Here is a 66,566-nt window from a genome sequence, read left to right on the forward strand (position 1 = left end):
TTTCATGTTGCTGTTTCATGATTCTAGGTAACTTTACAAGGATTCATACTACATAAAGAATAGTATGTGTGATTGTAAACAATACTTGCTCAAAGCAATGATCAGCTCTGTGCTTTGATTTAATCATTTTCTTATTGAACACTCACGCATGGAGTGCCTACTGGATGAAGTGCACAACTTTGGTTATCAAGACATTGTTTCTGATCAGAAGAAGTGTACAACATATAAGAATATATAGCTATGCAATAAAACAATTATGATAGCAATCACATTGGCAATGAAAGCTATCCAGTTGTTTGCTAACCTTTAATGCTCCATAGAATATGTAACTCCGTGTCCCTCAAATTTCCAGCCCTGCTCTTTCACCCACCTGACCACTTAACTGTTCAGCCTCCTTTTAAACATCTCCAAAGATTCCTAGAACTAGCCAGTGCGTGGTTCTTACAGTACATAAACTGATCTATCAGCTGCAGGGACTTTATTGTAGACACATTGATAAAGCAAGCCATAGGAGGAGAGGAATAACATTGTCCTGTTTTTATAAAGTTGCTGGTGGGAACTTCACTGTGGTTACTATTGATGTTGGTCCTAAGCCACTCCGCTTTTCTGTGCCAGAGTAGGGTAGGAAAATTGCCCCTGCTTTGGTCTTAGTTGAGTTTAAGCAATATGGTGTCTGAACCAGAGCCATCGATGTCCAGGGTCTCACAGACTTTCAGAAAAAGTCTCCAGCCATGACTTTCACTCTTCTCTCTACAAAGCCAACAACCTATTCAAGGAATTAGGCAGGGAAATAGGCTCCATTGTTTTCCATTTCTGTTTGTCTCTCAAGAGCTTGAAACAACCAATGAAACAAAAACACAGCATTTCCTTCTCCTTTAGCCAAAAAACTAAAAGTCTCATCCAAAATATGCAAATTGTGTCCGTCAACCCACTAATAACGCACGGAGCCTGACTTAGGTACAACATCCTGCTACACATAGAACATGGTAAGTGCTATAATGGAGAAATGAACAGTGGTTGACTCTGGGAGTCATAGAAAGCTTTCTTGAGGTAGTAACTCATAGGCTTAATCTTCAAAAATGAGCAAGAGTTCATTGTTCAACAAAGAGACCTTATGGCATGTTGGACAAAGGGAACCAGAAATGCAGAAGGTTGCGTGCATGAAGGAGCTTGGAGTTCTCGGGTGATTGTGGAAAGCATACAATGCTTGGGGCACAAGTTGTGTGACAATGTATGTATGTGGGAGGCAGCTTGGGAGAGTGTGACTAGAGGGAAAGAATGAGACCAAATTCAGAGTGACAACTATTTTGAGATATTTTCAGTCAAAACTTTTCCACGTGGCTCTCGGTAAAGCTAAATTTCCACCTATCTTTATTCCTAACATACTCTTTAATTCTGTTTAGGCAAGAGGAGAAGAAAGATTGAAAGGAATGTACACTTCAGATGCACAATAAATGCCAACATATTTAATTGATGAGGAACGAGAGGGGCAAACTGAATCACGCAATACAGCCTGGGAACTTTTGTCTTAAGCAGAGTCTTTTCACGGTTTTAAACATGGTGATCTTATCACTTGCCTTAGTCAAGTTTTGGTGTTCATTATTTATTTTTATTTAGACTGAAATAGCGGCCTATGATCCCACAACAAATACACAGTTGAGACTGAGATTACTATTTGTGAAATTTTTGTCATCCACTAATCTGATTTACATTAGGAGAGCTTATTCCTAAACCCTCCACGCTTTTAGCCCCATCTCTTATTTTTCCCAGCAAGTGAGTAGGAAAAGCAAGTAGAGCCTTCAGTCCGTGATTTTGTATCAAGTAGAGCTCACCTAGTCCAATAGTCCTAAATGTGAAGGATTCGTTTCTTTCTGCTCTCTTTTCCTCAGGCCAGTATGTTGCTGATGAAGAGTAAGGGAGTTCTGGCCAGGCGCGGTGGCTCAGGCCTGTAATCCCAGCACTTTGGGAGGCCGAGGCGGGCGGATCACGAGCTCAGGAGATGGAGACCATCCTGGCTGACATGGTGAAACCCCATTTCTACTAAAAATACCAAAAAAAAAAAAAAAAAAAAAAAAAATTGCTGGGCGCGGTGGCGGGCGCCTGTATTCCCGCTACTCAGGAGGCCAAGACAGGAGAATAGTGTGAGCCCGGGAGGCAAAGCTTGCAGTGAGCAGAGATCGCGCCACTGCACTCCAGCCTGGGCGACAGAATAAGGGAGTTCTCTGAAAATTTAAATCTCCCTCTGTTTGTTTACTCAGAGATCTAAACTAGAGTGCAGGAACAATTAGGAATTCCATGGTTACCACACATGTAAGCCATGTCCTCCATGCTGTTAGCTTCTCATATTTTGATCTCTTTCTGCCTAGCTCTCTTGTCTGTCTCTGTATTGTTTCAAATCATAAGAGAAAAGGAATATCATTTATTGCCTCTTGCAAAGTAAATACTCCTCTATTTAATTGACGGGATGAACCAATGATGTCATTTAACAATTTGTTTGCTGGTGATCTCTGCTGCTCAAATCTCATTTACGTACACATTTACTCGTTTGATCTTCACAATAATCCCATGGAATTGGCAAGGCAAAGGCATTATTGACATTTTACAGGTAAGATTGTTCCTCAAATGATGGAGTAGCTCTCTCAGCCTGTTTAGCTCTCTGGAACTCGGTGAAGTCCCGGATTCACAGTGCCACAATAATAATACAGCAGTAGGATTCTAACATTGGAATGATGGGCGCATTGGCATGAAAAAGGGTGGCCTTATATCTTTGCTCTGGCCCTTTCTCCTTTGATTCTTTGGTCAATTACTTCAGCTGTTTGGGCACAAGTCTCCTACTCTGTAACATCGAGATAACAATCACTCTCTCTCAGAGTTGTGTACATTAAATAAGAACACATAGAAACAGCACTACCCCTCTAACATCATTGTTGTCTAGTAACAGTGGTCGATGGGAAGTACAGTCTGTACATGAAGGGAAACAGAGATTCAGATACTTATCCTGATGCCTTGCCATGGCCCTCAAATTCAGATTCCTAGAAACAAATTTTTACTTACACCCATATGTGCTTGCATTTCAAGGATTTGTTAGGTCTGATCAGCTGCTATTAATGACAAAATGCTGCTTGAGCTTGGTTGCTTTACAGTCTCTCTTTATAGCTTTGTAAGGTTAGGAAAAAATCTCTGAAATATCCTTGTGGGGCCATATTTATAAATTGTCACAGGTGTTGCTGGACCACTGTGAGCACTCAAATTTATTTTTATAGTCATGTTCACTTTCATGTAACTTTGGGTCTTTCATCTGGTCAATTAATGACTGCAGTAAAATAATGTGGAAAATCACCTAACACCACTATTCCAATAAAATAATTTGTTGCTGGTTAATGTAACAGCAACATTGCTTTAGAAAATATCTAGCAAATGTATTGAACATACATACCACACCTTCTTCCCAAGAAGGGCTTTTGTTGTTCATTGTCATGTTAATGAAACAGTTAAGTTAAAACAGGGGGTCAGATTTATTTTTTCTTTTCTGTGTATAGAAATAGTCTTGTAATTTGCCCCTCTGTCATCAGAAGTAAATGCATTAAGGGAATCAATGGTAAACACTTTCCAGTGTTATCTTCAGCTTCGTTCTTGCTTGCTGCCTGAAAGAAGCTGTTGCTGGGGAGGTGTATACCTTCAAGACTGTTCGTACTTTTGACACTTTGGGTAACTTCAAGAACAGAAGCTTTGAAAATCTAAATTACTCATCTCTATTCTGTATGATTATTGCTGTCATTCAGTTGAATGAAATTAAACTTGCCACTTGCATCATCACACAGAACCAAATTATAGAACACGTTTTTTAAAAATGTTATTTCATTTAATTAAAGAGTAAATAGAATTCTGCTTTGCTTCAATTGTTTGATATAAAATATACATTGAATAAAAGGGAAAGCATTAAGTTTCTGTGAGAAATTCAGTAAATAAAATTAAAATTGGAAGGAGGCACTACCCCTAGATGCTATTTATGCAACTATTCTTTTCATTTTATTTACCAGAAAGGTTCACCAAAACCTAAAATTTTCCCGTTCTTACTGCCTTGCTAAATTTTAGCCTTGTGTTTTGTTTTCATGGTGGTGGGGGAATCTTCTTTTGAAATACTTTTGTTTTTGGAGAGAAGCATGAATAATTTCTAACACAGAGAAAACAATCAGGCAGCCTGGAGCAGATCTTCCTCTTGGTTCTCACACTCTTTTTCATGGTACTCATTTTTTAAATGTGTAAATTTCACTTGAAAATTGGGATTAGTGGATTGTCTTGAAAAGAAATAAAATCTGGTCACAGTGAACCCACATTTCTGCATGACAAACCTCAGCAGAAGCTGGGACATGTGAACTCCAACTGCCTAAGTCCCCACTAGGCTCTATTGTCTCTCCATGCCTGCCAGACCGTTTTACTCAGTTAAGCTGCTGGAATGACTCCTAAAGGTATGTATGCATACATTTGTAAATAAATATGTTAATTTTTAAACAGCAGAATAATACTTAAAAGGGAGGGAGAGGCAGCCTCCAAGTCTACCTCTGATTACTTTAAAAAAAATTTTCCTAGAATAAGTGTGATCTTAGGCAATTTTCTTATTTGTAAAACCAGAAATAATATTTGTAATTCCTATCTTTTGTAGTTTTATGACAATCACTAAGATGCTGCATATAAAACATTTGATCATAATGACTGGTACTCATAGGTGTGCAATAAATGTTAGCTACAAATGTTCTATGACAGCAAAATAAATGTAGTTTTAACAATTGACTTTGAGTTTCTATGAGTAGCAGATGCCTTGTTTCAGGATCTTTGATTTTCAGTTGCACTGTTCCCATTGAATACACTAGGATAATTGCCAGTGGACATGCTGCCTCTGTCATTCTGGGTGAGATCACTTGGTCTTGCGCTTTGCGCGGGGTAATGAGTGTATTAGGAAAAACTGAAGCAAACATGTGGGTGGATATTTCTTGTCAGAGCTTTGATTTGGATTCCTTGCAGAACAACAGAAATATGCATTATATTTTATTTCTCAAATGCAAAGAATAGCAGAGTTTCAAAAACAGGAGAGTGAGGCACTACCCTAAAGGAAGTTGTTTTAACACATTTGAAAGCAGCCTCTAGGAATCAAGGCATCATAGATGTTTTCCTCATTATTTCTCCTGATCATTATTTGGCACCTTTATTTGTTTTGATCCCTTCTTACAGACTTGCCAATGTTAATTTGCTGCAATTGTGATTTTTGGACCAGCAAAGGGTCTGCAGCTCATGCAGAGTATAGTAGATCATTAAATAGATTTCTGATTTACTGCCCTTAATATCTTCTTCAGGAACAGCAGTAGAAGCTTGTGGTTGGGGGTAGAGGATCTCTGATTACAATCATGGATAGAGAAATGGTTTCTCCTGACATTTTTCTTTCAGAGAGACTAAGCAAAACTGCCATACAGTTTAACAGTACCCTTCTTAACTCACTGCAGGTTGCCATGGAAACAGGAATCTCGCCTCAACATGAAAGGCATTTAGGAAATCTGTTAGGTTTTAACACTAGCATGATCTAAGCATCCTTGCTCACCACTAACAAGTCTAGCATCTCTTTTAGAATATCATTAATACTCATTAAATTTCTCTGCATATGGTTTTGGAGGTCTTCATATCATCTTTGATTTTTAAAAATTTTTTTGTGAGTGACCATCTTATCAGAGAATATGCATTTTGAGAACTATACTTAGCTCATCTAGCACAAGAAATAAGACTCACTTTTACTTACACTGTTATTTTCACATGATCCAGATTTAGATTTTAATAGAGAATAGCATGATTCCAATGGCAATTAACAAAATGTGCTAATACTTGGGAAATGTATTTATAAGAAAGAAGGACCAAGTGGGAATTTTTGTTCTGTAAACAAAGTTTAATATAAAATGCCCCTATGGTTACTTGTTTGTGCTGGGTAACTTTTAGGTTAGCACTCATATATTAGTTTAGTTTTGCCAAGTAATTTAATTTTAGCATTTGTTTTCTAAGACAGTCTACTTAGGAATCTTAAAACACTTAAAAATCTTTTAAGATTATGTTTCTGGCAAAATCAGTTTGACTTTTTGTTTTGTTGAACTATAAAATGTGATTCAAGAGCCACTTATTTGCTTAAAACAACTATAGTAATGGCTAAATCACCATTTTCTTCTATTTTACAAAAGAAGGAAAATGTAGGTGTACTTTTAGGGAAAAAAAATGAGAAAAGGTCTATAAATTAGGACTCAAAATTTTACTTTTTCAAAAATGTGAAATGAAAGAAGTCACTTGTTCAGTAGTTAATCTTCTCCAGTTGACCGTGACTTCACAAATTGGTGTATTTCTTCCCCTTATTGAAAGATTTTTAGTGGCTCTCAATGCTTATTCCTGGCATAGAGCAAGTGGCAAGTTGTGATGAACACGGACTTTGGAGTGAGAAAGCCCAAGTTTAATTCTCAACTCCGTCACTTGCCAATTGGGTGAAATTGCACAAGATATTTTAAGCCCCCTGCACCTCCTTTTATCATAAAGTTGTTATAAGAATTAAGTTAGACAATGCATGTGCCACACTTAGACTTCTGCTATAAGGCACACATACTGGCACATAATACATCCACAGTGAATTCAATTACAAGTATTATTATATTAATTTTATAGCTTGGATAATTTGACAGCACTGGTAAGCCAATATGTCTCTTTTTACTAAAATCAAGTCTCTTAACAGAACAGCCAACCAGGTATAAATTGGGCTGCTTGTAGCTCTCCTTCTTCTTGAGCTTGTTGTTTACCTTTGGGAAAAGTGGATTAGTAATACAATGTCCAAAACTCAGAGGATAGATAAGAGAATAACATATTAAGAACAAGCACAAACTGGAAATTTGATTTTTAGGTGGGACGTTGAACAAAACCAACCAACCAGTCATTTCTAGTTGAGAAGAGTCAGAGCATGTCTATAAGCAGTTCATTCATTGGCTTGTGTAGCTTTGGGACCATAATGAATTGGTGCATAATAAATTATTTATCATGAGCAGATCCAGAGTCCTATAGGATTATTCTAATTTGGTGTTTAATTTCTTTTATGTTGAGGTTTAAAGATAAAATGAAGTATATCGCTTTCCAACTCACCACAAATCAAAGGGAATAAAGAAAGTAGTAATCAGATGGAGACAAAAAGTCAATTTGATCAATGACTTAAATAATTAGCTCTTAAGAATGTTGTTTGGGGTAACAGTGAGATTTTAAAAACTGTACCAAATATAAGCATGTACAAATATAAACACCCAGTCCTGGGCAGCACTGCAAGAGAGCAGTCTTCCCTCCTCAGGGAAAGAGATTACCAGTATAAAACTCACAGCAGGAATGAGAAGAGCAGAAAGCATGCTCACAGCAGGCAGGCAGCTTCCAAGGACAAAGAAAGCAGAGAGCAACCAAGATGTCTAAGGCCAGTACCTGCTCTGGCCAACAGCAGACAGGAGCATGTATTCTTTGGAGACAGACAGATACAAAACGAAAGAAGCTATAAGAGAAGGGTCAAGCCATGCATTCTCAGCTTATTTCCCTAAGTACCAATCAGATAAAAAGGTAGTAAGAGAGGCCAGGAAGTCTTACTCCAATGGATGGTAGTCTACCTTAGTGTGAAATAAGTGTGCTGGTTTGCTAGGGTTACCATGACAAAATACCCAACTGGGAGGCATAAACAAAAGTAATATGTTTTATCACAGTTCTGGAAGCTGGAAGTACAAGATCAAGGTATTGGCAGGTTTTGTTTCTTCTGTGGCCTCTCTCTTTGCTTGCAGATGGCCACCTTGTCCTTTGTCCTCATGTAGTCCTGGTGTTTCCTCCGTGTGTTTGCACACCCCCGGTCTCTCTCACTCTCTCTCTCTGTGCACGTTCCAATTTTCTCTAATAAGGACACCATTCAGATTGCATTAGGGCCAACTCTAATGGCCTCATTTAACTTAATCGCCTCTTAAAGGCCCTATCTTTAAATACAGTCTCATTCTAAGATACTAGAGGTTAGGGCTTCAACATATAATTTTGGAGGGGATACAGTTTAGCTCATAACAATATGTTCACCTTAACAGCACAGTAATAACTATAGATTTTGCATTGCAATTAATATTTTGCTAACTTCTTTATTTATTTTTTTTCACTGAAAAAAATCTTGCCTCTTAGACAGCTTTTTCAGGAGTTAAGCTGTGTTCACAATGAGGGTCAAACCTGCATCTTACAGCTTAAAAACTCAGTGATGTATGCAAGCAAAATGAGGAATTGCCAAGTCTACCTTAAAATGACCATTTGCCATACAGTTATTTGATAGACCCATTAAATTCCAGTAAATTCAAAATGTTCCAATGTGACTAATCATTCCAGAAATGCCAATAAAAATGAAACAATAAAAAAATTATTTTTTTAAATTATAAGAATTATATTTTATTAAAGATTTGTTTTATTATAGTTCTATGTGATATGGGGTTCTAAAGTCACATAAACTTTTTCTTCTGGAGAACAGCTTGTTTAAATAAAGCTGAATACTGTTAGAGAGTAAGAAGAAAGATAAAGCCTGTTACCTTTGGCACAAATAACTATGAATGAAAAGAAATTAAGTGAAGCTATGAAGAAAAATCATTTGTTCTTTCACAGCATCTTTGTATGGAGACATCAAGAACTTTAAAAATGCTCATTAGTTAGGTTATATGATAAACTGCACCTTGAAAATTCCCTCTTGTCTTAGTGCATTTTGTGCTACTATATCAGAATGGACAGACTGGATAATTTATAAAGAAGAGAGATTTCTTACAGTTCTGGATGTTGGAAGTTCAAGGTGGAGGTACACACAACTAGTGAAGGTTTTTATGTTGTGTCATCCCATAGTGGAAGGCAGAAGTACAAGAGAACTCAAGAGAGCAAGGGGTGGGGGGCAATCTTGGTTTACAACAAACCCACTCCGGTGATAATCACGTAAATCCATTTATGAGGGCAGATTCCTCGTTAATCTAATCACCTTTGAAAGGCCCCACCTTCAAAACTGTTGCATTGGGGATTAAGTTTCCCATTCATGAACTTTGGAGGACATATTCGAACCATGGTGCCCTGAATTCAAATCTAAAATCTTTGGATCTTGCAACCAGACTGTAGAACAAAGAGAATGAAATAGAAGCTTTTTCAAGGCTATTTAGATCCATGAGTAGGCACCAATGTTCTGCTCATCCTCTGAATATGCTACATAAATTGTGAAGAATTAGGACCAGGTCTTCCCCAAACTTCTGGATCATACTTCAATGTATAGTTAGATAATAGGGAAAATGGAATTAAGAAAAATAATTCAGCCCCTTTGGTTTTGTGTTAAAATTACCGATAGGCCAGGCGTGGTGGCTCACGCCTATAATCTCAGCACTTTGGGAGGCTGAGGAGGGTGGAACTCCTGAGGTCAGGAGTTTGAGACCAGCCTGGCTAACATGATGATGCCCTATCTCTACTAATAATACACAAAATTAGCCAGGTGTGGTAGTGAGCAGGTGTAATCCCAGCTACTCAGGTGGCTGAGGCAGGAGAATTGCTTGAACCCAGGAGGTGGAAGTTGCAGTGAGTTGAGGTCATGCCATTGCACTCCAGCCTGGGCAACAAGAGTGAAACTCTGTCCCTCCCACCAAAAAATTACTGATATTAGTATCAAGAACTAAGATTAATTGAATCCTAATTCTATAACAGCACTGCTAAAACATTTGAAATTTCATTATTTTAAGCCTCTCTTGTACATAACTACCGTGGTACTCTGCAAAGGGCTGAGAAAAAACTAGAACATGGAATGAAATATGGTGTCTGGCTCCATGATGCTTATAGTTACTGAAAAACCAGACTTTGACAACTATATAACAGCTATAGTACTTGCTCATGAAGTCAAAGTTAGTTATTGAAGAGAAGCACAGGAAGCAAAGACTCACTATGTCTGGATAATCAAGGAAAGCTTCACAGAGGAGAAGACAGTTAGCCTGGATGGTGATGGATGAGAATTTTGTAGGAAAATTTTTTCTAAAACATTGAGGCAGAACATAAGAGAAGGACTGCTTAGTAGAAATATATACGATGAAATATAATGAGTGGAATGTTGGATGTGAAAAAACCGTTTGATGTTAGATAATGGAGGGCTTTGATAAAGTTTTCCAGAAATGGGAGAAATAACATATGATTTTTGCAACTGGAAGATGTCTGAAAGCATGGAGAGAGTGGCATGTGGATAGGAAAGCAGGTGGTGAACAACTTTTCCTGTGAAAGCATGTACTCCCCAGTCTTAGATTTTTCAAGGGCAACCTGAACATTATGTCCTTGCCTAAGCTAATTTATTTTTATGTACCCAAGAGCTTTGAACATGTGGTCACTTGAATGAAACATCCTCACACATTCCATCTCCCTTTGAACAGCATAATATAATCATAATAGGAAAAATTTTAATTTGTTTCACCAACAAAAATATCTAAGTTCTTCCTAGTCTATCCTGATAACATTTATATGCACTTACCTTAAGTTTGTGCTGTTAACTTTAGCATCTTGTCTTCTGTTGTCTTGCCAGACTGTGAGCAAGACGCTAACCCCAAATGATGTAGTCAGTGGTAAGTAAGCCTTCTTGCCTCTACTTTATAAAATATTGTCTCTTTTACTTTTATTTGAGTACTGTTATCTCTCGTTTCATCATGCTGGTCATTACATCTTTGACCCATGTGCCATTAAAATTGCAGCCAAGAGTTGGCTCAAAGCCATTCTCAGATGTTTGAGAGAACTCAGAAATGATCTCAATCCAATCGAGTGGCATCACAGAGGCTTTTCCTCCACTTATTGGCTGATGAACCTGTGTAGGGATTTTAGCTTCATCCTATGCATTCTTTCTTTTGAACAAATTCACGATGTTTGTTGATTAATGTTGCTGAAGTAAATTAAAGTACCTGACTTTTTAATTTTTAATTTCAACTTTAATTTTATATACAAGGGGTATATGTGCAGGTTTGCCACGTGGGTATATTGCGCCGAGGTAGTGAGCACAGTACCCAATAGGTAGTTTTTCAACCCATGTCATCCCTGACTCCCGCCTCTAGTGATCTGTAGTGTCTGTTGTTCCTGTTAATGTCCATGTGTGCTCAATGTTTAGCTCTCACTTATAAGTGAGAACATGCAGTATTTGTTTTTCTGTTCCTTTTTTAATTCACTTAGGACATGGCCTGCAGCTCCATCTGTGCTGCTGCAAAGGACATGATTTCATTCTTTTTTTTATGGTTGTGTAGTACTCTATAATATATACTAATATGTACCACATTTTCTTTATCCAGTTCCCCATGGATGGGTACCTAGTCTTTGCTATTGTGAATAGTGTGACAAGAAACTTAGGAGCGCAAGCATCTTTTTGGTGTAATGATCTATTTTCCTTTGGGTATATACCCAGTAACGAGATTGCTGGGTTAAGTTATTTGAGAAATCTCCAAACTGCTTTCCACAGTGGCTGAACTAATTTACATTCCCACTAACAATGTATAAGTGTTCTCTTTTTTCCACATCCTCACCAGCTTCTGTTGATTTTTACTGTTTAATAATAACCATTCTGACTGTTATGAGATGGTATCTTATTGTGGTTTTGATTTGCATTTCTCTGTTGATTAGTGATAATAAGCATTAGATCCTTAACTTTCACCATTTACAAAAATTAACTCAAGATGAATTAAAGATTTAAATGTAAGACCTCAAAACTATAAAAATTCTGAAAGAAAACCTAGAAAACACCCTCCTCGACACTGGCCTTGGCAAAGAATCTTTGGCTAAGTCCTCAAAAGCAATTGCAACAAAAACAAAAATTGACAAGTGGGGCCAACTAAAGATGTTCTGTACAGCAAAAAAAAGAAAAAAAAATCAACAGAATATAAAGATAACCTACAGATAAGGAAAAAATATTTACAAACTATGCATCTGACACATGTCTAATATCCAGAATCCATAAGGAACTTAAATCAACAAGCAAAAATAAATAACCCCAGCTGGGCGCAGTGGCTCACACCTGTAATCCCAGCACTTTGGGAGACCTAGGCGGGCGGATCACAAGGTCAGGAGATCAAGACCATCCTGGCCAATGTGGTGAAACCCCATCTCTACTAAAAATCTAAAAATTAGCTGGGTGTGGGGGCACATGCCTGTAATCCCAGCTACTTGGGAGGCTGAGGCAGGAGAATAGATTGAACTAGGGAGTCAGAGGTTGCAGTGAGCCAAGATGGCACCACTGTACTCCAGCCTGGTGACAGAGTGCGACTCCTTCTCAAAATAGTAATAATCATAATAATAATCATAATAAAACATTAAAAATGGGCAAAGGACATGAACCAAGACTTCTCAAAAGAAGACATTCAAACAGCTTACACACATGAGAAAACATTGTGCTTTTTACATGTATTGACAAATCATAATTTTGATTGGTCTTTACCCAGTGATGACATTAAAATGTATAGAATTCTTAGTGTATTGACTCTGGTATACCAAAATGCCTAACTGACAATCCCACTTAAATGTCTCACTGGTATCTGAAACTTAACATGTCCCAACACAACTTCTCCTGTTGCTTCCAACCGCTGTCTTCTCCATTTCATTAAATGGAATGACTATTCACCTACTTGACCAAGACTTAGACTTAGGAGTCATTCTATGCTCCTTTTTTCCCTCCCTATACTTTAAATGCAATCTGTCACCAAGTCAAGTCAGTTTTATTCTTAAAATATTTTTAAAATTTAACCTCTTGCTACCACCTTCATTGCTACTTACCAAGTAAAAACAACCTGGATTGCTTCGGAATCCTTCTAATGTCTCTGCTTTTACTCTTGTTCCCTCCATTTATTCTCAATACAGAAGCAAACGAATTCAGCTTTTAAACATGTAAATTAGATCATATTCTGATTGCTCAAAATCTCCCAATGCTTCAATACCTTCTTGTTGCAGCCAGAAAAATATATCAGCTTCATTCCATGGTGCACATCTAAGGCCCATCACCCTCTCCCAAATATCTGGGCAAACTAATTAGGAAGCTCAGCTGCTCCCTGCTTTGATGCATGGAAAAGATTCAAATCAAGATCTTTGCCCCAGCCCCAAGCCTAACCACAATTTAAAAATCCAAGCCAGTCTCCTTTTCTTGTTCTGTGAAGCCATCTGTGGGCCAGCTTGGGAAGTCTACCTTGCTCTCTCAAAAAAATTTATTATATAAGGAATAAATCTATTCATATTCTCTTGGGGTGTGTGTGTGTGTGTGTGTGTGTGTGTGTTTGTGTGTTTGTGTGTGTGTGTATGTGTGTTCATCATCAGTCTTGACATCCAAAGCAAATTTGGGTGTGGATTCATCTTGCTTCTGCACAATGACTATCTAACAATGAAGGAATGTCTCAATGATTCTTTCTGTGTGCTTTGTGTTCTAAAACTATTCCAAAATAAACTATTCTCTAATCCATTATTTTTTTATTTTTTAACATGTTATTTGTATGTTTGTTCTTGTGTATGCCCTATGAAGGTTCTGTTAGTATCTGCACATCTATCTGTCTGTCTATCTATCTATCTATCTATCTATCTATCTATCTATCTATCTATCCATCCATCTAATCTATCTATTTTATCTCTTTCCTAATCAACTTGGAGTTATCATACTTGCCTCATTTACTTTTGGTGCTGTGTATTACTTTCATTCCAATATCTTCATAACTAAAATTAACGGGAGGACCCCCATAATTTCTGCTTAAAGATTTAGAGTTTGGGGCTTATTATTTCTTCTGTGAGTGTTTTTTACATCATGTATCACCAAGTATTACCACTCCTGGATGTTTTGAGTGTAGAGAGAACTTTCTTTCCTATTTATCAACCTGCTTACTATTAAGAACACTACTCTAATGGGAATTTGATCTCCTTGTATTTATCTCTGTCAAATTTTCCAGCTTTTGAAATAAATTTCAACTACTATCATATTATGGTCAGAAAACACATTGTTTCTTGCTTTATTACAGTATCTATTTACATAAACTATATCACTTTCCTTGGGGATTACTTCACATTTTTTATAATACTGACCAACATATGAGCATAGATATTCAGATCTAGATTCTATAATCTCATTCACATACAAATCATACATAAATGTGTAGTTCCTTGATCACTTGTTTATTTCTAAACCTAAAGCCCAGAAGTAAGTAGATTTACTCCATGTTTCATGCTCTAAGTTATACACAGAGCAAGTACTATGCCCTCTGTGGAATCTTCTCTCTCTTGCATTTATAGTCCAAGCCTAGTGTTCATTGTCTTTTTAATAGCTCAGCTTTTCTCCTGATATTTTATGTCTTTCTAAAATGAACACATGAAAAAACTACTCTTCTCTTTGGTTTGATGATCAGTGCTTTTCCATCATTTCAGGACCCACTTGCTATCACAGACCTTCCCTTTTCCTGTGGTTAATAATCTAGAAGAGTATTTTTAACCATCTAGAATATTATGACTAGATGAAATAGCCTGTTTGTCGGGAGCATCGTTCTCATTAGGTCATGTACGGTCAACGCATGTAACTTGCTTACATCACGTGGTTAACTCACTTACATTCTCTGAGTAATACTTCAGAGCTCGTCACAAGAAAGAATGCCTGGTGGCCATTCTAGTACACTGAAATGATATCAAGAGATGACACATATCATTAACAAGAACCCTAAACATAATCTCTTATCAAAACTTTTCGTCTTCAATTTTTTTATAGTTAGTGACTGATCAGAGAGGGGCCTGCTGGGCTGATCAGGCAAAGCTTTACTCTGAGGCTGGATCATGACCGAGGTCCTCTGCTTCATCAGTCTAGAAACATGCTCTGATTGATGCTCTCTGAAGTGAGGAAGCTAAGACTTCTACTCATAAGAGACTGAGAGAAAAATGTTTTCCTATTAATAAATAAAATGAGATAAAACTCAGCAAAGGAGCAGAATATTTGATTTACACATCCTGTTCTTCTGAGAATTGCCATATGAGAAAATATAGGGTCATTATGTGAACTTGATATGACTGCAAGGGGGATTGTTAAGGCCAGTATAATAGACCTTTAACACTGTGATGAGCACCTCCACTGTCGGGTCAAACATGCCAAGTGAGTTTCAGGCCTTCCCTGGGATGGTTTTCTTGTGTTCTGGTGGAATGCAGACCACTTTCTCTCTGTTAACACATTCTTTCATGAGACAAGAGCTTAAAAATAATAGCTACCTTCTATTAAGTTTCTACAATGTTATTAATGTCTTAATATAATAACAGTTAACACTTTTAAATACCTACTATGCTGCAGGCACTATTCTAAGTAACTCGCTTATCTTCACAACAACCTTATGAAGTAGGTATTTATTACAATCTCCATTGTTAAAGATATACTGAGAAACGAATACTCTTCACAGAAGAATGTATAAAATGTGAATAATGATAAAATGAACACCTAAGTATTCACTATCCCTCTTAAGAAATAAAACACACATCACTTTCCTCTCCTGTCCCATCTTAATGAACCATTATTTTGAATGTGTTAATATCTTCTCTCTTCCCTAAGGTGTTTTTTTTTGTTGTTTTTTTTTTTTTGTTTTTTTACTCTATCCTGAATATCAATACAGGATTTCATGTTTTCTATGAATTGCTGATATCTTCTCCAATTTTATGTCTTTTTTCTGTTCACTGTATCCTTTGTAATTAATTTTAATGTAGTAAAATTTATCCATTTTTCTGTTTGAGATTTATAGCCCAAGTTTCTTGTTGAAAATATCCTACTCACTCTTGAGTTTATAATGATGATATTCCATATTGCTTTCAAGAGGCTTTATAGTTTTGATTTTTACCCCCTGGAAATGATTTTTATGAGTGATGTGACATATAGGTAATCATTTACATTTTACAGATAAAAAAATGACACAAGGTGATTAATTGCCTTGCTCAAGGTTCACAGATGGTAAATCATAGAGCTAGAAATTGAACCCAGGCAATCTGGGTCTGGATGCTGCCTCCTCAGGTATAACTACAGCAAGTACACAGACGCAGTAATGGATGTTCAGGGAAGTGAAGTGACTTGTCTAAGGTAACACAATCAGTAAGAGCTACCTACAGAGAATATGCAAAATTCAACATGCTTCATACCAGAGTTCATACACTTTCCTTACTATGGACTGCCTCCTAGGACCACATCCTGGTCTTATGAATCTGTTTCTACAAATTCTCCTTTCTCCTTGCTTTGGGGAACCATTTTATTCTTTAGTTACTTTTGCAAAGAGCTGGTTTTAGCCATATTCTTTCTATGTAACTGGTTTAACCCACAAAGTAAAAATTTATCTCTTAATTCTGAATTTATCTGATGTCATGTTTCTCTGAATTTACCACAGTCTTATTTCTTAGTCTGAATTTATATGTAATTTGTACTTCTTAGAGTCCCATCTGCTGACCTTCTAATATTGTGCATTCAAATGCTATTTATAGCAGATCATCTTACTCTTAGCTTCTTGTTACCTCTTTTTCAATGATTGCAATTAACACTTCAAGGATTTCTTTGATCTCCCTCCTTTCCTTCTCCTTGGGCTCATCTTTTACTGTTTCTTTCATTTAATTCACACTCATCTAGTTCTACACAAGTCAAAGATAATAGCTGACTCTTCCCTGCCATGCCTTGCTAGGATAGAGATAAAGGTAAACTTTTTGATCAAAGTTGGCCACTGTTTCTTACTCTTAAAGATGAATTATAAATGCTCAGCCTTGTGGTTAGTTTGGCTTTCAATGAAGCAAACTTAAGTTATTTCTGGAGTTTTAGAAGGTCTCTGATACAGCCTAAATTAGCTCTAAGTACAACTGTCATGCATAGAAATTACTCTTTTGATTTTGCTAATACATCTCTCCCTGCTCAAAATGCCATTTGTCCTATGGTCACCTACTGAAATTCTGCTCATCATTTAAAGGTCAAGTCAGATATCACCTCCCTGTGGGTACTTTTCTGATCAGCCAAAGCAGAATCCAGTGCATAACTAAAGCATTTGACATCACTCTTAGCTTAATATATTCAGTTTTAGATTACTTTAGTATTATACATATGGAGTCTCCCAATATATTGCAAGTTCCTTCAGGAAAACAACCTAGAACTTATTTTAGGTAACTAACTACAACAATCTTTCTTGTTGGGATTATAGTTTTCTAATGAGAATTTTATAGGCCTATTGTAATATATTTGAAGGTATGTATTAAGCTTAAATGAATGACATGATTAGGTGGGCTGAATAATCCCTTATTCCTTCATGAAATTATTTAGGATTTACTCTATACCTGGAATTGTATCTTGCAGTAAAGATAATAGCATGAATATAATGCAGGTTCTATCTCATAGACTGCTGAGGTAGATAGATGAGAAACAAAAGAGAGGCCATGTGGTGTCATGGAAATACCCATGCTTGAGTGTCAGCACAGCTCCTTGGTTACCAGCTTTGGCATGTGCTATTATTGGTAGAGCCTTGGATATGCCTTCTAGTCTAATGGTGCCTAAATGTTTTCATTTGCAAAATGATGGGAATAACTTTTCACCTTTTGGGAAAGCTTTTAGGTATGGAGATAATGCACAATTATCAATAAATGAAAATGATTATTATTATTATAGCATAATATAACATATTAGCTAATGTGAAGGCAGCCAAGATTGTTTTAAAACAATTCAGACTGGAGGATTAATTTAGATGACTAAGTTAATCAAGTGGTATGTCCACCAAAACCAGACTTGTCCTTGGGACACAGTCTGCTTGTAGAAAGAACTACTGTCAGGAGCCCTTCAAATTTCACATGCAAGAGAATAGGGAAGTAGATAAAAGTTATTTAATGATTGTTATCTGTCACTTTCTTATTAGTGGCCCTATAAAGGCCATTATAAAGTTTTAATATGTTCTCCATTGGCATAATAGCTATGTGAATACGTGGGCATTATAATCCCCTTATTACAGACATAGAAACTGAGATTCAGAGAAGTTCAGTGTCTTATAGTCACACAACATCTCTGATATTGTAGTCTAAAAAGCCTAATTATACTTCAAGAAAAGCTTGTGTGTGTGTGTGTGTGTGTGTGTGTTTGTGCGCGTGTGTGTGTTTAGCCATTTTACCAGGCAGCATGTTATTGAATAATGACTTTGAACATCTTCCCTTATTAACTCCATTTCAGGTGTGTTTTGGGAACAGTGTCATCTTTTTGTTGCACCAAATGACACATAATGTACTGTCCAGGATAACAACTGAAACCTGAAGTGTTCTTTAAAAAATTCCAATCTGAGTTTTTAGAATGTAGTGGGCCTATGACTACTGGCAAATGGAGGTAATCTTTGCCCTCCTAGATGAGCAAGTAGCTGATGTACCTCTTACATAGTGGAATAGAAGACTATTATTTCTAGATGAAATAGTCTGCCTGTTGGGAGCATCATTCTCATTATATAATCTAGGTTGAGTTGATGCAAAGGGTATAATTAAGCATCACTACAAATTTTGTCTGTGCCTCCTGTGGCTGGTCCTATTCCTTTCTTTTCTTTAAATTACTGGAACATGTTTGGCTGTACTTTACATTTCATATATACTGTGATGTAGTCAGGCTTTCAATATTATAGTCTTTTAATTAAAGAAATATCCAAAATTTGTTATGAAATAATATTACTGTATATTTAACACTGAATTGTTTATGTTCTTCTCCTTTACTATAAATTTGTGAAAATGAAGGTTCTTACATGTATTAGTAACATTATAGTACAAATATATTATATTTATGTTATATATATTTGTGTACCATATGTCTTAAATGTATATGTACATAATTACATATGTATAAATACATGCATATATAGCCTCTTAAAGTAGTCTTTTCAACAAAATAATCAACAAGATAAATAATGAGTAGAATTCAAAGTATTTTTGAACATGGTTATATATATGTTCACGTCTTCAAATTTGAGGAACACTCTGCTAGTGTTTTTAGTACTAAACATGAAAATGACATATAAAAGGGAATATATTTGTCCATGGAAAAAAGTAGATGAGTATTCTGAGGTGATACCTTTCATAACTGGAGTGGCCTCACTATGTGGCATACTAAACCCTTGGCAACAACGACAATGAGGAGAGGAAAGAAACTAGAATTAAAGGATATAGGGCCTGGTTCTGTGACACTGAGTCTAGTCAACATGCAAGCCCTGGCATGGTTTGGGCAGATGTCAGCACCTTTGCTTGGGGAACATGGAGACAGGAAGAATGTCAAATCTGGCCTGTGTGGCAGTGTGAAGGGCTGTTAACTAATATAACCTAGCTGTTGTTGGTGGTCTAAGGACAATGTCATGTATCTTATAGCCTTGGGTAGAAAATCAAGGAGACATCAAAGAGAGGAAAAGAATCACCTGGTAAGAGTTGCACAGGTTTCATGGCCGTGTTGGTTTCAGGAAAGATCATTGTCTTATCAGGCAAATGGAACAGGCCTGCCTTGTCCTCTGGAAGTAAGTGTCAACATGCTGTAGGAGTCAGGGAGCAGATAAAACTGTGACTTGGAATCTACTTAAACTTAACCAAATGCTTATCCATGGCACACCAGACACTGGGCCTATTTATTACACAATCCAAAGCCCATCACATGATAAACACAGAGCTTCTTACATAGCCTCTGAGTTTGCCATAGTTGGCTCAGAGAAAGGGACAGATGAACAGGGGTTCGGAAAGGCAGAGTCAGCAAGAAATTAAGTTCGCCTAAAACTGCAGCCTGTTACTGACCTACCAGATAATATCAGAGAATAGAAACAAGAAATGGGATAATGAATAGCCATTGCTCCACTTGCAGCTGATACAATAATTTGTTAGAGGTTTCCCAATCTGAAAAACAAAATCTGCCTGTCTAAAAGTCCAACTCAGGCTTCCTGGGGATCAATAAATACTTGAAAAAAAGATGATCAAATGAAGGTAGGAAACAAGCTACCTTAGATTAAAGAACAAAGACAAAAGCAACCTTCATTTTTGTAATTTTTTCCCATAACTAAATATTCCCAAATGCTTTACAAAGTTTTTAATTGCATGCTAGCAGCAGAGGAAATGCTGGTACTGCTATGTGCCAGCTTTAGCCTACACAGTGCAGGGAACATCAAATGAACTCGCTAGGTATAAGGGATTTGCAGAAAGCTCACTCGATCTCTTCTCTTGGAAAGCACACCTTCTCATTTCCAAGCATCCACACATTTAATGGGGAATAAAGTGGCCTATCTACAATGCTTTCACTGAGTAGTCATGAAAACAGGAAAGTAGTCAAGATGGGGTGATAGAAGTGGGTGACACTTGCGACCTAAGATTCCAGTTAGAACCTTATGATGCAAATATAGGCAGGGCTAGAAAACAGCGAGAGTCATGTGCATCCACAGAAAAAGACCTGAGCACCAAGTAGGGTATGAGAGTAGAGGGCAGGGAAGCTTTAGAGAACTTCAGCTGGAGAGAGACAGAATTGGCAAGACCTGGGGTATATAAAATCGTCCAGAAACATTTTAGGTTTCTCTTTTTAAAGGTTGGCCTACATTTCAGCACACCCACTCTCTTCAGATCTATAGGTAACAAAGAGCTCCCACAAGCCCTTTCTCATCTGGCCCTTAGTACAGGGACAGCATGACTAACCAGACCCTGAAATAATTCAACTGTGAACTTAGATGAGTCAAGGCCTGGAAGCCTGAAACCCTAAGACTCAATGGGAGAATTGCTTATATTTTAGTATAATAGGATTATGAATAACTGTATGGACACAGCAAGAGATGAGACTCTATATTATGCAAGAACCTTGGGAGGAAGGGCCTGGTATCGCTTCAAAATGATTTCAGACTTTATTTCATATAAAACGGACATCCACTGAAAGATTTTAGGCAGTAGCAAGATAATTATTAATTCACTTTTTCAGTAAACATGGACTGAGTGCCTGCTTCTTGCCAAGCATTAGGGATGAATAACACACAGCACTCTATCTCAAGGAGCGTACAGTTTGGTGGGTGAGCCTCTCGTGTAAACTAAAAACCGCAGCTAAGTATTTATTGGTAGTGCTATAGTAACATCATATTTTACGCTTATTTAAGGATAATAAAGAAGGATGAGAGGTTGGTCAATTTAACCTAAGTGTTGGAGGTAAGGGATTTGAACATAAAAGCTAAAAGTGGCTGATAAGATAACTTTTGAAAGATCAGTAAGAGCTCATTAGGTGAAGAACCAGAGAAAGGGCATTCTGAGTACAGGCAGACACATGATCAGGGCATGGAGATTTCAATCAGTCTGACTTGTTTGGGAAAGTGTCTGAGTCTATCTGCAACGCAGGGGTGAGTGGGTGGGGTTAACAGCAGCTAGAGATACAAATCATCACCTTTGAGCCCACAGTAAGGGGTCCTGACTCTGGCAGCAGTGTGGAAAACAGGTGAAGTTTGGGGTCAATAAACAGGTTAAGAGATCATCACAATTGCCCATTCAAAAAGATCATGACACTAAACAAAACAACAGCAATGGGGATGGTGAGAGTAGTTGTCAGGTGTCAAGCAGTTAAGGCTGCAGACATGATGTGGAGATGAGGAAGGAGGAGTTTTCCAAGTTGACACTGTGGCTTCTGGCCTGGGTCATTCTGGCTGAGGAGGGTGTCTATTCCTTTAATCTTTGCCTCCAGGAACAGGTAATAGTATTTCTTCAGTCAACCACAGACTATTTCATCATTACTAGTGAAAAACAGAAATAAACACTTTGCAGTATTTGTTGCTTTATAAAGTACTTTTCCAGATGCATCTCATTTGTCTTCATCATGTCCAATAATTTAACATAGGGTTTGGCAATCAGCAACCACTTGTTGATTGAATGAATAAATGAATGAATAAAAACAGTGTTAAATGATGTTGGATAGAGATTGAATATTGTGCCTGAATTTAAATCTTAAGCATTGTGAATCTTTTTGAATCTTGAGTATTAATAATCCTAAGTATAGTGCCTGTAGTTTGGATTGAATTCTGATTCAAAGCCTAGTGTTTATTGCAATGAACCATAACAGTAGCTTTCTACACAGAAGGAAAAATAAAGATTTCAAGCCATAGCAATCAGTGTAAGATTGAGCCCCTTACCATTTTCCGCTCGTGGCCTCTAGTTATAAAATGGTAATAATATCTCTCTTAAGAGACTATTTTATGTTTAAATTAAATGAGATGATGAAATCTTCCAACACATGGGAGGTACTGGACACAAGTTAAAGGAATATGCTTTGATCATATGTTGCCCTACTTTACAGCAATTCTTTTCCTTTTTCATTCTTGCCAGTTTGTGAGATGCTGGCTACAGAATGTGGTCATTAAATTATTTCTAAAGATGATACAGAAAGGCTCTCAAGAAGACTCTACATCTTAGTACTTCCCTTAGCAATTTCCACACATTAACAATTCACATAAACAAGTTTCAGACTCAATTTGGTAACATAGACAATCATTCACTAGCAGGCAGCTACACTTAATGGCCACGTAGGATGAATGTATGGCCATGTAAGCTGAAGGAAATTCCTGGTCTCTGTCATTTAGGTGCTCTGACAGTACTTGAGTGAAAGATTCACTCCAGAGAGTTATGAAAAATTTTAGTGCTAGGATTTGAACTTTGTTGCTGTTGATTTGTGAGAAAAAGGAAATCATTCCAAATATGATTCAACAACGGGCTAGCTATCAATTCTAACCATTGGTCGCTATTTGGCATGGTACAACGATTGATCTCAATAGACATTTTACAAGTGTATGTAATTATGCTTGACACACTATTATAATCAACAATGGAATCACAGGCAATACAAAAGTGAAAGACCAGTGAGATGGGTAGAAAAGGCCCTTTAGGACCAGGACATGTGGGTTCCAATATAAGCCCTGCCAAAAATGAGCACAATAACAGGATAAGTCTCTTGACTTTTCTGAGCTTCAATAAATTTTATAGTACATCACAGGGAATGGTAAGGTTTAATATAATGATATAGGTAAGATTGCTTTGTAAACTCTAGAATGCCATGTAAGTAATAAAATCAAGGTGCTATCTTTGTCGTTACAGTGATCTTCATCATCATCATTGTCCTTACTTAGAATAGTCTCAAACTGAGTTTCAAGTTCAGGGTATTGATTGAAAGAAGAGCACAAGGTAGCCATCAATGGAGGTTCCCTTGAGAAGCAAAGTTCAATAAAAATATAAGAAACATATGCAATTTTTAGTTTTCTAGCAGCCACATTTAGAAATGTAAACAAAATGCAAAAAAGAGTTGATGAAATTAATTTTAATAATGTATTTTTGACCTAATATATTCAAACTAACATAATTTTAACATGCAAAAGTGAGTTGATGAAATTAATTTTAATAATATATTTTAACTTAATATATTCAAACTAATATTTTAACATGTAATCATTATAAAACTGATTTTACATTATAAAATGTTTAATTACTATAATTTTCACTTTTTTTATGTTTTCTTTAGAATTATAGCATAACTAGGATGCTAAATTTTCATCAGAAATACTTGATCTGCATTTAGTTTTTATAATATTTAGAGAAAAAGTTGATGTATGTATCTATGATGTTTCAAATACACTTAAAAGTTCTCCATAACTGAATGTAGGGCCAGTTTTTAAATTTAAATTAATTAAAATTAAAAATTTGGTTTCTCAGTTGCACTAGCAGCATTTCCAGGGCTCTGTAGGTACATGTGGTAGTGACTAACAGACTGGGTAGCATAAGCTCTAGAGTATAATAATGTTTGCCAGGATTAGGGGTGGTAGAGAGAGAATAGTTCCACAGGTACTAGGAATCAGCAGGGACATGAGGAATAGGAGCACAAAAAACAATGTGTAAGAAGAAGAGTAATCATACTAATAATTTCTCACATTTCACTTTAAGAAGTACTTAGTTAATATTTAAAATATGCCAGGTACTGGGGATTCAGTGATAATTATCCTTATCCTTGAGCAACTTAGTGGCCAACAGTGGAGTTAGATTAATAAAAGTTTATAGCAAGTTACAGTTTAACTAGAGTTATGTGAGTGCTACTTCATCTTTTCACCACACTGTAAACTCAGTAGGAATTATCATTGTTTTAGATGAGGGTAACTGAGCTCAGAAATGCTATTTTACAATATTGAGATGAAACTTTGGGTTCAAGGATACTACTCTACACTCGACAGGATCATGCCAGAGGGGAGAATGTTTCCAGACTGTGCACTTGGTAGGTGCTCATGTCTTTTTCAAAATAATTGACATTCCTGTCCTTTGGTATATCTATCTACATTATTGGATTCTGATCACAGGGAAGAGTGAAAACACTCTAGAGTTTAGGCCGTCTTACCCTTTAGTAATTAGTCTTAAGATCCATCAGTAAAACATAGCTACTCCTTTTTAATTCAGAAACAGGCCCTGGGGTTGAAGATACTTTTCTTTTTCTCTTTCTCTCTATCATAACTACTGGAAACATCTTTTTTCAAGGCAGGAGGGAAAGTCTAACCTATTTTAGAAGAGAAATCAATTTCAAGACTTAGAATCCTCTTGAGCAAGGTAAAAATCCTTAAGGCTCTGGCGGAGAATTCTCTTAGGAAGATCCACATCCTATAAGGAGTGTCCCACATAATGAGCCTTCTCAGTTCCATGAATTGCAGCAACTTATTTTCCTCCAGAACTTGAAGCCGACCTGCTCTATGCTTCCCCTATCAAGCACATCTATTTGATATCTCTAGGCACATCTGTTCCACTGCTCCAATTGTCTTAAGTGTCTGATAGAGAGGCAGGTGTGAGTGTCAGGATCCTCTTTCTTTGGCGGCGAAAGTTTCTTCCTATAGGAGCCACAAGCATCTCCATCTGATAGCCTGACATCGTTCTGCTTCACTGGCTTTGATTTGGAACCTCTACACGTAAAGCCAAATTATTATTTCGCTTGACCTGCTGAAGTACCAAAGAGTAAAAATATTGCAGACCATTTTTCTAGTTTGCTATCTCTCTTGTATTGATTGTGCTCATCCATGTTGCTGTGCTGGAAGTTGCACTTAAAATATCATATAATGCAATGTTTTCTACCCATTGAGAAAGTGTCAAGAATGTCACTTCTGGAAAATAACTGTCTTTGAGAAAAAAAAATTAGATGTATAACTTAAGAAATGAAGTTAAAGGAAAAGGGGTGGCTTAATTTAGATTAAAGCTCAATAATGTGCTTTAAAAAAGAAATGTGTTTTTTATTCTGAATTTCATCACCATGGATTGTATCACAATTTTTTTTTGTGCTGTGTATGAGAAAAAAGAATAGACTCAGCAAGGGAAGAAGAATAGAAAAAGAAGGAATAAAGGGAAAGGGAATGCCAGGCACAGTAGCTCATGCTTGTAATCCCAGCACTTTGGGAGGCCGAGGCAGGCAGATCACTTGAGGTCAGGAGCTTGAGTCCAGCCTGGCCAACATGGCAAAACCCTGTCTCTACTAAAAATACAAAATGTAGCTGGGTGTGGTGGCATGCACCTGTAACCCCAGCTACTCAGGAGGCTGAGACAGTAGAATTGCTTGAACCAGGGGGGTAGAGGTTGCAGTGAGCCAAGATCATGCCACTGCACAGAGCCAGACTCTGTCTCAAAAAAAAAAAAAAAAAAAAAAAAAAGGAAAGGAAAGACAGCATTTGCTCCTCTATGTCTTAATCATATCTTTATCATAGAAAGGTCTTCGTTACTTTAATCATGTTTTATTCTGGTACTGCATACTACCTTTTGCTATCAGTCTTGCACCCTTTTCTTAATCTTTCATAACATAAAAGTGAGTTGTTAACACCCCCCACATAAAGACTTCATCCTGAATTATTTTGCTGACTCAGGCTGGATGGACACTACACCTAAGTTTCTCCAAAGCCTCTTTTTGAATCTGATGCTAGCACAATGTTATGGTTTCAGCCCAAGATTCACTCTGGGTTTATGACTAAAATAGTCTTCTGACTACAATGCCTCAGATTTTCTTCATATATTTTCTCTTCTTTTAATAGCTCTGCACCTGCTTACCTCCAGGGCCTGTTCTGTGCAACCTGCTTTGGGAGACTTCTGTGAGTCAGGAGAGACTCCCTATCTATGTCTCCAACAAAACGACAGAGAATGTCTGAGATATTAATATTTCCAATGCTTGATGAACAAGTGAAGGATAGATGGATGGATGAATGGGTGGATATATGGATGGATGGATGAATGGGTGGATATATGGATGGATGGATGGATGGGTGGATGAATAAATAGATGAATGAGTCAATGATAGGATCCACATGACACAGGGAAGGATGAAGCAAAAGACAAGGTGAGACTATATATGCAATAAGCTGTTACCCAGAATACTATGAACTGACACTTAACCAGCTCTGCCACACAATGATAACTGATAAGGCTAAAAGTGTACCTGAGCCTCCAAAAAAGTTAAAGTGCCTTCTGAATTCTCAAAGGAAAAATAAAGTGCATTCCTTGTAATTCAGTATTCAGAATATTAGGTTGAACTCAAACGCTCTGAATTGGCAACACGTGTAAATATTGGTGTACATCAACGTGATTTTTTTAAATAGCAAAAATTAAAAATGAAAGAAAATTCAAAAATTAATTAGCCCAACAGGCTTATTATATGAACTGTCTATACTCCTTTGTCTATTTACTCTCTAATCACTCATAAACTTGCTTCTAGCAGCTTTGTTCTCACTGTTCCCTCAAGCTGCACTTGTCAGGGTCATCAATAAGCTGCACATTACCAGATTCTGGGGTAATCACAGTCCTCATCTTATTCAGCCTACTAGCAGCATTGAAACAACTGATAATGTTTTCATTGAACCTACTTTTTCACTTGGTTTCCAAGACAATATTTTCTCTTGGTTTTGCTCGTAACTGATATTTCTTTTTCTCAGTGTCTTCTGACGGCTTCTCCTGTTCTCTAAACCTGTGCTCCTGCCCCTCATTGTCTGTGCCTTTACTCATTCCCTTGGTGATGCCTTCCACTGCTATGGTTGCAAATCCATTCATATTTAGATGATTCCTGGATTTTAATCTCAAACAATTTCCCACATTTATCTTACTACTGACTCAAGATCTCCATTTATAGATGTAGCATCTATATCTACAATCTATGCGTAACTGTCTCTGTATCAATATCTATATTTTCTCTATATATTTTAATATCTAACTCTGATCCTTTGCTTCTTCTCTACCCATGCTAAGTCCACTCTTCTTACAGTTTTCCTCATCTCAGTAAATGAAATTTTAGAGTCATCCTTGATTGTTCTATTTCTCACACATCTCAAATCCAATTCTAAAGGAAAAATTTCATGCTATGAAATAGACCTTCAGAATAAACCTAGAATGATTTTTCCCTGCTTTCCCTGCTACCACCCTAGTCCATGTCACTAGCAGTGCCTAACTGGCCTCCTTGCATTTACAGTTGCCCACCCTCTGCAACAGTATCCACTCCATAGAAGAGTCAGAGTTTTAAAAAGTGGTCAGATCATGCCACAAATCTACTCAAAATTCCCCAATTAGATTCCCCTCTCAGTAAAAAGCAAATACCTCACCATGAGCTTCGCGCTCTGCATGACGTGTTCTCTGCCAACTCTCTGACCTTGTCTTTTACCACCTGACCCTCGTTCACTATGCTGCAATCCCACAGCAGCCTTGCTGTTTTGGTGGCTATATTAAGCATGGGTTTGCCTCAGGCTCTTTGACCTCACTGTTCCTTCTGCCTGGAACGCTCTTTCCCTACAAACGTGTATGTGCTCGTTCCTTTATTTCCTTTAGGTCTCCGTTCAAATATCACCTTAGCAGAAATGTCTCTACTGACCACGTTATTTGAAATTTTACCCACCTGCTTCTTTAACCTCTTTATCCTGTTTCATTTTTTGTAACTCTTAGAAGAACTTGACATATATATTTACATGTATCTATTCATTTGTGTGCCTGTCTGTTTTTTATCTCTTCAAATACAATTTGAATTCCAGGAGAAAGAGACTCTACCTGTTTCGTTTACCACTGCCCTCAGCACCTAGAACAATGCCAGAACCTAGTAGGAACTCAATAAATAAATAGTTTAAAATATATGAATAAAATGGAGACTTAGACAGTGGCCTGGAGTGGCCTGAAGAGTCAGTAAAAGAGATGGAATTCTGCCTCCCAGTTTGGTGGTATCCTGCTTGACCGCTAATAGACGGATTTCTAAGCAGATGGGATTGTAGGAGTATTGTGCATGTTCATATACAGAGCATAGAATATCAACAGTTCATTTGATTATTATTTGCTGATTATTCACTTCGTGTGAGGCACTGAGGCACAGAATGAATAATGCAGAACACATATTCTCAGACTACGAAAAATTCTCAGGAAATTGTACTGTTGGAGTCCAGGCAAAGAACTCTTTTCCTAGGTCCATGGTGTTTGTGTAATTAAGATGATAATGCTTGAGTAAGTTCTGCAGAATTGAATGGCCAGGCAGAGGTAAGGGCATCCTAAACAATGAGACAACATGTGCCAAACTTTAGAGTCACAAGAGAGGCTAGCATGTTTAGGAAATTGCAAGAAATACAGATGACAAAAAGAATGAAAGGAGAGGAGGGAGGCCAAAGAGACAACCAGGGACCACACGGTGGAAGGCTTGAGAGGTGATTCTACAGCATGTGGATTCTAGTCCTGAAGACTGTTGGGATACTGTGAGTGAGAGATTTTAAACAAGAGAAGAGAAAGAGGATTTCCATTTGGGAAAGATAATTCTATTTGCCACTACTGAGAAACGCTGTTTGGAAAGACACAAGGAAGCCAGTTAGGAGGCAATTGTCATAATACAGGCAACAAGGTAATGGAGGTCTGATATAAGGTGATGGTAGTGAAATGTATTCTGTTATGCAAATCCTGTTGGAATTATAGAATCATAGTTAACATAAACATGTTGCCTCTGTGTCCCTTGGAGGAAACAAGAAGAGCAAATAAGTACCGTCCTTCAAAGTCAGCATCCAGGCTTTCTCTCATTCAGAAAACAGAGGCATATATATATACATACATATAAAAGATTAAAATCTCAATAATCAGCCCTGACAACAGGGTTGGTATCAGTGACAAAACTTAGAAAAGATAAGAAGAGGAGCTTGTAATGGTATAGCTAAGATAAGCATCTAGGTTTTTTGAAAAGGCAGAGATGAACAGAGACAATTCAGACACAAGCTGGCAAGATTAGGGATGGCTGGGTATGGGAAAAGAGGTGAGACTTTTCCAGGGAAACTGGAAGCATGAGACTGAAAATGATACCCTTCTTGGGGCTGGAAGCAGGCCAAGACCCAGTGAGAATGTTCTCACTCTTTGCTCCCCCTGGCTTCTGAAGCCTGCTCTCCTTTTATAGAAGGATGATTGTGAACAAAGACTTACAAGGGAGAGGGATAGAGAAGAACTGGCAGAATAATTTTCTGACTACAGAGGCTGAGTTTCCACAATGTAAGACCCATTGACAAGTGGCTATTTTTTTCATAATAAAGACCAGATATTTGATGCATTAGTTCTAAAGCCCAATGATACATGGGAGAGTACAGAGAGAAATTTGGAGAACATTATTGAAATTAGAAGATAAAGAGTTTGAAGGTTCAATGTTCTAAATCACTCATCCTCCCTATTTCTTTTCTCCCATTTGTAAAGTACAAAAGGTGGTGATGATAAGCCCTACCTTGTCAGTCATCAATGTGGGAAATTTGGGAAAGAGGTCGGCCCCACATGTTGGCTCACAACTGCAATCGCAGTGCTTTGGGAAGCCAAGGCTGGAGGATAGCTTGAGGCCAGAAGTTTGAGACCAGCCTGGGCAACATAGACACTATTGCTACAATATTTCTGTTTTTTAATTAGCCAGATGTGGTGGCCCGCACTTACAGTCCCAGCTTTTCGGGAGGCTGAGTTGGGAGGATCTCTTTAACCTAGGAGACTGAAATTATAGTGAGCTATGATCATGCCACCATCCTCCAGCCTGAGTGACAGAGGTAGACCCTATCTCAAAGAAAAAAAAAAAGAGAGAGAGAGAAAGAGAGAAGTTAAAAACTTAAATTGTCAAATAATATTATTAAATATTATTTAATATTTAAATAAATTTATTTAAATTTATTTAAATAAATATTTTTAAATGTGAGTAAATTATTAAATAATCTCCCCTCGAGATTTTCCTAAATGATAAATAAGCTATTCAGTATGTTGAAATGTAAAGGCTAACCTTAAAAGATATATTTGCATTTTTCTTTTGTTGCACATTTTCCCCCATGAAATGCTAAAGCCATTCTTAATTGTAAATGTTTAACATGCATACATGCAATGAGGATCTGGCTTCCAGGATACGTTATTGTTCTATCTTTTCTTGTCCTTCTTTTCTCAGCTACTTTTAGGCCATTTGTTCAAAGTGTTATTGCTAGTTAGGTGCCATCTACATGGTATTTTGTAGCTTCCATGATGACAGACGCACAAAATGAACAATGAATAACTGTAAAGAAAATGTGCATGAGCCTTAAATGTTATTATTCTCACAATCTCCAACTATAGGATCTTCAATATTGACTGTGACAAATGCACACCAGTGATTGTTCAGCCAGGACTTAGATGCTCAAAAACAGACTAATGTCACACCCCAGGGTCTAGGAGCCTGACTCCTAGTTTAGTGCTTTTAAATTCAAGAGTTTTTCTACATCTGCATGCACCAAACACTTTCTGCTCCTGCTTCCTTGACAAATGTGCTATTTCAAAAAGATGTAAAATCCTGGGAAAAGTAATTGGAAGGATGTGCGCCCCTAATGTCATGGGCAAACACCAAAGCTAGGTTGTCAGAGAATCACTCATCCCCTAGTCAGGCCATTGGCTTTCCAGGTCCAGCTTACACTAAACAGAACAGTGGAATACTGATCAGAGAAAAGGAGAAGACTGTATTCTGGCCAGTGGGAAGGACAGTGCAGAGCCTTGACAGGAGTAAATGTAGGCTTGTTCTGGGAAATTAAAGTAATGTAATATGTTTGAAGCTTAGACTTGGAGCAAAGGTGTGAGGAGCTAGTGGAGAGAGATGGGACAAAAATGTAAAATAGGCGTGAGACTGTGAAAGGTTTCCAGTCAGTTTTAAAGGTAGTAAAGGATTGTCTTAATTATTCGTTGAGGGCGAGCAATGTTTTGACCTTAATGCATAGAGACGCTTTGGCCTTACAACACATTTGTTCAGGTCTTAAATGGCAACTTTCTCTAGGATTTGTCATTGGTGTTCCCCTATAACTTAATGGTGAGGGATACTTGCAAAAAAGAAGTACTGTAGGTTAAAGGTTAACAATCTACTCTCTGGAGTCATATTGCCTGAATCCATATGTCTGTTAGATATGCAACTGTGAGCAGATATTTAATTTCTTAAGACTCAGCATCTTCATCTGTAAAACTGAAGAAAACAATAGAGCTTATTTTGTATAGTCATTGTGGGGATTAAAAGAGTGTTTAGCCCAGGGCCTAGAATGCATCTGGAAAAGCAAACACATTTCCTTGTATTATTACAGTTGTTATATTTATAAGGGACTTTCATAGTTTCTCCTGTATGTAATGCAAACTTATTAAACATCTACAATGGGCAAGCACTACAAAAAGAAGAGAGTTCCCAGCTATAGAGATTGAAGAGCACCTATGCAGTACAAGCCTTTGGTTTGGCCAGAGCTCAGTGCCCTGTGGACACAGCACTGCATCCACAGATCTCAGCAGGCATCTGAAATTCTCATTTTCCTTCCACAATCAGTTGTCAGGACCTGCCTGAGAAGAAAAATTAAGCTTTGGTTCATGGTGACATGACAGTCTAAGGTGGAGGCTGTGTTTAAGTGGGGTCAGATGTTCTTTAGCTCAGTTCCCATTGAGATCATCTTTAGATTATGGATGGCACTGTGCTTCTCCTAAACAGTGATCTGAGATTGATCACAAACCTTCATTGTGCCTTTTGAAAGTGTGTGTTCATAGTCAAAAGTTTTCCCAATAGCCAAAATATTAATAATTTTTTGATGGACCCAAATATGCCATGTAGCAATAGTTTTTTAAAATCAGGTTTAACATATCAGTGGCACATTTGAGAGATTTTCTATTTTTCTACTTAGCTGTCAAGTTGATATAGCTAACATTTACTTTATGCCAGGTTCTATATTAAATGCTTTCCATGCATTACCTCATTTCATCTTCACAGCAACTTTTTTGTTCTTCCCATTGTATTGATGCTACAACTGAGGTTTCATGGCCTGTAAGAGGTAGACTTTAAATTACAACAAAGATCTGGTCTATACAAAGCTTAAAATTAGTAACCGCTGTGCTAGAGTACTTACTGTGAAAATAAAGAATTGTTTCCTTTTAGGATTAAAATTCAGATTCTTAAGATCCCCTTTGGCATTCCTCTCTTTGGGGTCAAATGCATGTGTAAAACATATTATACTTTATATGCACATATAAATCTCCATTTGCTGTCCTTTATGAATGGAAACAGCACCACTGAAGATAATGCAAAATACAGGTAGGGTTTTAAAGACCCATATGTGATGAGCAATCTGTGCACATAGAAGTGCTCATTTATATGAATTACTAGTAGTGTCTAGTCTTTATAGGTAACCAATTCACATACCAATTCACTCCACGTGCTCCTTAAAAATCTTATTCACTTTATGGCTTTCAATGATTTCTTACAAATTCACATATAGTTTTTAGGAACTTATATACAGCAATATCAACAACAGCAACAATAATAACAGAGTACTACTAACAGTGCCACTAATACCATTTATTGAAGTAATATATGCTTAGGCAGTACCTAAGCACTTCATATGTGTCATAATGTAGTAAAAATTATCCCCATTTTACAGGTAAGAAAACTAAGATTCAAAGAGGTTAAGCAATATATATTAGGCCATATAGAGTAAAAGATGAAGTCAAATTTCAAATACAAAGAAAACTCAATCCAAAACCACTACATATTATTTGTACTATACTCAATCAGAAATAATTTTTGTTGTTGTTCAATACCACTTCTCATTGCTACTTAATCATATCTACTTCACTCTTCAACATTCTGGAAATAATTGGAAGTATTACTCTCTCCAGCCTCCCCTCATCTGTTAGCCTCACCTCCTCTACTGAGAGTTGGCATTTCCTAGGGGGTTTTTGTGGCTAGAGATACAGAAGACTTTGGGTGAGGGGTACAAATGGGGGTGTGCTTGCTGAAATCACATTGTATACCACAGCAGATCCCAAATTGAACACCAACATTCATTAATCAAAACAGTCAGGCTCAAAACGTTGTGAGTGTTAAAAAAGCTGAGAGGGCCAGAAAAAGGTTTGGTAACTATTATATTGTATATATGTTGTTGTGGGAAGTCAGGGACCCCGAATGGAAGGACCGGCTGAAGCCGTGGCAGAAGAACATAAATTGTGAAGATTTCATGGACATTTATTAGTTCCTCAAATTAATACCTTTATAATTTCTTATGCCTGTCTTTAATGCAATCTCTGAACATAAATTGTGAAGATTTCATGGACACTTATCACTTCCCCAGTCAATACCCTTGTGATTTCCTATGCCTGTCTTTACTTTAATCTCTTAATCCCATCATATTCTTCATAAACTGAGGAGGATAAATGTTGCCTCAAGACCCTGTGATGATTGCGTCAACTACACAGAGTGTTTGTACAGCACGTGCGTTTGAACAATATGAAATCTGGGCATCTTGAAAAAAGAACAGGATAACAGCAATGTTCAGGGAACACCAGAGAAAAGACTTCTGGCTGCCAGTGAGCCGGATGGAACAGAGTCACATTTCTCCTCTTTCAAAAGCAAATAGGAGAAATATCGCTGAAGTCTTTTTCTCAGCAAGGAACATCCCTGAGAAAGAGAATGCGCCCTGAGGGTGTGTTTATAGACGGCCCCCTTAAGGCGTGCTGTCTTTTACGGTCGAAGCTGAAAGGATGAAATAAGCCCTGGTCTCCTGTTGCACTCCCAGGCTTGTTAGGACGAGGAAAATTCCCACCTAATAAATTGTGATCAGACAGGTTGTCTGCTCTCAAACCCCGTTTTCTGATAAGATGTTATCAATGACAATGCGTGCTGAAAATTCATTAGCAATTTTAATTTCGCCCCATCCTGTGGTCCTGTGATCTCGCCCTGCCTCCACTTGCTTTGTGATATTTTATTACCTTGTGAAGTATGTGATCTCTGTGACCCACACCCTATTTGTGCACTCCCTCCACTTTTGAAAATCACTAATAAAAACTTGCTGGTTTTATGGCTCAGGCAACGTCATGGATCCTGACAAAATGTGATGTCTCCCCTGGGCACCCAGCTCTAAATTTCTCTCTCGTACTCTTTCCGTTTATTTCTCAAACTGGCTGAGACATCTAGGAAATAGAAAAGAACCCATGTAACTATCGGGAGTGGGATCTCCCGATAATATGTATTGTGTATAACTCTGTTATTTAATTTATGAACTTGCAGACAATATGGATGTGTGTGTGTTTCAATTCATAATCTAGGAGTAGTTGTTAACTTAGGAATTCATAGGTGTCTTCAGAGGCAGTTATGAGTCAGCCATATTTATCACCAATTAATAGAAAAGGCTTTGCTAATTAATGTAAATATTAAAATAGGTTCCCAATGGTGATGAATTAGTAGTATTCAAGATCCCTGCATTGCTCAAGATATTTGAAGGCACCCCTCTCCCTAGTATGAAGAAAATGTTCAGTGAGATATTTGCCCATCACTCCCCAGGACAGTACTGAGGGCTGGATTCTGAAATGGATCTGCATCCAGCTATGACACCTGAGTATTCTCTTTTCCTAATGATGCCTATAAGGCTAGCTGTATCTTGTTTCTATGTTGTTGCATGTTCTGTATCAACCTCTTTGGTATGTTATGTTCACAGCACCTAAAGGACAGAGAATTGGTACATCTCTGAATGTATGGAACAGGCTATTGAGCTGTTATTGTGGAACTGCATTTAAAATAAATATCATTTCTTTTTTTCCCTCTTGGGTTTTTTTAATACTTTAAGTTCTGGAATACATGTGCAGAATATGCATGTTTGTTACATAGGTATACATGTGCCATGGTGGTTTGCTGCACCCATCAACCTGTCATCTACATTAGGTATTTCTCCTAATGCTAATTCCTCCCCTAGCTCTCCACCCCACAACAGGCCCCAGTGAGTGATGTTCCCCTCTCTGTGTCCATGTGTTCTCACTTTTCAACTCCAAGGATCTAGAACCAGAAATATCATTTGACCCAGCAATCCCATTACTGAGTAGATACCCAAAGAATTATAAATCATTCCACTATAAAGACACATGCACATGTATGTTTGTTGCAGTACTATTCAAAATAGCAAAGACTTGGAACCAACCCAAATGCCCATCAAAGATAAATTGGATAAAGAAGATGTGGCACATATATACCAGAGAATACTATGCAGCCATAAAAAAGGATGAGTTCATGTCCTTTGCAGGGACATGGATGAAGTTGGAAACCATCATTGTCAGCAAACTAACACAGGGAGAGAAAACCAAATACCACATGTTCTCACTCTAAAATAAATATTGTTTCTAAGAAATATCTCTAAGTATGGCTGAATTTGCTGACACTTGCTGTTATGATAATCTGATATCCAAGCACTCATGTTGAAAGAAAGTAGCTAACCCTCATTTCCATCTAATTTTAGGTGCTACCAAAATCTACTACAAATAACCTAATAATTGTACACAGACATCTTGGCATAGGCCAGTTCTCAACAACAGCAAAATTCTGAGCCTGGAATATGAGAGCTGTGGAAATGAGAGCAGAAAAGAAGCATTGAAAATAAATAAAATCTGGTCAGGGGAAATTTGACAGAACAGGTACTGAAGTCTGTTTCTTGCATTTACAAATTGAGTCCACTTTGGCATAAGATACCAGCAGACATCTAAGATGCAAGAGCTGAAGTGGAAGTTGACACCTTCCTTATACCCAAGATCTCTTTATTAATGATTTTCTCTTCCCAAAATAATTATAAGAAAAATGAACAATCAGTAGCCATTCTACCTACTGTAAGACAAATACTTGGATATGTCAAAGAATCCAACTGTTTATGTCCATCTTGTCCTACCATTCAAGTGACCAATACTTTGCTCTAGTAGCTCCCCAACTCAGCCTCACTTCATCTCCATAAGTAAGTACTCAGTGCCTAGTTGTGTTACATGTGTAACAGATTTTCCTGATGAAAGTTCTCAGTAAAATTGATGTGACTGTATAAATTGTTCAGGCCAAATGATCATCTAAAACAAGTTCCATGTGGAAGTTGGTGCTATATTCAATCCTCGTGTTGCTTTTCCAGTTTCCTAAGTAATAGGCAACATTTTGGGTTCAGGTGTCTATTTCTCTTTCCATTACTGCCACCAAAGTTTACAAAATTTCTAGGGAAAATCACAGTCTATGTGTCACCTCTCACTAATTAATGTAGGGTAATACATGATCGCAGCTTTCTTAAGGAGCAACATAAATGCGTCATCGCAGAGCAACGTAGTCTTTTTCAGGACTTTTTCTTTCTTTCTTTCATAAAACAAAACTAAAGCTAGTGAACAACCAAATAGAAAACAAAAGTGAACACACACACACACACACACACACACACAGAGCAAACCAAAGAATCTCCTTCTTAATGGACTCTCTAGGATGCTTGAGTCTTTTTATCAGTTGAGAAAGAGTCAGAAACTGCTCAGCTTCCTAGCCCTTTAATTCACTATTCAGTAGTCATGAGTCAGACTGAATAAAATACTCCTCTTCTCCAGTATGTCTAGAAAAGAAGCAGTAGAGCACATAAAAGCATTGACATGTTCTAAAGAGAGGTGGCTTTCTGTTATGATTCCACCCTGTTTGGACTTACGCTTACCTTGCATTCAGCCCAGAAAGGTCAATATTTGGAAGAGAACAAGATTATTTATGAAACCGCAGGAACACACATTTCATTTGGATGTGCTAACTGTGTTTTCCGCACTTTTTTTTGCAGTGTCTCCATAGGAAGCCAATATAGATGCTACCTATTATTTTTGTGAATTGAGCTCTTAATTTGCATCTGTTTTCTATTGGATAACTCCAGGAAATTGAGATCACAAAGTTTAAAAAGGAGAATACCTGTTTAATGTTCCATGGCAGTCAGATTTTGTGCTTGATGCTTGCTCACAGCAAAAGTCTCCCAGGCAAGAGGCAGAATGAGCAATTTAACCAATCACTGACTGCTTGAGTCCATTGTGGGAATGGAAAATAAGGCCATTGCATTAATGGGGGAAAATAAAGTCTCATTTTGAGCACTGCATTGTTTAAAGAGAGACTTATTTTAATGTCTGTCATATAAAATGGATATTTTAAAGCAATACACAAAAATTCAGAAAAGTAGTCTATTTCAAAGTTATAAACATACAGAAATCCAGCATTAAGGGCACTAAAATAGCATATCTATATTTTTCTTTGTTGGGTCTAATAAAGACTAATCACAAACTTTAAAATGCAATGCTTTGTGCAAGTTTTATAGATATTGTTGACTCCTTTAGTCTCAGAAACTAGACCTTACTAAATGTCTCCTAAGTGTCAGGGACTTTGTATACTTTTTCTGTTTTAATATTTACAATAAATTATCTTGTAAGATAGCTGCTCCTTTTTTTTTTCTTTTCTTTCTGATGAAGGTTTGATACTATATTTGTCTGTTGATGTATCGGTTAGCTGTTGTTGTGTAACAAGCAACCACAAATCTCAGTGATATGCAACAAAAAGTTGACAGCTTATGCATATGGAATTAGCTCTCGTGTTCTTAGCTGGGCTTTCTCACAGGTCTGGAGATTTCCTGGTTGTCAGCTGGGATGACTGGAGCAATTTGACTCTGTTCTACTCGTCTCTCAAACTGTCACAAGTTGCTCCAGACACATTCTTCTCATTGTAATAGCAAAGTTGTAAGAGAGTAGAAATGCGCAGTTGCTTTTGCAAGCCTCTGTTAGCTCATTTCTATCAACACTTCATTGGACACAACAATGCATATAGCAAATATACTCTGCATCTTACAAAAAGAAGTTTCAAGTTTCCACAACAAAGGGTGAAGAACTGGGCCCAATAAAGCATCCCATATACCACAGATGATAATCTTGTCTATTTATTTCACCAAATTATTGTCCAATTTCTGTTAATTAAACTTACAACTTATCAGCAATACTTGCTACCTTCCTATATAATGTAGAAAACTAGAAACCAAACCAGACACTCAACAGCCTTTGTATAAATCAGGTAAGTGTTCCAAAACCTTCTAAACTCATTTATTATTTTTATTCATAATGAAGATGGTGGTCATAGTAGTCATCATTACTGACATTTATTGTATTTCAGACACTGACTAAACACTTAGAAATCTTACAGTGATTCTGAGTGGGTATTATCCCAGTTTTACAAATGAGGAAACATACCAAGGTACAGAGTGATAAGGAAAATGAGATGCAGAGAGATTAAGAGATCAGTCCGAATTTGTCTTGCTGGTAAGTATTGAACCTTGAATTTAAAACCAGATCGGTCAGATGATAACACCTGGGCCCTCAACTGTCAGTCATTCCATAAGTCAAACCATCCAAATTGTAATAGAGAGAATTTCACGTCATTCCTCCTTGAGGAAATTACCATTGCTTCATGTCTCTTGACTATCAGAAAAATATTACATTACCCTAGTGACATTCAAATTCCAATGTACTCTGGGTACAATATTATTCTCCACTCTTTCCCAACACATTTGTTCTAATGGTGCAAAGTGCTCTGCCATGTCCTCAAGAGGCTTGCTCCTTCTCACTTTCCTATCTCATTTTAGGTCCTCTCCAACAGTGCCCCTCTTCACCCATCTGCCTTCTAGATGTCTGAACCAAAATGTCCACTCCAGTTAATTACACTTTCAGTTTGTAAAAGCATGTAAGAGCTTACAAAGTGCCTTTGCATTTCTACATACATTAGTCAATTCTGACAACAACTGTAAGGACAAATAAAAGTTAAAACAACAGGATTGATATTCCATATTGCAAACAAAGGAAGAGACCTCCCCCTTCTTTATCTTGGAGCATTTACTTTAGAATATTTAAAATTATAAGTACCTTTCTCCTCTCTTTAAAATGTACATAAATTATTTTGAAAACTAGATAGGCTTTTGTCAACTTAATGACCCAGGAATGTCTTTCTCAAACACCTGAAAACTATCTCTTTGAAATGTAACCATCAAGAGAAATAGAACCCGTATCTCCCAGTTGCCGTGAGAGAATAACAGCCTAAATTCCCTGGGCACCTTGCTTCAAGTTGTAAAACTAGTTCATCTCAGAAAGTTATGAGAAGTTTGTTTTTGCTATGGCCAAAGCCAATTAACTAACTCAGATGGTCACCTCAATTATTAGGTAAAATTAGGATGAACTATGTGTGACAAATGGTACTGTCAAATCCTCTTATTTGAGAACGAGTTCTTTATCATGTGAACATGTATGTAATAGGTTGTACCTGCTTGGCTATAGAAAACGGTGAGAGTTCTTCCTGTCTTTGTAGCTTCTCGGTGGATTTCTTATGAAGAAAAATCACATTCTGGATTAATGTTCAATTAATAATAAAACTATTTTCTTTCTGTACTACCTTTGTACAGAGGATCTTTGGGTTGAGGGAAGATTTTGTTTTTTATTATTTCCCCAATATACTTTGCAAGGTAAATATTATACTCATTTTTACAGCCTAGGAAACCAAGGCTTAAAGAGATGAACTGATTTGCACATTTAGACAGCTAGTAAGTTGTAAAACTAGTGGGTCTATATGTGCATGAGATCTGGGATCATTTGTCTTGCTGATAATTGTATTCCCAATGTCCCACACAAAATACGGCATATAGTAAAGGAACAGTTAGTATTTTGGGATGCATAAATAAAACCCTGAACCAAACTCCTTCCAATATTATATTTGTTACTAACTTTGTAGCAACGCTACGTTGCTACAAATTTAGCAACAGTGAGTTGCCCACAACAGCTTGGAAACTGGGGGAAAAGATAATCATCTGACAGTGAATTTGTGGGAATAAAATAAATTCGACCTTTAGATAACATGAGAGTCAAGGAGGCTGACACCCTATGCAGTTGAAAATTCATGTATAACTTTTGACTCCTCAAAAAGGTTAGCTACTTATAGCCTACTGTTGATCAGAAGCTTTATTGATAATGAAAACAATCAATACATATTTTGTACATTATATTATATATTGTATTTTTATAATAAAGTAAGCTAGAGTAAAAAAGATATTAAGAAAATCATAAGAAAAAGAAAAAAAAATTTAAGAGACAGGTTTTTCACTCTGTTGCCCAGGCTGTAGTGCAGTGGTGTAATCACAGTTCACTGCAACCTCAAATTCTTGAGCTCAAGGGATTCTCCTGCCTCAGCCTCCTAAGCAGCTGGGACACAGACACACATCATTATTTCCAGTTAATTTTTAAAGGTTCTTTTTTGTTTTTTGTTTTTGTTTTGTGTGTGTGTGTGTGGTTTTTTTTTTTTTTTTTTTTTTTTTTTTTAGAGAGATGCAGTCTCACTATGTTGCCCGGACTGGTGTTGAACTCAAGAGATCCTCCTGACTCAGCCTCCTGAATAGCTAGGATTACCAGTGTGAGTCACTGTGCCCAGCAAAATATATTTAAGTGAATCATCCTAAAGGTATTCATCCTCATAATTTTCATATTGAGTGGGCTGAGAAAGAGAAGAAAGAGGAGTTGGTTTTGGTGTCTCAGGAGTGGCAGAGGCAGGAGAAAATCTGTGTGTAAGTGAACCTGCACTATTTGCACCTGTGTTGTTCAAGGGCCAACTTGTATAATGTGGATCAGAGTGGAGATGATAGACAGTACTAGCTGGATTCCCTAGGCTAAGAATTCCTAAGCCTAGCTGGGAAGGTGATGGCATACACCTTTAAACACGGGGCTTGCAACTTAGTTCACACCCGACCAGTCAGATAGTAAAGAGAGCTCACTGAAATGCTAATTAGGCTAAAACAGGAGGTAAAGAAATAGCCAATCATCTATCACCTGAGAGCACAACAGGAGGGACAATGATCAGGATATAAACCCAGGCATTTGAGCCAGCAACGGCTACCCTCTTTGGGTCCCCTCCCTTTGTATGGGAGCTCTGTTTTAACTCTATTAAATCTTGCAACTGCACTCTCTTCTGGGCCATGTTTGTTAAGGCTCGAACTGAGCTTTTGCAGGCTGTCCACCACTGCTGTTTGCTGCCATCATAGACCCACCACTGACTTCCATCCCTACAGATCTGGCAGGGTGCCTGCCGTGCTCCTGATCCCGTGAGGCGCCCATTGCCACTCTTGATCAGGCTAAAGGCTTGCCATTGTTCCTGCATGGCTAAGTGCCTGGGTTTGTCCTAATCAAGCTGAACACTAGTCACTGGGTTCCACGGTTCTCTTCCATGACCCATGGCTTCTAACAGAGCTATAACACTGACCACATGGCCCAAGATTCCATTCCTTGGAATCCGTGAGGCCAAGAACTCCAGGTCAGAGAACACGAGGCTTGCCACCATCTTGGAAGTGGCCTGCTGCCATTTTGGAAGTGGCCAGCGATCATCTTGGGATGATCTGGGAACAAGGACCCCCAGGTAACAGAGATATTCAGTAACTCTGAGAGAGAATACTTTAGCACCTAGGATTAGATTATAAGTTGACTAAAAATATAAAAAGACATAAAGAAATAGTGCAGTGATGTTTGGGGAATCAGTGTGATCAGTCATGGGATCACTGAAAAAGAAAACTGAAGCAATTTCTGGCAGGATCCATTCCACTGTTAGTTGCATGGGTAAAGACAATTTTAACCAACAGTGTCATTGGTAAGACCATCCCTAAAGTGAAATGGAAGCATCAGGTCTTGTTTTGATCCAGTTAAAGTATAGAGTTATTAACTCAAAAAACAAAAAAAACAAAAAAAAAAGACGATCAGTGGACTTTCAGCATCTGTTGCTTAACTTTATAGTGTTAATTGGTAGCTTATGGTTCATTTTTGCTTTCTAGTAAAAGAATATTTTCTATTCTAGTCATGCAGACATGGCAGTTTTCTGTCTGTCTCAGTGTCATAGAAACTTCAGTTAGGACAAGTTAGTCAAACTCTTAGGACTTCATCTTCTCTGGGCACTGGCATGAGCAAGTCTCTGTGTCTTCAAAAAAGAGGATCAAATTAGATTGGCCTCCTCTTACACCATCAGGTTTCAATGCATTTTATGTGTGATACACATGATAGAACAATTTCACGGACCTGAAATACTGTCTCCAGGAAGTGTGCATGCACCATAACATTTTTCCTTGTTGCCCACTCAAGAAAATGTATAAAAAGCAATACAACATAAGGCAGATACCTTGCAAAACATTTTCACACTTTGCTAACAGGCAGGCTGTGTAACAAAAGATGGGAGGAGTTTAGGTCACCATATACATGTAGAAAATCCTGATAGAATAAAGTGGTGGTTTGCTGTAGTTGGTTCACAACAGCTCAAAAGAGCTAATTCTGTTTGTCTTTTTCCATCTCTGCATTCAGTGATATTACATAGATAGTTTGAAATATGCAGGGTGAGAGTACTGTCATCACAGATTTTAGTATATCCATACATATCCATGATATCTTTAAAATATTTGGCTATGAAATACTTTTGGCAGTGATGTTATGTTAAGATAAAATTGAAATCCCTATATGTTACAAAAAACAGAATGAATTAAAATATTATTGTAACAACTATTTCATGTTCCAGTTACATGTGACACACCATGCTACAGGTCATTCCTTTATTTGCTGATTAACTAATTCAATACATGTTCAAAAGCCTACTATGACCAGGCTCTGCTATATTAAGACACTATAGTTTAATATTGTCCCCTGATATCACTCCCAGACGTAAGCATTGTCTGAGTTTAACTCTTTTCAATCTCCAAATACTCATCCATGTGTCCTTGAAAGCAGCTCCTCTCTGGTTACTAGCAGATGATGAGATTTTCCAATTCCATCTGTAGTACCTAACATTGCTTCATACAATAACCTATGTGCCATGCTAAGTTCCTTACACAATCCTCATTCCTCAAAGGTACTACAGTATTTTATTATCCCAACTATTACGGGTGAGGAAATTTGGGCACATAGAATTTAAATAATCTGTCCTAGACCACATACTAGCAAATGCTAGTCAAAATTCAAACCTAAACAAACCTAAATAAAAAATTCATATGCATATTTAACACTATTCTTTGCTACCTCCCAACAAGATTTTTAAGGCTATAGTGTGACACTTCATGTGCTCAGAAGAGAGTAACACACGGACTAAGTTCATTCATTTGTTCATTAAGCATTTACCCAGTTCTTACCATGAGCTATGGTAATCATGCTTCTCAACATGTATCCTATATGAAGGGGTGGCCTGCCCCTCCACACCTGTGGGCGTTTCTCGTTAGGTGGAATGAGAGACTTGAGAAAAGAAATGAGACACAGAGACAAAGTATAGAGAAAGAAAAAGTGGGCCCAGGGGACCGGCACTCAGCATACAGAAGACCCACGCTGGCACTGGTCTCTGAGTTCCCTTAGTATTTATTGATAATTATCTTTGCCATCTTAGAAAAAAGGGAAGTAGCAGGATAATAGGATCATTGTAGGGAGAAGGTCAGCAGTAAGACATATGAATAAAGATCTCTGTGACATAAGTTTAAGGAAAAGTGCTGTGCCTTGATATGCATATGCAAACATCTTCATAAACCTTTTTAGTGCATGAAGAACAGCATTGCGCTAGCAAGTCCCACCTTTCGCCCTAAGGCGGTTTTCTCCTTTCTCAATAAACAGAACATACAATCGGGTTTTACACGGAGATGTTCCATTGCCCAGGGACGGGCAGGAGACAGATGCTTTTCTCTATCTCAACTGCCAACAACTGCCAAGAGGCCTTCTTTCCTCTTGTACTGGTCCTCCTCAGCACAGACCCTTCACGGGTGTCAGGCTTGGGGACGATCAGGTCTTTCCCTTCCCACGAGGCCATATTTCAGACTATCACATGGGGAGAAACCTTGGACAATACCTAGCTTTCCTAGGCAGAGGTGCCTGCGACCTTTGGCAGTGTACGTGTCCCTGTGTACTTGAGATTAAGAGAATGGTGATGACTTTTAACCAGCAAGCTGCCTTCAGGCACTTGTTTAACAAAGCACATCCTGCACAGCCCAAAATCCTTTAAACCTTGAGTCACCACAGCACATGTCTCTTGCAAGGACAAAGTTGGGGGTAGGGTCACAGATTAACAGCATCTCAAATACAGAACAAAATGGAGTCTCTTATGTCTACTTCTTTGTATATAGACACAGTAACAGTCTGGTCTTTCTTTCTTTTCCCCACACTATATACATTCAGGTATGCTCAGAAGTGCTCCAGGTAGTTCCCTGCAGAGTCTCAGAAGAAATATGGCTCATCTTCCAAGAAATCCAAATTTTTAAGAGGAAGGGGGTATTATTCTCACGATAAATTAAATATATATTGGAAATAGAATGTAAAATTTGTGAGTTTTAAGAACGCTGGAGAGTTCTCAGAGATTTCACACTTTGGGACAGCTACCTTGGCCTTGCAGTTCATTTTCAATCTGGGAATACTCTATGGCTGAAAATATTCAAAATCTTAATTATTACATAAGAAAGCAGGCTCCATAGTGAGAGGACCTGGGTTTACTTGATTGCCCTCTTTTTGTTGTTGTCTCTCATGCACTATGCTGCAGTATATATACTGGTCTCCTTTCTGTTCCTGCTCACTCTTCACCCTGGCTGGAAGTCTCTTTCCCTACAACTTCTTTTTTTTTTTTTTTTTTTTTGAGACAGAGTCTCGCTCTGTCGCCCAGGCTGGAGTGCAGTGGCCGGATCTCAGCTCACTGCAAGCTCCGCCTCCCGGGTTCAGGCCATTCTCCTGTCTCAGCCTCCTGAGTAGCTGGGACTACAGGCGCCCGCCACCTCACCCGGCTAGTTTTTTGTATTTTTAAGTAGAGACGGGGTTTCACCGTGTTAGCCAGGATGGTCTCGATCTCCTGACCTAGTGATCCGCCCGTCTCGGCCTCCCAAAGTGCTGGGATTACAGGCTTGAGCCACCGCGCCCGGCCTCTTTCCCTACAACTTCTATGCCTAATTTGTCTTAGCAGATTCAGTTCCACTTAGCTTCAACTCAACTTTCATTTTGTTAAACATTCCTTGACTCTCCTATCTAAAGCCACAATCTATAGCCATATTTACTATATTTATCATTAAATTTAATTTGTTTTTCATAGAGATATCAGTAGAGGAAGTTATCTTCTTTATTGTTGCTGTTTGTTTTCATGTATTTTCTTTATCACAAATATTTAAGTATTCCAAGATACAGAAACTTGTCTGCTTATTTACATCTTTCTTCCCAATCTCTATCATAATACCTAACAAAAAGGGATATTCAATAATCCTTGTTAAATGAGTGAATAAATGATGGACATGTAAATCATTTGCAACTTAATTAAACCCTCTCCTTCAGTGTCTATATCTATTAAAAGAGGAAAGTATAGTATTTTTTCAGTGTCAGCATGAAAATTTATAAAACATATATGTAGCATACCTAAAAGCATGCCCATGATATAGTAAACACTTAATAAATGTCATAACAGAACATTATTTATAAAATAAATATTATAACAGAACTACACATAAAATCTATGTATAAGAGCAACAAAAAAGCACTTTACTATGTTTCACAGATACTGCATTGAAGAGGCATACTAAATTAAAACTATATAGATTCTTTAAACCCATGTCTTAAAAACCACAACCAAGCATCTGGTAGATTTATGTTGGTCTTGTCACTGTGGACATAAGCTGTATTATTTTCCAAGAGCAGTGAAAACCATAAAATCCTTCCCTCATAAGAAGGCTATAAAATGTAATCAATAAAATGTAAGACAATGGCCATAATGATTAATACCAAGGGCATGAGCAGAAAGCTGCTTCTTCTGGTTAATATGTTATAAATGCTTATAAGTTGTGGATATGTTTATTTATCTTTTTATGTGTTTAGTGCTGACCACTTATATGTAAAATATGACAATATGATGTTTGCCCTTTTTAATTTGAAATCATAAAACCTTGAATTGAGGCTGCTTCATTGCTATAGAAACTAGTCTGTGTTCAGTATCAAAACTTCAATTTTTAGACTCTCTTCCATGTTAACCAACAGACATTTTACCCTAAAATCCTACTTTTCAAAGTAATCCAAAAATTGAGGTTTATTTAACTGTTGTATTTTTAAAACTACAAGTTTAAGTTTTGATTCATTTTCACAGGTTGATAATCCAGCTCACTTGCAAGATCATATCATGCATTTGAAAATATTGTTTGATGGTTGTAATGGATTCTGTTATAGATGCTGGGGAAATGGCAATGTATATAGCACACCCAGTCCTGTTAATGGTGTTTACATTCTAGTGTTGGGGGGAGAGAGAAAAATGAGGCAGATGTGGTAGATTGCATTATTTTTCCCTATTCTTCAACCTACCTTTTCTACAGAGCCTTTGACAAATGTCTTTGCACTTCTTCCCTTTAGAGACAGAGGACAAATGCTTGCCAGCAGCTTGAATTTGCTAACAGTTTCCTATATTCTTTTTTTTTTTTTTTTTTTTTTTTGAGACAAGGTCTCATTTTGTCACCCAGGCTGGAGTGCAGTGGCACAATCTCGGCTCACAGCAACCTCCTGATTCAAGCAGTTCTCCTGTCTCAGCCTGCCAAGTAGCTGGGTTTACAGGCACACGCCACCAAGCCTGGCAAATTTTTGTATTTTTTTGTAGAGGCTGGGTTTCACCATGTTGGCCAGGCTAGTCATGAACTCCTGACCTCAAGTGATCTGCCTACTTCGGCCTCCCAAAATGCTGGGATTATGGGATTGAGCCACTGGTCCCAGCCCTATGAGCCATTTTTGAAGTTTTGGCATCTGAACTAGGGTCCAGCTGGACTGACTACCATGCTCTCAAGGACTCTAGTTTGTAAGGATGAGTTAAAGAAGATCATTTCCTAACATAGCCCACCAATCATTGTAGCTAGTACTGATTAGGTCTGTGTACTTCCCTTTTATTCGGTATTAACAGTGTATTGTCCATTATTATTCCAGCTCATTTCCCAATGACCTGCACCTGATATTCTTGTTGCCTTATTATTTCTTCTCTTCTTCACCTTACTTTGTTCAATCTTACTTCTACTTCACCATTTCTGTGCTCTGGAAACTATTCATTTTGTTGTGAATAAACTTTCCTTAATTTACAAATATTTTTCTACATCATAAAAGCAATACAGGCATACCTCGTTTTATTGTGCTTTGTTTTATTGCAGTTTGCAGGTATATTTTTTTTTTACAGATTGATGGTTTGTGACAACCCTGCATCAAACAAGTCTATTGGTGACATTTCTCCAACAGCATATGCTTACTTTGTGTCTCTGTGTTACATTTTGATAATTCTCACAATTTTTCAAACTTTTTCATTATTATTATCTGTTATGATGACCTGTGATCAGCAATCTTTGATGTTACTATTGTAATTGTTATGGGGTGCCATAAACTGCACCCATATAAGGAAGTCAATTTAATCCACAAGTGTCGTATGTTCTGACTGCTTCACTGACCAGATGTCCCCACCTTGTCTCTCCCTCTCATAGGGCCTTTCTATTCCGTGAGACACAACAATATTGAAATTTGGCCAATTAAAATTGCCACTCCATTGAATATATGAATGACAAGAAAGCAAAATAGCCTTTTGGCTGATGAGGATAAATTTTTAGTGGTCTGGATAGAAGATCAAACTAGCTACAACATTCTCTTAAGCCAAAGCATAATTAGAGCAAGTCTCTACCTCTTCAAATCTATAAAACATGAGAGAGACAAGAAAGTTTCAGAAGAAAAGTTGGATCTAGCAAAGATTGATTCATGAGGTTAAAGGAGGAAAGTCATCTCCATAACATAAAAGTGTAAGGTGAAGTAGCAAGTGCTAATGGAGAAGCTGCAGCAAGTTGTCCAGATGAGCTAACTGACATCACTGATGAAGGTGGCTACCAAAAACAGATTTTCAATGTAGATGAAACAGCCTTCTTTTGGAAGAAGATGGCATTTATGACTTTCATAGCTAGAGAGAAGTCAATGACTGGCTTAAAAGCTTCAAAGGACAAGTTAACTTTCTCATTAGGGACTAATGTAGCTGGTGACTTTATGGGGAAGCCAATGCTGACTTACCACTTCAAAAACCCTAAGACTCTTAAGAATTATGCTGTATCTACTCTGCTGGAGTTTTATCAATGGAACAGCAAAGCCTGGATGACAGCACATCTGTTGGCAGTATAGTTTACTAAATATTTTAAGCCCATTGTTGAGACCTACTGCTCAGAATATAAAAGATTCCTTTCCAGACAGTACTACTCATTGACAATGCACTGAGGCACCCAAGAGCCTGGTAGATATGTACAAGAAAATTAATGCTATTTTCATGCCTGCTGACACAAAATCCATTCTGTAGCCCATAATATCAAGGAGTGCTTTTGATCGAGTCTTATTATTTCAAAAAAAAAAAATTTTTTTTTTAAAGCTATAACTGCCATAGATAACGATTCCTTGATGGATCTGGGAAAAGTAATTTGAAAACCCACTGGAAAGAGTTCACCGTTCTAGATACCATTAGGAATATTTATGGTTCATGGCATGGGAGGAGATAAAAAATATCAACATTAACAGGAGTTTTGAATAACTTGATTCCAATCATCATGAATAATTTTGAGGGGTCGAGACTTCAGTGGAAGAACTTACTGCAGATGAAGTGGAAATAGCAAGGGAACTATCAGTAGATGTGGAGTCTGAAGAAGTGACTGAATTGCTGTCATCTCATGATAAAACTTGAATGCATGAAGAATTACTTCTTACGGATGAACAAGTGGTTCTTTTAGATGGAATATACTATTGAAGATGTCATAATATTTGCTGAAACAACAACAAAAGATTTAGAATATTGCATATATTTAGTTAATAAACCAGTAGTAGGGTTTATGAGGATTGACTCCAATCTTAAAAGAAGTTCTAATGTTAAAAACAAAAAAAAGCTATCAAACAGCATTGCTCTTGAGAAATGTTTCATGAAAGGAAGATTTGATTGATGCCACAAACTTTATTACTATATTATTTCTAAAAATTTCCACAACAACCCAAATCTTCAGCAACCACCATCCTGGTCAGTCAGCAGCTATCAGCATCAAGGCAAGACCCTCCACCAACAAAAAGATGATGACTTACTGAAGGCTCAGATAATTGTTACTTTTTTTTTTTTTTTCAATAATGCATTTTCAATTAAGGTATATACATTGTTATTAAAGGCCTACTGCTATTGCACACTTAATAGACTACAGTATAGTGTGACTATAACTTTTGCATGTACTTGGAAGCCAAAAATTTGTATGACTCACTTTATTGCAATATTCATTTTATTGCAGTGGCCTGGAAATAAACCCACTATCTCCAAGGTATGCCTGTTCACGTTCAATATAAGACATTTTTTAAAATTCAGAAAACATGCCGAATAGATTTTCCAACTGGGCAAGATCTCAAATTTGGTCTCTTGTTATTCACTTTGATTATACTTGCAAACCAGCTAATTCTTTCCTGAGCTCATATCTTTCTCCTCAGTCCTTCCTGAATGAAATCATAAGTAACCAGAGCACATTCCTAGCATTTTGTTTTCCATGCTAGCCCTCCAGAGATAAAAATTCAACAGATATAGAGCCTGCCTTTGAGTTATCACAGGCAATGGCTTCAATAAATATTTTGTGTCTGACTTATATCACTACCTTTCAGATTCCAAAATCAATTTCATTGCCACCTGTCCCATGACTGCAAAGCCACTGACAAATATTTTGGGTCTTTCTTTGCCAGCACCGATTTCCAGAAAGCAATTTCTATGTCAGTTAGGGCAATTAACATTAGCTTCTGCAACAGATTAGCCTTGAAATTTCAGTGGTTTATCAAACTGAAAGTTTAGTTCTCGATCATGTCATTACAAAATCATTGCAAAAAAGGCTGGATATTTTCTGTGGTTTTAGAAAGTCCTGGTCTGTATGCAGCTGATATCAGTTGTATCTGCATCTCATCAGGCTGAACCCAATCACAAGTTCCTTGAACATAATTTCAGTGAGGGTGAGAAACGTAGAGGAGCACGGATGTATTTGAGATGGTGATGGTCTTTACCACATCCTGGCTTTATCCTTTTCTTCTTTCCCTTCCCTTCCCTTTTCCTTTTCCATTTCCTTCCTTTCTTCCTTCCTTCCTTCTTTCCTTCCTTCCTTCTTGTTTCTATTGGTGTGTGTGTATCTATAAACATACACATATATACAGTATGTGTAATATATATTGTATACATATATAATATATGTAATAAAGAAATAACTCCAGTATGCTATATGTATTATATAAATATAATAATATGAATATAATTCCCTAATATATTTAAAACTACATCTGACCCTTAGTTGTCAATTGACCAGAAGTCTAGTAATCCCCATTGCAAATTGCTCAAGTATTCTAGTATTAAATGATACCAACACATAGAAATGATAAATGTGCAAATACCCAATTGATTTGATAATTTCACATGCCATGTATTAACAAGCACTCACATATACCCCATAAATATGTAAAATAGTATGTATCAATAAAATAAAACATAGTAAATCTAAAAAAAAGAGAATTCTAGCATGAGACTCAAACAAAACAAAAACACCAGATTGAAGATCCAGAATCACCTATCTTTCCTTGAAACAAGATTATTAAAAATGTAAACTAATGTCAAATTATGAAAATCTGAAAGGCTGAACAGATTCATCTCTATACTTCAAGTGGAATAGACCTTGAGGAAAAAATAACTGATGGAAGAGAACTCAATTCAGAATAGGTTAAGATGACAGCCTATATTTTAAGGAGATCATCAATGAAAGATTAGTCAGTTATCACAAAATTCTAAGTGGCTGAAATCATAAACATAAAATATTTCAGATGACTAAGAGAAGGGACTGATATTAAAGTAGGATGTGTGTGGTGTGACACTGGGAATTTTTCCTCCCATCTCTGGTCTACATTCTTGACTTCTTTAAATGAGTAAATTATGTAAGATTCAGGAAGACAAATAAAATTCTTGTTATGTACAAACGCCAAATGATTGTGGACATGACTGCCTTGAGTACTATGTGAAAGATTCTGAGGATCCCTAGGAGCTCAGTAGAAAAGAATAAGGAGATGGAATTAGAATCTGGGCTGTATTAGAGATGTGCTGGGGAAAGGAGGAGTAGAATGGAAGCTCTATGCATTTTTTAAGCCCTTTCAGCCCATATTATTCCGTAATTCCACACTTGGGCATTTTGTTCTCATGAGATTGCTAGTGTCTGGAATCCTTTTTTATATTCTGGAAGTTTAGAGATGTATTACCTCCCCTATAAGCCTGAGCATTGGCCCTGAAACTCTAAACCATAGCCTGATCCAGCCCTAAGCTGGAGCCCACTTCAGCCTGCTACTTAGATCCCACCTCTCAAATCCTGGTGTTTGCTGGGCTTCATTTTTAACTCTTACTTTGATTACCTATTCCCTTTCTTTGCCTTTCTTTCCTTCCTGACTGCCTGCCTTTCTTTCTTTACTAGTCAACTGTTTTCAAGTTCTTGCTATCTGCCAGGCCCTGTGTAAAATGTTGAACATAAAATCATAACCAATGTCTCCCTCCTCAATGGTCTTAAAATTGAGTGGAGACTGTGTTCTGGCTTTGCCCTAGCTGTCTTTGGACCTTAAGCAGGTCAATACTATACTTTTAGCTATACTTTCTTTATTCTTTCATGTATTCATTCGGTAAATATTGTCTTAGCTTGGTCCCCCTAGAAAATAGGATTGAGGCAAAAGCTATGAGTTAACACATCACTGGAGTATGAAATCACATTAAAACTGAAGTGAGGGAGAAGAGAAGTGAGACAGAGAAGAAGAGAATAAAAAAGTGTGCATTACTGAACTGACCACAGCTTCCCACTAAGGGCAGAAGAATGCTCACTCATGGAGAGTGTCTTCAGAGTGACTGTGAAGTATCATATCTTTGAACAGTTTGTCAAGGGAGAAAAGAAACAGACGTATCCACTGGCTGTCTCCTACCTTGTGCAAAGTCCATCCCAAGTGACATTGATGATTTTTTCATACTTCTAGGTCCTTTTAAGGTTGGCAAGGGGCAATGCAAGGGCTCTGTGGATCTAGTGCAACCATGTACAGTTAAAGCAGATAGTCTTCCAGATTGATGAGTGCTCTTTCAAACCAGTATGCAGCTCCCCAGGAGGTTGGCTGAAGACCAAGCAAACTGTGTGAGCCATTGGGAGTGCTGCTTTGAGAGGAAAGCAGGCTACAGCATTGGGAGAAGGAGAATTAAACAAAGCAAGGAGTTTCTAACATGGCCCATAATCAGAATCTGATTTAGCCACCAAGATAACATTGCTTCAGAGGTAAACTTTCTCTGTGCTTGTGGAGTTCACAGTTCAGTAATAATAATGAAAAAATAAACTTGTGAATCAAAATGCTAGTCTGGAGTCATAAAGTTCTGTGTCTTGATGAGACTTGGGAAGACATAAAGCAGGAGATATTTGGGGTATGTTTGGTAGAATTAACAGGCATTTTTATTTGTAAAATATTGTAAATTTGTAAAAAATTAATTTGTAAAAAATTTGTAAAAAAAAAAAATTGAATCAACATCATTCAAAATGTGTTTCACTAAATTAGGGTCTCATGGTGTGGCAGACATTGCTGATTGGTTCATTAGTTTGTACTTCAAAATCCCTAACCTAGTCTTATAGGACAAAGAATGAAAAGGTAAAATGTATACTCCCCAGGCTCCCTCTAGGAAATGATCTAAGTTTTGCCATACCTATGCACTGGTGAGAAAAGTGGACATGATCAATGTGGGGAAACCATGTCTTCCAGAAATATGATGGTGGAGGTTCTACACTCCACCTCCTAGAAACACAGATTCAGAGTGCCAGGTAGTAGTGGTAGCAGTGTGGCCAACAGTAGCATTTAGTGGTATATTTGGTATCTCCTGGATGCATTATTCTTGGCTCTGTACTATACGCTCTTGGCTTCTGGCCTTCCTGGAAATTTTGTAACCCATCTAACAAATATCTTTCTGTTTATTCTACATAAGTGAATTCTGTGGTCTGTAACCCAGAACTCTGAAGAATGTCTAAAAGTCATTTTGTGATATTATATGATCATATACATCTAGACAGTTACAGTAAAAATATCTTTCTGGAAGTATTTCTTAGAACTGATAAAGCGGTGGCTTTTAAGCTGAATCATTTTTCCAGGTACCACCCACTTTTGAGACTTTGATTAGAATTAGACATACAGGAATACTTAAGAGAGTTTCAAATAGCCATTGATTTAAGCAATACATATTTCTAGTCAGGTTAGTAAGAATAAGCAATGATATAATTTATTTTTCAACAGCTTCATCATAAAGGGTCAGCAATTAGTATTGACTGTTAGTGTAGGTTCAATATCTTGCAATTTTTTAATAACTTTTTAAATTTTATTGGCACTTACTGGTTGTTTATATACACCATTATTTCAAAAGATGTAAATTCATGGCATATTATTTTTTCTTAATCTTTTCAAAATCCATAAAATGTCAATCTGGAATAATTATAGGTAGTGCAAATAACAAATCACTTTAAGTGACAGAAGGTTTATAGCTTCTGGAATTGAGTTGTGTCATAAGCTTAACCTGCTGAAGTATTTTCTGCTCCCAGAGAATCTGCTTTGAGCCTGAAGTTGATCTTCCCCTCCTGTCTGAGAGGCAGTTAATGGAAGAGTTAACTAGTCTAATTACTTGCAAACATAATTGTCCATAATTTGAAGAAAGCAAATATCATACTCTCTGAAGCTTATAGGAAAGAGAGGAAAGGTTCTTATTAACCAGTAGAACTGAAGGAGGTGAGCTTCCTTTGCTACCTCTCTTTCAAGGAAGCTTCAGACACTTCAAACTGAGGGAAAACAAAGGTGTTAGAATGGTAGAAAAATAATTGCAGCATGACGCTAGGAACTACTGAGTGGTGACCAGCTAAGAGAATTGGTCAAGCTCAGGAAGTTCAACAAGGCATACATGTTTGGATCACCTTATAAACTATCTGCATTACCATCCAAGTTACTATTGAGGTCCAGCAGGCTGTATGCTCTCAGTGTCTGTGAACTACCTCTGAAATCTCATAATAAATCCTCCTGCTTTGCTTAAAGTGTTCAAGTGTGTTTATTTCACTTGAAACCAGAGTGCTAACTAATAAAAGACTAGAGTAACCAATTCATATATAACCTTTGAAGAAATATATATTCTCTTTTTTAAGCATTAAATTTCCAGCTTTGAGAGAGAGGAGAAATGGTGAAAGGGTAAATTTGCCCTAAGATAAAAAATTCAGCTTTTCCAGAAAATCTGTTTGATTATTTTAGGGCTACATTGCCAGTGGGTGCTCTGAGCAGCTAGAGACACAAGTCTTTTAAGTAGCATAGGGTGCATCTCCACAATGGTCCGTTAGACTATGGAAAATAACTTCTCAGAATTAATTAAACATACTCTAAAAACCTTACATGCATTTCTGCAAAATCTCATGCCTTGAACAAAATAATTCAGTAATTTGTCTCTAACATCAGTTGCTATCAATTAATTCAGTTCAATCATCTTAAGTGTGACCGTGTATGTGGACTGCTGTGTGATCTGGTTAAGGAAACAAAACCACACAGGTAACTTACTTGGGAAATTTGTAATTTTTGAGTCTACGTTTCTATCCTAAAATAAATCAATGCATACTTTCTTACTTCATTCCCTTACCTTCCTTGAATAAACCATATTTTGGAGTCATAACCCTTGAATTTCAGGCAATGCTACTCAGGCAAGTAAAAAGCACATGTGTGGTTCAGTGATCCATGGAAAGCCAATTTCTTTTCTAAATTTAAGAGACATCTTAAAACAAAAGCAAAGCAATACATGACTGTAAAGGAACCAGAAACAGACTCTTCAAGCTATTTTTATGTCTAACAGCTATGACTTCATAACTCCAAGAGATAAATGTAAAAAAAAAAAAAAGTAACAGAAAGAAAACCTTCATGTGAATGAAAAGTGTCTACTGAAAATTAATATTTATAAAATATTTTTTCTATTGCTGCCTCTACAATTTTGTCTGCACTAAAAATATTTTTTGAATAAGAAATTCAAATTGATAGGTTTTCTTTATATATACTAGTGCTTTTTTTGTTTTGTTTTGTTTTCTCTTTTGATTCTTTGCAAATGGATCTAATCTAGCTGACTTCTCTAATAGGTAGATTAAATGATAATAAAATGATAGGTGCTCCAGCACTGTAACTAGTGGGTAGTTTTTATAAGTAGAACTTTGGGGTTGACCTGATTTAATTTTCAAAAGCTGTGCAATATTTGGCAACTAACTGGTTTCTTATTGATAGTGTAAGAATGCTATTAATAATTCATGTAAAAATGCAAGGAGTTTTAGCTATTTTTAATTATGTTAGTTCATTTACTCACTCAGCAAGTATTTGCTGATTGAGCCCTATGTGCCAGGTAATATTTTAGGCTTTAAGGATGCTTCAGTGAGCACGACAAGATCTGTTCCCTCAGAAAGCTTACTTACTACTGAGAGAGACAAATGTTATATATGAATAAATAAATATATGCCGTAATGGTTGGAAATGACCTTTTACATCAAGAAAGACATTCATTTAAGTAAAGCTCCTTACATAAATGCCATATAATATTAACAGGAAGTGCTGGCCAGGAGGAATTACCAGACTTAGATGATGGAATAGAATGATCCTTATAGTCTTCACTCATGATCTTGCCCCATTAACCAACTAGACGCAGAAAAACAAGCAAACAAACAAACAAAAAATCTTGAAGACAACAGTGGAAGTCAAACTACTTGATGTTTCAAATGTTGTCAATTTTGAAACCTTTGTCAAAACAAGCACTCTGAGCAACAGATATATTGGACCTATAAAGGGGAAATTGTTAATTTTTGATTTGGCAAATTTTTTGAAGTAGGTTGAGAAAAAAATATGATTTGCCAATATTTCTAAAACTGAGCACTCTTTTTTCCTCTAAGGAAATTATCAAAATAGTATTGACAAAAGCAACGAAAATTATTATGAATATTTATAAATAATAAAAGTAGTTGTAATAAAAATAGCTAACATTTATTGAAAGCTTACTATGTGTCACATTGTTGCTAAGCATAATCTCAATGAATTCTTAAAACACTATCGGTTATACATCATTACTATCTTCAATTTAAAGATGAGCAAATCAAGACTTACTGAAGTTCAATATTCTCCCCAGGACACATAGTTGGTAGAGGAGAATGTCAAATACTGTTCAGTTTATTTTAGACTCTAAGGTGCTTTGCCAAAGCCTTCTGATCTTACTGGAGGTTTTTCTTCATTACTCATTCTATCATTTATTTAGAATTTCAGTGTATTAAGCACCTTAAATATAGTGCCTTTCATAATTATGTAAAAAATATGATGATATATATTAGTCAAGCTATTGGTAGATAACAAGACATTCCAAAAGTCAGTGGCAAACAATTTTAAGAACTTATTTTCTTGCTCATAGGTTTGCCAGTCAGGTTGAGAGTCAGCTGATACACTTTGGGTTCAATTTGGGTTGGCTCCAAGCCATGAGTCATCTAGATATGCTTTTTATGACTTGCCTTTTCTTTGTACAATTTGGCTACCTTGAGTATGTGTTTCTCACGATTGTGACAGAAACATAGGAGAGCTAGCCTTTGTTCTCATCAAGTCTAATAAAATTCCTTTGGCCAGAGTAAGTTACATGGCCAAGTCCAATATCACTGGAGCGAGGAAATAGATCTGCCCTTAGTGAGAGCAATTATGAAGGCGAAGGACATGGATACAAGAAAGATAAAGATTCGGTGACAATGATGCAATCTATCACAGATAGCTATAGTATTATAGATGAGGAATTAGAGATTGATGTGGCTAATGAAACTTGATTTTAGTAAGTTTGCTCTTAACTGAAGCAGCAAGCTTTTTCTGCCTATTCTCGAAGAAGAAGAGCTTTCCAGTATTAAAAGCTGTTAAGAAACAAAGAAAGAACTTGAAAGAGCTTATCGTATATGCCTCTAAATTGTATCCATGTCCTTTGCAATAGCTAATCTTGTTCCTATCCACAGTACATGGTCAATAAATGTATAATGATCATGAAATAGCCATCAAGGGCTCCAATTAAACCAGAAGCAAATGCACAGAAATGATAGTGTTGAATGGGATGTTTTTGTGGGCTGCTTTTCTATACTAATGGAGTTTATATAAAAGGGATTTTAATAAGTAATGCAGAAGTAGAGCCGGCCTTGGAGCAAAAAAATCCATAGTTTTAAGGGATTTAAGGATAGATAATTAAAATGAAATGCTAGCATTCCTTAAGTAGAATTGTTATAATAAGCAACTTAAAGCAAACCTGTTATTCTTCTTTGTTTTTACTAAAAAAATACAAAACAAACAAACCAAAGACAAGATAAATCATGATTATAGACTTGAGATTCTTAAATGGGGGCAAACATGGATCTTGATTTCTCATTCTTCTAGAGATGTAAATCTGAGGCTTATTCCAGATGGTGTTAGCTTGATGTGCTCTCAATTCAATAAGTTTCATTACAATCGATGCCAAGAAAACCAGTGTTGCAGGGAAGATACAATTATTCTACAACTAAGAGAGATCTTTTGGGTTCATCGCACTTCAAACACATAGAAATTAGTGACAATATATAGGGATGTTAACTCTTAAAAAGTGGGTGAGAAGCCAGAACAGATGCCATCTGAAGAATGAGTCAATAACCACAAAAATAAAAGTTAACGTTTATCAAGTGCTTACTATGAAACAGTTAATACTGCACTACTCAAACCTGCATGATTACATTTATTTCTAGTAAGAACTGTTTATTCTTTCATACATTAAATAAATACATGGTAATCATCTATTCTTTCCCAGAATCTGTGCTAATTGCCGACAATACAGTGGTGAACAAATGCAAGCATAATCCTTGTCCTTATAGAGTTTATGGTCTAACCAAATAATCACAGAAATAATTATAAGACTGTAACTGTATTAAGTGCTATACAAATGAAGTTAGTGGGTAATGATACCTGGCTGAAGAGGTCAGGAAATGCTTCCCTCAGAAAGTAATTGGAATTGAGATCTGAAGTACAAAGATAATTTAATTATGGGGAAGAAGAACATTTGGTCGGGGGAAGCTACATGTGTGCAAAGACTCAACAGAGAAGTCGAGGAGCTGTGACCTCTAGAGTGGAGTGTGAAGAAAGGCAGAGAAGAATGAAGCTGGAGAAGAGATGGGTGTCAGACCATGCAAGTCCTGGTTGGTAGATAAGAAGGTTTTTGTCTTTATTCTAAAAATAATGAGAAGCCATTGAAGAGTAGAGAAGAAAGAGTCAGTGCAAGTGACATTATCATATTTTCAAACTGTGTAGCTGCTAGGTAAAGATGGGATTGGGTAGAAAATGGGAAGGCTGAATGCAGATAGACTACTTCAATAACTACTGCAGTTATCTAAGCAATAAATAAGTAAAGCTTGGACTATTGGGATGGCAGCGGAGGAAAAGATAAACACCATAATTCAAAATTCTAAGATGCATTTAAAACATGTTTAACATCTCTGAAATTAGGATGCTTCTTAAGTCTCTGTGCTGTATTTAGCCTTTCAATCGTCATTGCCTATGCAAATGCATGAAAATTTGCACAATTCAAAAGATAATAGAACAACATTCTTAGAAAAGGTACATAGCCAAAATTCTTGAAGGCACAGATGACAATATTTTGTAAAAAGCCTTGGTCATTTAGTACGCTTGAGTCAAGCAATGTGTCAATTGGTGGCATTTCTTCTTTCTTAGAGGTACCAAAAATAATGGGGCATGTTACACTTGATTGGATTTTAGATTCAATGAAATGTGACAAAGATATTGGGAAGTTAAATTGTCAAAGAATATAGTTAAGTATTGACTATGGAAAATAAAAGAGAATGATGACTGTTAAGTTCCTGGCCTGTTCAAATGGTTGAATGGGGGAAAAAATGGTTGAATGGGAATGCAAATCATCACAAAAAAAAAAAAGAGAGAGAAAGAGAGAGAGAGAAATATATAGGAGAGTGTAAGGATTAAAAACATGAACTTAATGTTAGCTATTTTGAACTTGTGAAAACTATGAGACATAAAAGAGAATACTCCATGAAAGAATTGAATATAATGATGTAGAATTCAGATGAGAAATATAAAATTATGAATCAAGAGATAAACACCATACCAATATTGTTCCCATTTAATTGGTAAACAAATCGAGATAAGAGTAATTAAGAAAACTGTCAAAGGTCATACAATTTATAGCAGGCAGAGATTGGATAGGTCTGATTACAGTGCCTGATGCGCTGAGACACACACGAAATAAAACTTGGAAAAACACATCATCAAACAGGTAACCACTGATTAAGAAATGTATGGAACTAGGCTGGGCGCGGTGGCTCATGCCCATAATCCCAGCACTTTGGGAGGCTGAGGCAGGCAGATCATGAGGTCAGGGGTTCAAGACCAGCCTGACCAAGATAGTGAAACCCCATCTCTACTAAAAGTATAAAATTAGCTGGGCATGGTGGCAGGCACCTCTAGTCCCAGCCACTCGGGAGGCTGAGGCAGGAGAACCCCTTGAACCTGGGAGGCAGAGGTTGCATTTGAGCATCTTATGACATGTACAGAGTAGATCGTGGCTTGCTAACCCTGCAAAAATGATTGGAAAATATAATTAGGGTGTATCGATCTGACGATCATCAAGTGAAATTGTCTTTGTTCATCAGTTTAATTATGAAAGATCGTGCCAATGCACTCCAGCCTGAGCAATAGAGCAAGACTCCGCCTCAAAAAAAAAAAAAAAAAAAAAGAAATGGAAACTGTATTATACCTTATTCGATCTCACAAGTAATTACACAAATGTAAACTAAGATAAGAATAAGATACTATGTTGTCTGTCACATTGTAACCAATAAAACAAGAACAAGAGCAATAAAAACAACAACAGCAACAAAACTCAATGAGATTACTCAATGAGTTGCTGGGTGTGATTAGGATTCTTCCATTGTCATGTCAGATATTACGGATATTTGGGAGAAGCAAATGAGCAACATACATCTAAATAATTTAAAGGGCCTGTATTTTGCTAGAGATTTCTCTAAAGGATTCAGTCAAAGAAAACAATCTGAATGACATAAAGAATTTTACACATACATGTAAACACACATTCATCACAAATTTATTTAAAATACTGAAAGGTTGGAAACCTTCTATATAACAAAAAAATAACTGATTAAATTACTGCACATTAATGTAGTGAACATTATACAATTGTTAAAATAATGTCTTTAAAATATTATAAATGTGGAAATACATTACAAATTAACACAGAAAGTAATTGTAGTATATATTAAATAGTAGGGTTACAAAGAAGGCTTTAACAACATAAACATGAAATAAAGAAAATTTCATAAATTATCAGAACCTGTCAATATTGAATATAAATTTCTTTATGATGTCAAAGAAAATTAACATTTAAGAACAATAGAAATAAAAGAATCACGTGTGACAGAAAGGAACATATGGAAGAACTATATGTAAATGATTATTCATTGTAAATAGGCAGGTGGTAATTCGTCATTTCCGAGCCTCAAATTCCATTGTACATTTTTTCTTTTCTTTTTCTTTTTCTGCTTTTTCTTTATCTTTTCCTTTTTTCTTCTTTTCTTTTTCTTGCTTTTTTTCTTCTCTTCTTTTCAAAGGGGTGTAGGCAGTAATGAGAGGACACTTACTTTGTTTTATTATAGTTTTTGTTTTTGTTTTTGTTTTCTGTAACTACGACTCTTGGCTCATGTTCAGGATCCCAGGACCAATTTCTAATTCAGACATCCTCAACTGCCTCTCATGTCAAGAGCCAATTGAGATGATATCAATCAATGCCCAGCATAAGCACTGTCAACCCAGCAAGCTTCAGCCTGTCTGAACAGATGGGGCTTCAATCTCCAGACTCATTATTTATCTTCCAAGCCCTTCCTCTCCTCTGGCAAAACACTGGGATACCGCTATAGTGAAGCCAAATGGCCTGCATTTTTGTTCACAGATTGTACATTGTTCTTTTCTTTGGCACCACAGCTTTAGCCACTTATCATCTTTATGGAACTGATTCAAAAAGATTTGTATGACTAATCCACATTTCTAAATAATCTGTTATGGTCTAATCCTTGGCAATTCTGAATTTATCCAGAATTCATGAGGAAGATGAATGTTGTTGGCTTGAAAGCCATGAAAAGTGAATGCTGACTGTATCCTGCCTGTCTGAAATAAATCAGAATATATACTAATCTGTTTTTCCATGATTATCTTTGGTTAAAAAGAGAAAGGATAGTTGAATTAAACTATTGAGCATCTTATGACATGTACAGAGTAGATCATGGCTCGCTAACACCACAAAAATGATTGGAAAATATAATTAAGAGTGCATAGATCTGACAATCATCCAGTAAAATTGTCTTTGTTCATCAGTTTAATTATGAAATGACTATTTTTTAAAGAATTTTATTTCCTTCATTTCTGAAGTCAGTGTAACGCTGTTCTCCCTGAGATAAAAATAGAGCAACTGAGCTCTCAGTACTATTAATAGAGGCATACCAAGAAGAAAAATAACGGACTCAAAAGAGGCTGATTGTTTTTCATAAAAGTGTTTTTCATAGTTTACCTGACATATTTGACAGACAGCATGCTAAACATTGCGAATGTCACACCAAGGAATCTTATATATTACAAGTCACAAACCGGTGACAGACAGACTGAATTCAACTTGCAGATGGTTTTTGCGTATCATAAGGTTCATTTTCATTGTGATTTTTTTTTAAGTTATCACAATAAAAACTTAGAAAACTTTCAAATAAAATTTAAACCATTCTGTCATGGAAACAGCATTTAACCCATAAGGTTTGTCTACTATAAAGTCTCTAAGATCATATAGTATGTATAAATTAATAAAAATCATTTTTTACATATCAGTTTTTAGATTTAAAATTTATTTTCCATTATTTTTTCATTATATCGTCATTTTTACTCTTAAGTACATCCCTCCAAATTATTTTTGTTTATTGTGTATGTCTAATTCCTTAAGATAAATACCAAGTTCTTTTATTTTTCATCTTGTTTGGAAAACAAAGGCACTCAAGGCTATCCATTTTCTCAAGTGTATTTCTTGTATGTTTTGATATAAGATATTCTCCTTTTCTTTCTTGTTACATAATTCTTAATATCAGTTTTGATTTTTCTTTTTAATCTACGTTATTTATTAGCATCTTTCAAACTGCTAGGATTTTTTTAACACCCTTAAATTATCTATTTCTAATTTTATTGGTTCAAAATCAGGAAATCTGCCCTGAAAAAAAAGTCAAAATGTTTTTAAAAGTATAGTATTTTAATGAAGGCAAACGTCAAATGCAATTCTGAATATTCTTTGTTTGATGGCTGTAATATTATATAATATATGTATGTATATTCCTTAAACCAAACTTGTTGATTGCACCATTAAAGTCTTCTGTTATAAATTCACAATTCTTTTTTAAAACTTTATATTTTTAACAGTGTTTCCTTAGGTAGTTGGGTGCCATATTGTTTGAAATACATGGTTTATGACTATTAGGCCATCATATTGAATTTTGCTTCTTATCATCACACAATGATCTATCTTAGCCATTTTTTTTGTCCTTGAAACATTAAACACCACTTTTTCAGGTATTATTATTTTCATTATGGTCATCTATTTATAGCAATTCCTTAGTATCTCTTTGCCTAGCTATACTGGTTAGGACACAGGTTGGGCTCCTCTAAAAATAGACAGTTATTTTCATCTCACAAATATGAAAGTAAGTGGTCTGCAGTTTAGTTGATAGCTCAATAATGTTAAAGTCCAGGGCATCTATCTTCTCAATTCAGAGTTCATCTTGCATTCAGAAATAGTTCATCTTCTTCTATCACATCCACATTTCAGCTAGTAGCATGGAAAAAAGAACAAATGGGTAGATAGGAGCCTCACTTTCAAGGGAATGACTTGCAAGGTGAAAATATGACTGTCTTTTTTATCCATTAGCCAATAGTTTATATTTTAACATTTCCTTATTTCTGCTGATTTAGCTAAGCAATTTAATTATTTTACGCCATGGAATACTATGCAGTCATAAAAAAGGATGAGTTCATGTCCTTTGTAGGGACATGGATGAAGCTGGAAACCATCATTCTCAGCAAACTATCGCAAGGACAGAAAACCAAACACCACATGCTCTCACTCATAGGTGGGAATTGAACAATGACAACATTTGGACGCAGGGTGGGGAACATCACACACTGGGGTCTGTCGAGGGGTGGGGGGAGGGGGGAGGGATACCATTAGGAGATATACCTAATGTAAATGATGAGTTAATGGGTGCAGCACACCAACATGGCACATGTATACATATGTGACAAACCCGAACGTTGTACACATGTACCCTAGAACTTAAAGTATAATTAAAAAAATTATTTTCTCCCTGGATAATTTACAAGTTATTCGAGATATTTCTACTCCTTTTTTAGGTACATAACCTCTAAAATATAAACAAAAATAAAAAATTAGCTTAATTCCTACACAAAGATGCTCTTTTGTAAAAACAAAACAAAACAAAAAAACATGTTTCTGCCCAAAAAGAGACCTGGCCTTTGCACCCAGTTTCTTTGGGGTAACCTGAAAACCTTGTAATTTGTCAATAATAGAAATGACTTTGTTATTCAGTAGGCTCTTTTGACCACATTTAATCATTTGTGCTATTGAGATGACTTCTGTCAGGCTCGTTAGATAATGTATGCAAATAAGATGGCTCAAGATAGGGGCTGGCCACACTAGAAAGAGCAACCATGTGACTAGAGGTCTGGCACCTGCAGCCACATGGTATCAGCCCATTCCCTTCCAGGGAAGGGCAGTAGTAGCGGAGACTCAGTTCAACCACATGAACAGCAACACACTCAACAATACCTCCCTGATCAAGCCTCAGGCTTGAAACTCTGGACACCAAAGCTGTGGTGAGATACTTGGGTTGCCAGTACTCTCTGTATATATTTCCATACATCAACTCTGGGAGGATAACACATCCCTGAGAACATGGAATCTTTGTGTTCAGAACACTTGCCGTCTTAATTTCTGCCCTATGTGTCCTTTCCTATGGCTGGTTCTGATTTGTATCCTTTTGCTATAATAAAACTGCAATCTTAAATACAGTGCTTTCCTGAGTTTTGTGAGGTTTTCTGGTAAATTGTTAAACATGAAGGAGTCCATGGAGACCCTCAAATTTGTAGTAAATTGGTCTGAAGTAAGGATGGCTCGCAGGACACTTGAATTTGTGGCTGGTGTCAGAAATCTGGGCAGATTGAGAAGATTTATAGGACTGTGCCTTATCTGTGAATTTGCCTAATCCTCTGTAATCTATTTCACTGCTTCTCCTCCACTCTCCCTAATAAACTAAGGCCATAAGAACACTTTCACTACTCTCTCTCTTATATTATCTCTCCCTCCAAATGAAGTGATTAAAATGGTTTACACCTCCTCTTTTTCCTACTCTTACCTCAATTATTTCTGACAATGTTTATTACTCTTATTTCTGAATTATTATTAGAAGTTATCTGGAATGAGTTTCCTGTATTTCAGAAACCTTTATTTAATATTACATTGTTATTTCCAAATGATTTGTCACTACTAATTTACATTTAATTGTAAGCTTTATGCTCATCATTTGTTTCCTTCCCAAAATTCGTTTTTTTCTGTCTTGAGTTCTGACTTGTTTCTCCTAATATTTGTTTAATAATTCAAGTTTTACAACATTTTTCTCAAATGTAGTATAAGAATAGAGGTCATTCATCCCCATTTTCCTAGGAAGTACTATTACTTTGGTGTGGATTATCGATAGTGTCATCTTTCACATTCAGTTCGAATGATAAATTATATGCCAGTCCAATTTTCCTAGAAAGTCCTAATTTATGCTTATTGCTATAGTATAATCATTAAGAGTGCCATCTTTCACTATCAGTTGGAATGATAAATTATATATTATTGCCTATCTAAGGGGACACACATTTTAAATTCTCAATTATCTATGTATGTATGTATGTATGTATGTATGTATGCATGTATGTATGTATCTATTTATCTATCTATCCTATCCTATCTATCTATTTATCTATCTATCCATCCATCCATCCATCCATCTAATATCTGTCTGTCTATCTTGCTCTTACGTGTTAACACATTGACCAGGTATAGGTTTCTGGGGTTTTAACTCTTATGTATTACTCATTTATATTTAATTCCACCATTTTCTAGTTTATTTTACTTTTGTAAGAACTTTGATTTTTCTTTTTGAGGCTTTAAGGGCTGCTTCCCTTTATCTTCAAATATAGAAATTTTTATGCCTAAGTCCATGGTCTTTTTTATCACTCGTCCCAGGAAATCAGTACATCTTTTAAATTTATAAAATTAAACCCTCTGTTATCCCAGGGATATTTTTGTTGAATGAATGTTAAATTAGTGTAACCCCTACATCAGTTCCTCTTTCATATTCTGGAAATTCTATTATTGGCATGTTATATCCCGGATCTATCCTTAGAGTCTTTTATCTTTTTCATCAATATCTCCATTTAAAAATGTTTGCTCTAAGTTTTCTTTGATCTTCTAGGATACTAATTCAGTTCTCAACCAAGGTCATACTTTCTTTGGTTTACTTATCAAATTGTTTAGTTTGGAATCATGATTTTTATTTTTTTAATTTAAAAAAGTTATTCCTATGAGTCTTCATTTGAATCTTATTAAGTGTTCATATTATTTTTCTATTCAAGTTGACATTTTTTCCTCCAACAGCTATTTTTTCTCTCTGCAGCTGTGAGAATTCCTTTAATATGCTATGACTTTTTTTTTTTTTTTTGACTGAGCACAGGGGACTCTATTGATAGTACACAATAAGGCGGGGCTCCCTCAGCCCCTCCCTCTCCAGGAGGTCTGAATGGAAAATGTGAGGAAGGGAGATTCTCAGTGTGGTGGGGGACTGAATGTGGCAGGGACTCCCCAGCAGTGAGAGCCTCTCTTTTCCTCTTATGCTCTTGCTGGGGCTGGTGGTCTGGGGGTCTTACTCCTTGGAGGCCATGTGGGCCATGAGGTCCACCACCCTTTTGCTGTGACTTTTCTTTATCACCTTTCTAGAGCCAAC

General features: G+C 36.7%; 1 long non-coding RNA gene across 1 annotated transcript; it reads left to right on the forward strand.

Annotated features, from left to right (window-relative positions):
* The first annotated feature begins 2,298 nt into the window (after positions 1-2,298).
* LOC144337805 (uncharacterized) lies at positions 2,299-35,961 on the forward strand. The gene is made up of 4 exons (XR_013411394.1): positions 2,299-2,605; positions 8,213-8,287; positions 10,604-10,643; positions 35,793-35,961. It is a non-coding gene; the product is annotated as an uncharacterized LOC144337805 (long non-coding RNA).
* The last annotated feature ends 30,605 nt before the right edge of the window (positions 35,962-66,566 follow it).

The sequence above is a fragment of the Macaca mulatta genome, chromosome 1 (genome assembly GCF_049350105.2).
Source record: "Macaca mulatta isolate MMU2019108-1 chromosome 1, T2T-MMU8v2.0, whole genome shotgun sequence".
Taxonomy (NCBI): Eukaryota; Metazoa; Chordata; class Mammalia; order Primates; family Cercopithecidae; genus Macaca; species Macaca mulatta.